The 72,089-nt window shown below is 42.0% G+C and overlaps 2 long non-coding RNA genes across 4 annotated transcripts; one reads left to right on the top strand and one right to left on the bottom strand.

Annotated features, from left to right (window-relative positions):
• Nucleotides 1-43,417: 43,417 nt before the first annotated feature.
• LOC112934264 (uncharacterized) lies at nucleotides 43,418-57,744 on the bottom strand. 3 transcript variants are annotated; one of them, XR_012000480.1, is made up of 7 exons: nucleotides 57,611-57,744; nucleotides 56,537-56,608; nucleotides 52,791-52,899; nucleotides 49,583-49,757; nucleotides 45,859-45,900; nucleotides 45,014-45,185; nucleotides 43,418-44,466 (listed from the first exon to the last, which is right to left on the bottom strand). It is a non-coding gene; the product is annotated as an uncharacterized lncRNA (long non-coding RNA). The 3 variants fall into 3 exon arrangements; XR_012000479.1 differs by lacking the exon at nucleotides 57,611-57,744 and having other exon boundaries at nucleotides 45,014-45,189; nucleotides 56,537-56,778; XR_003237870.2 differs by lacking the exon at nucleotides 57,611-57,744 and having other exon boundaries at nucleotides 56,537-56,778.
• Nucleotides 57,745-57,895: 151 nt separating this feature from the next.
• On the top strand, nucleotides 57,896-71,868 carry LOC112934266 (uncharacterized). The gene is made up of 3 exons (XR_012000478.1): nucleotides 57,896-58,252; nucleotides 58,616-59,309; nucleotides 68,363-71,868. It is a non-coding gene; the product is annotated as an uncharacterized lncRNA (long non-coding RNA).
• Nucleotides 71,869-72,089: the final 221 nt, after the last annotated feature.

The raw sequence follows: 72,089 nt of genomic DNA, 5'->3' as shown, positions 1-72,089 counted from the left end.
TCTTTCATGCCCCACTTCTCAGTGGAGAGGTGATTCCCCAGAGAAAAGTCCTGCAAACTCATCGTGTTTTTTGAACAATGCGACAATTTTCAATAAATTACTCCCTCTTGCTCTTCATACCCATTTTCTTTATGCCTTGAAATGTTTCCCAGGGCATCACAGTGCAGATAGTAATATTCCTGTCGTGAAGAAGGTGTCAGCATGGCCCTGGGCTTTATAGTAGCAGACAAATTAGAATAGCAAAAAGCCCTTAGAAGTGTGAATTATAAATGCATCAGGTCCGGTTCTATGATATTTTCCTTCTCACATAAATGGCTTGAAAATGGAAAGGCTTGAAAATGGAATATGGACATTATGTAGGGCCGTGCTTCTCTGGCTTGAGCAGGTGTCAGCAACACCGGGGGCTTGTTAACACAGATTCCTGAGAGGCTGTCCTGAGCTTCTCATTCAAATGGCCTGGGACAGGGGCACAGAGTTGGCACTTTGCCCAAGTTCTCACGTGATGATGTTGATCTGGAGACCGCACAGTGGAAGCATTAATTTAGCGAATGAAAGGCATAAAATTGTATTCCATTCCTTTCAAGATACATGGAGGAAGAGAATGTGCTATTCATTAAATAAAGGACAGTGTCATGCTTTGCTCTGTAGACTTGTTTCTTGAGTTCAGGGTTTATGGAGATGATGAAAGCATCCCTAACGATCGGGGTACCATTTGCTTGCTAATCTGCACAGCAGCTAGGAAGGAAATAGCACTTAGGGGTCCCTGTCTCACTTCTCTTTTGGAATTGCTTCATCTTTATCTTTCAGTAAAACTGCTAAATTACCATTTGGAGGTTGCGTCATTCCTATTCTATTACTATTATAGAAGAGGGAAAAATCAATGTCTTGTTTTTTCTTTCCCTTTTATTTTTTTCTGCAACCATCTGCTGTGTGCCGGTCTCGGCCTATCAATAACTAATGCTGTGTTTGGACTAGCCGCTGTGGTTCCCACTATGATGGCAAGCTGCCCCCAGCAACAACCACCAGGAAACTGTGACAAAATCGAGGTTTCTTACTTATAAGACCTGGAAGTTATCTGGCACAGTTGGGGCCACACAGTGAGGTCACAGGTAGAGAGAAGGGGACCTGGGCCTGGGCTTCTGCATCTACTGGGATCTAGAGTGGGGGCCAAGGGTCTCACGGGCTCACTTTTTATTAGTGAATTTAAAACAGAAGAGCAGGGATGTAATGTGCAGGAAGAGAAAAAAAGCACGCAGTCTGAATGGTCAGTTATTAAAATCAACCAAGATCCCTCAGAGGGGCCGCAGGCAGGAGGCTCTTTGTCTAGTGCGTGGCTGGCTGTGTGTTTACTGGGGACAGTTGGGGACAGCCCTGTTTGAAACGATTGCCTTAGGTGTCAAAGCTTAAGTCAGGCACTGCCATTACAAAAAGCAAACACAAAGCAAAACAAAACAAAAACTGTGAGGGCTGACACCACACCATCTAAGTGCTCCTATTAGGAGAATGCTGCAGCCCACCTCTTCCTCTCTAACGTCCAGCAGGGCAGCATTTAGTTTCCTTCTTTAGTGGCCAATTTGTGATGTATTCTCTGCCCAGAGTAGCGCTCCCCACCCCACCCCTCGAATTTTATTTGCTCTGAGTTGCTTTATCCCATTCACCAGGCCTTTTCCACAGGCAGAAAGGAGTCTTTATTTAGTCCCAGAGCAAAGGTTGGAACATGTGCAAAGTCAGCTATGGAAAGGAATGCTCACGGATTTATCTAGGTCTTTGGGGGAGGCTGCTCCTGGTGCTCAAGGAGATAATAGCACCTTATAAATGTATATACGGTATCCACTTCTGCATAAACCACAGATGACTGCCTGCAAATACACAGCCGGCCCCATTTATATCAGGCCAATAATAGTTGGATGCCAATGAAAAATCTTGAGAGACATAATGGACAATTGTGATCATTTAGGGTCTGAGAAGGCTCTGTGATGGGAGAATGGAGATGGAAATGAGCGGAAGTCTGCTCCTGCTGGGCGGCCACAGAGAAGCACCCAGGGAAGACCACCTGCTTTGTACCCCTTAATTAGGTTGGACATGGACTCCTCTCCATCTCACTGGTCTTTTAATTCACACTTCCTCTCCTTTTCCTCTTGCTTTGATCTGCTTTCTCTGCTTCCACATTCCTTTTTTTCCCTTCTCCCCATGGCTATCAGTTCATATGCTCTTGAACTTATTATATAGTCTTCCTCCGTATATGAATTCTACACTTTTTTAAGGCCTTTTTTTAGAGCATTTAAAATTTTTAAATTCCAGTATAGTTAACATACAGGGTTATATTAGTTTCAGGTGCACAGTATGATGATTCAACAATGTCATTCATCCCCATCACCTCTTTCCCCCATCTCCTCACCGCGCCCACCCCCTGTTGGTGACTGTCAGTGTGTTCTCCACAGTTAAGAGTCTGTTTCTTGGTTTCTTTCTCTCTCTTTTTCTTTCCTTTGCTCATTTTAAAAAAGATTTTATTTATTTATTCATGAAAGACACAGAGAGAGGCAGAGGGAGAAGCAGGCTCCATGCGGGGAGCCCAATGCAGGACTCAATCCCAGGGCCCTGGGATCATGACCTCAGCCAAAGACAGATGCTCAACCACTGAGTCACCCAGGTGCCCCATCCTTTGCTCTTTTTTGTTTGTTTCTTAAATTCCACCTATGAGTGAAATCATATGGTATTTGTCTTTCTCTGACTGACTTATTTCACCTAGCATTATACTCTCTAGCTCTCTCCATGTTGTTGCAAATGGCAAGGTGGCATTCTTTTATATGGCTGAGTAATGTTTGAATATATATATATATATATATATATATATATATATATACCACGTCTTCTTTATCCATTCATATATCAATGGACACTTGGGCTGCTTCCATAATTTGGCTGTTGTAGATAATGCTGCTATAAATATGAGGAGGCATGTAACCCTTTGAATTCTTGTTTTTATATTTAGGTAAATACCCAGGAGTGAGATTCCTGGATCATTTAGGTTCACAGGAACATTGAGAAGAAAGTAAAGAAATTTCCCATATGCCCATGGTCCTCACATGTGTACAGCTTCCCACATTGTCAGCATCCCACACCAGACTACCCTAGGTACACTTGTCACAACTGATGAATCTACATTGACACATTGTAATCCCCCAGAATCCATGCTTTACATTAGAATTCACTCTTGTGTTGTACATTCTGTGGGTTTGGACAAATGTATAATGACATGTACTCATTATTATGATACTGGACAGAGTAGTTTCACTGCCCTAAGAATCTTCTTGCCTTTGACTATTCATCCCTTGTCCCTCATCCAAACCCCTGGCAAACCACTGGTATTTTTACTGTCTCTATAGATTTCTCTCTTCCAGAATGTCGCAGTTGGAAATCATGGTATGTAGCCTTTTCAGATTGCTTCTTTGACTCAGTGATGGGTATTTAAGTTTTCTCCATGTGCTTCGTGGCTTAATAGCTTATTTCTCTTTGGTGCTGGACAATATTCCTTTGAATGGATATGTTAGTTTATCCAGCCACTTACTGAAGGGCATCTTGGTGGATTCTGAGTTTTGGCAACAATGAGCAAAGCTGTTGTACACATCTCTGTGCGGGGTTTTGTGTGGTGAATCCTAATGCCACATACAGTTCTCTACACTAGCAAAGTTCTCTACACATAACAAACTTGCTTCGTATATATACTGAAAATGTGGCATAAATATATACCTTTAACAACTACATCCATTCCCATGGGTTTAGAGTAGTTTTCAACTTCACTGTGTGTTAGAAACCTAGTCTAAGAAAAACTGGAGACACTAGGACTCCAAGCCCTGATAATTTGATTTGAAAGGCTTGGAGTGAGAAATTTGCCTGTTTATCAAGAACTTCAGATATTTCTGATGCTGGTTTAAAGGAAGGCTCTCTCTCTCCTTGAATTGCATTCAATATTCAATAAAAATTGCAATCCTTTTTCTAAATAGACAGAAAAATCCCTATCAACACATTAAAATTCATGATATCTATAAAACAATTTCTACCTACCATAAATTTTCCATGGATTGTGATAACAAGAAAACATGAAGATCTCCCATGTCATTCTCTTTAAAAGGCTGTTTGGGGCAGCCCTGGTGACAGTGGTTTAGCGCCTCCTGCTGCCCGGGGTGTGATCCTGGAGACCCAGGATCAAGTCCCACGTTGAGAGCTCCCTGCAAGGAGCCTGCTTCTCCCTCTGCCTGTGTCTCTGCCTCTCTCTCTCTCCGTCTCTCATGATTAAATAAATAAATAAATCTTAAAAAAATAAAAAATAAAAAAATAAAATAAAATAAAATAAAATAAAATAAAATAAAAGGCTGTATGGTCCAGAAGGGAGAAAGGTGCATGGTACACCAGAAACTTCAGACAGTGGTTAGGCACCTGGGTGGCTCAGTGGTTGAGCATCTGCCTTTGGCTCAGGTCATGATCCTGGGGTCCTGGGATCAAGTCCCAAATAAGCTCCCCGCAGGAAGCCTGCTTCTCCCTCTGCCTGTGTCTCTGCCTCTCTCTCTCTGTGTCTCTCATGAATAAATAAATAAAATCCTTAAAAAAAGAATCCCATCAAATACAATAAAACCAAACAATGAAGTATTTCCGAGAATATTTAAAAAGAGAAAAATATTATGTTTAGATAGAAAATCCAAGGAAACCAACTATAAAAATCAAAAGAAGCAACTACCTTTTCCTCACCAGAATCACATCCAGAGGCACCTTCTTACCTGTTCAGAATCATTTCCAGGCTTAAGTTTGCTCTCAACATCCTCCTGTGACCAGCCCTTACTTGGTCAGGGAATGAAATCTGATTTGATAATATAGGAACAATTTTCTAGTTACACAGATAGGATAAAAAACACATTCTTATTTGCACTCATTTTTTCCCCCTGAGTGTGCCTTTGCATTTAGAAAATAGGCTCAGTGGTTCTGCAGAAGAGTCAGGTAAGCTTTCGCCCCACCTCCCCACCACCCACACGCCCCAAAGTTACTTCATCAAGTTGTGACACTTGCCCTGCACTTTCTCCAAACCCACAAACACAGGGAATATATTCTACTCACCTGTGAATAAGATTACAATGAAAGAATGAGTGGCAGTTTACAAATCCTATGCCTGGAAATAAGAAGATGCCCAGACAACATGGTGGCCTGGGTGGCTCACCTCCTGTCCACCTACCTCTATCTTACTGCACTGGTATGTTAGGTCTTTTTACCCCCATGTCCTCACTATTCCTTATTACCCACCTTTTGATGCTCCCTATGCTGTTGGAAGAACTCTGTAAATAGTGCTCTTCAATGGAAGGTATCCCATCCAGGTTAAGAGCTTTAAAAGCAGTCTACTCTCTCCATGCTCTCTTTTCTGACCCCTATCTGGATGACAGTACCAGTGGGGCCTTAGAAACCATGCATTAGAGAGGCAGAGCCTCCATCAGCCTGTGTCCACAAACCTCCACCTCCCGTCCCATTGACCACTTATTCTATGCGTGAAATGTGGGCACTATGTGTTGTCACAGCCAGCACCACCTTAGATTTGAACTCCAGTCCTAATTAATTGTGACATACATCCTTGAATGCTCTACTCAGTGATTTTAGGACTCACTGAGTAGATGAAAGAGGAGTTATGGGAGAGAGAACTAAAAAGGAGAGAGAAGGTCCATCCATGCTTCTGGACTTATCTCTGCTCCTCCCACAGGAAATGTGCTGCTTTTCACAAATGGGTTTGCAGTTCCAGTTTTGGTCTTTATCAGGAAGTGGTGGGCAAGTTATCCAATTGGCTCCTTCTTTTCTTTCCTCCCTATTCAGGTGCATTCTGGAGGATAGAGGGAGGGGGCAGTTTGATGGAGAAATTTGGAAGTAGAGGACTGGGATTTGTAAATCTTCTATTGAGGGCTATATCATGGCCAAAATGATAGAGGCACACTGTGCTTTCCCAGGCAACGTATGCCTCAGACAAATGTATTTCCATCCTGAGGGCACATAAAGTAAATTGTGTGGATGTATCCTGATACAGAATCAAATTCTGATTCACTCCAAGGCTCGCCAGGAGGATGTAATAGGCCTCTCACACATGGCATATTGCTTTCTGACTGGCTACTCCCTCTTTATTGATGTCTATATCATCGTATCATCACTCACGACAAACTTTCAATAAAACTCATCGAAAACACGGTCTGTATCACCTACAGCATGTTCTGAGGATTCTCAAGATCATATATCCCCCTAGAACCTCTCCCCATAGCCCCAGATTTGCAAATATAACTGCTTGCATGACTCTCCTCCTGGGTGGGTGAGACATAAAAAATTCAAAATGGAACTCTCAGTCTTCCTCAGAAAATCTTCCCTCTCTAGTCCTCCCTTATCTGTGAATGACAATTTCACTCCTCCAGTTGTTCAGGCATCCCAAACACTTGGTGGCATCCTAACCACTCAGTTTTTTCTCGTATTTAACACCCAAACTGCTATGCCTTCCTGTCAGCACTACCTTCCAAACACATCCAGATCCTGGCGACTTCTCACCGTCTCCACTACTACCACACGGGTCCAAGCCACCAGCATCTCTCACTGGATTATAACCACACCTATTCAGGATGATTGGTGTCTCTGCTTCAATTCCTCTGCTCTGTAGACCATTTTTAAAACTAAGACTCACCAGCGGTTTCACCCCAATCTGAATAAAACAAAGCCTGATAATGGCCTCAGAGGACCCCTTCACCTTGGAATTACGCTATTCTGCCTCTTGCTTTCCTAAACTAGACATACCTCTGATTCATGGCCCTGGTCCTGGCTCCTCCTTCTACCTGGAATACTCTTCCTCCAGACAGACACCCACATGTCACTCTTTTTCTTCTTCAAATCTTTGCTCCAATGCTGACTTCTCAAGTCAAACTTTCCTGACCACCTTCTTTGGGTTTCATCCTCCTACCCAAACACACACAACCCTATCCTCTTCCCCACTTTATGTTCCTCCTTAAAGCTACCATCCCACATACAACATATTGCATGTTTTTATCTTTCTTTTGTTTTAATGTTTGCACAGAATCTGGCAATGCAAGTTGTGTGGTGGCAGGAATTCTTATCTGTTTGGTTACTCCTATATCTCTAGGGCTGGAAACAATGCCTGGGACACAACATATGCTCAGTAACTAACTGAATAAGCATGTATTTTACCCACAAAAAAAGATGTTAGTAGGATCAATCTCAAGCTTAGAACATTTCAAATTAACAGTAGTAATATGAGTCAGCTTTTTATACTTTATGTATAAAATATAGATCTATGTTTCCCTTCGACTGAATGACCAGCTGTTTACGCTTTTTTGATGAGGACAGCGAGTATGAGGAAGGTTATGATCACTCCAAGGTTTCAGTGCAAACTGATGGCCACTGTCACCGATCAGCACAGATTACTGCTCTGCTCCCTTTTGTCAAGAAATCTGAAATCTTGGAGAACATATATTTTGAGGTCTTATCTATTTTCCTGTTTCTCATCTTGGATTTTTTTGGTCTTGATCACTCAGCCATTGGATTTATTGGTCCTCCTTCCACATCAGCTGCTGTGCAGAACCCAGATGGAAATAAGAGTAGATGCCAGGGCCTCTCCCTTCCCAGGAGCTTACATGCTCCCAATGAAATTTTGGTCAGAGAAATATATTATAGAGATGTCCCAGGAAGGGCAGAGGTACAGACCAAATAGATCTTTCTCTGATCATACAGATCAACAAATAGTTCCCTATACATTAGTAAGCAACCTTCCAAAACTGGGTCATGAGATGGGAGCAGACATGGGAAGAGACTCCATTTCTGCCAGCAAGACATGAACTGGCTAGATAATAAAGGGAGCCCCCCACCCCCGAATGTGTAATCACCAGTATGGATTTAATAAATAGATTGTTTAAATATTTATCAGATTATTCAGAAAATAATTATGATCTGATGTGATGAAAACCAAAGATACATATTATCTTTTATTTATTTATTTATTTGGGAAAAAAACAACAACAAGGTGAATATCCTAGCAGGCAAAGAATTCCTGAAATGGCAATGGGGTGACCCACCCTTACAAGTTTGAGGAAGCAGAAAAGGAATAGTACATTCAGAGAATAAAGTTACTTTAAAACTAACTTATCCATGCATCCTCACCCAGGGAATTTTCATTCCCTGAATTTTCACCTTTGAATGTAACTCTTAGGAAGTAGAAAACTCAACTCTCCACCAGCACAAGGACTAATTTATAATTATCCTCAGGTGTAATTCTAATTTCTGGGTTTTTTCCAGCTTTATTGTGGTATGATTGACAAATAAAATTGCAAGATATGTAAAGTGTACAACATGATGATGTGATGTATGCATTCATTGTGAAAGAATCCCACCCAAGTTAATTAACACACTCATCACCTTGTATATTTACCATTTCAGGTGTGAAAACATTTAAGTTCTACTCTCTTAGAAAATATCAGTTATATGTTATGGTGATACCAACTATAGTCACCAAGTTTTAGATTTGATTCTCTGATCTTATTCATCTTATAACTGAAAATGCATACACTTCTACCAACCTCTCCCCAATTCCAATACTGCCAGCCTCTGGCAACCACATTTATGCTCTCTGTTTCTATGAGTTTGATTTTGTCCAAGCTTCCACATATAAGTGATGCCATGCAGAATTTGTCTTCTTCTGTCTGGCTTACCTCACTTAGCATAACACCTTCCAGGTCTACCTACATTGTCACAAATGGCAGGATTTTCTTCATTTTGAAGACTCACTAATATTTCATTACATGTATTCCACATTATCTCAATCCATCCATTCTTTGAGGAACACTTAAGTAGTTTTCATATCTTGGCCATTGTGAATAGTGTAGTTAAATTTCCCCTGAGACAGGAGAGGTCACTCATTAAGAGTAAAACAAAACCTATTGGCTGGTCGCTGTGTAAAGATGGAGGTCAAAGACACCATTTCCACCTCTCCTCCAACTCTGGCTGTCCACAGAAAGCAAACACAGGGTTCTCCTCACTAAGGCAGCTTAGCTGAGGTTGTTGCCAACCTAGTGCATGGATATATGTGTCCTCAGGGAATATGAAGCCTGAGAAGAATGTTCGCAATATTTACTAAATGTCTCCTGCACATGAAGTTCTGCTAATGCATACAGAGCAAAGAAAAATAGTATTGATGTCATATAAATATAAAAAGTAAAGACCTTTGTTCCTATTTTTCCAATTTAAAGCCACAGAATACTTAAAACCATCTTAACAAAGAGGAATAAAGTGGGAGGAATCAGTCTCCCTGATTTGAAGACATGAAAATAGCTATAGCAATCAACAATATGGTGTTGGTGGAGGGAAGGACACATAGATCAATGGAACAGAAGAGAAAACACAGCAATAGACCCACACAAGTATGCTAACTGATCATTTAATTTTTTTAAATCATGATAAGGAAAACCACATAACATAATTTTATCATCTTAAGCATTTCTTTAAAAAAAAAAAAAAAGATTTATTTGAGAAAGAGAGTAAGAGAGTAGGAGGAGAGGGAAAGCAAATCTCGAGCAGACTCCCCACTGAGCATGGAGCCTGACACAGGGCTCTATCTCACAACCCTGAGGTCATGACCTGAACCAAAATTAAGAGTCAGATGCTCAATTGACTAAGCCACCCAGGCACCCCTTCCTTAACGATTTCTAAGTGTACAGTCAATAGTGTTAAGGATACTCAAGTTATTGCACAACAAACCTTCAAAACTTTTTCATCTTGCAAAACTGAAATTTTATACACATTAAACAAGAGCTTCCCATTTCCCCTTCCTTAACGTCTGGCAACCACTGTGCTACTTTCTATTTCTCTTGACCTTACTACTGTAGATATCTCATCTAAGTGGAATCCTACAGTATTTGTCTTTCTCTGACAGGCTTATTTCACTTAACATGCTGCCCTCAAGTTTCCATTTTTGAAATGGAAAAATTCTAGAGTAGAAAATAGATCAGTGATTGTCACAGGTTAGGGACTATGGTGCAGAGATTATTAGAGGCAACCATGAGCTCCTCAGGATGATGGAACTGCTTAGAATCTTGACTGGGCTAGAATTGTACACATGATTAAATTTTACAGAAATAAAATGGGCATGTATGCAGAAGCATGTACACACACAGGAGTATGTATAAAATTAGAAAATCCAAATAAGATCACTGATTTCTATCAGTATTAAAACTTGGGTTGCAATAATTTACACAATCAAAATTACAAAATGATTACCACTGAGAGGAGTGGAGTAAAGAGTTTGAAGTATATTAATGTATTATTTCTGCCAACTGCATGCAAATCTACCATTATTTAAATAAAAATTCAATTAAAAAGTATCAATTTTCAAGACCTCTGGATATATTTTGTAAATCAGAAACATGTTTGCCTCTCTTTCTCAGGGCTACTAGTACATACTGCTATACTCACTGATACTTGTCTTTGTAGGATAATAAAGCTTTTTTCTTTTTGGAAGACTTATTATCTATTTGAGAGAGACAGAGAGAGAGAGAGAGAGAGAGAGAATGAGAAGGGGGGAAGGGCAGAGGTAGAGAAACTCAGGCAGACTCCATGCTAATGAGGAGCCTGACACAGGGCTCAATCCCATGACCCCAAGATCAAGACTTGAGCTGACATCAAGAGTCAGCCACTTCATGGGCTAAGCCCCCCAGGCACCCTGGTTTACTCATTTTTAAATCAGAAAGTACTATTGTTACTGAAGTTTGGATCATTTTTGGTTACTCTGTCTTGTAAATGGAAACACACAAGTTTCTGCTGAAAATGAAAGTGAATGGACAGATTAAAAATTAGAAACAACAGAGCTCTAATCCTTGAAAAATCCCTGTAGCTTTTTCAGTGGGTTTCCAGATTGACTTTGTTCGTGTGGAGCTTCTAAAGATTGCCTCTGGGGCATAAGCATCAAAAAGAATACAGTAGACGCCACACATGGGCCCTTTGCAGTTCATGTAGGCGTCTGGAGGACGTCAACTGCAGTGGTCTGAACCATTTGTTTCCTCCCTGGAAGGCAAATCTTACATTCATTAGTATTGATTTCTCTGTCTAGAAAGTGCAGCCACTAATTTTAATCACTGCTTGACATGTAGCTTTTTGCAACTCCCAGCTGCCTTTCTTTGGGTCCACTGCCCTGAGAATTTCATTACCATTATGCATCAGCACACCCTGACATGCATTACTTTACCTTATGTAGAAAGAAGTGCTCTTCATTTGACTTTGATATTGGTTTATTTGCCTGATTTTCTGTGATTTTAGGTTCTGCTGGTCTAGAGGTCCTAAGTCTAAAGGGAAAAATGATTTCAACAGGGGACACAAAATATAAGTCCATTGAGCTACAAGTTGAGACTGTCTCCTGGGCATTTGGAGCTCCTCTTGCCTCTGACTCAAGTGACAAAGAAGACAGTTGCACTGTGCTGGCTGGGGTGATGTCCTGACTATGAAGCAGAAGGTAGGTGGGTTGCTATTACATGAGGCAGGGAGGGAAGAGAATGTCTGGAATGCTGATCATCTAGGACCTCTTTCAGTATTCTCATGGACTGTGAATAAAATCAACAGAAAACTGTGACCATTCAGTCAGATGGGACTGTGGATGGCCCAGACCTTCAGGAATCAGGTTGGGTCACCCCACCAGGCAGGAATCACAACAAGCAAAGGTACTCAGTAAGGAAATGCAGAATGTCCCCAAATCACTTCCAAGAGGTTCCAAAAAACTGAAATATATGTGTGTACATATATGTGAGAGAAAGAAAGAGAGAGAGGGAGAGAGAGAGAGAGAGAGAGAGAGAGAGAGAGAAAGGGAAAGCAAAGGTGGCAAAACAAACAATTCTTGAATTTGAACTGAGGTTCCTTGCACTAAACTCGAGATTTTTCTATAAATTCGAAATTATAGCAGAATAAAAAGTCACACAAATAAAATGATAAGATCAGTGGCTTGAAATGGGTTTGAAAAGCATTTCAGACTCCTAGGAACAGAGTTGTTTTCTGTGGGAAATTACTTGATAATGTTTTTAGTAGCTATAAATGTATAACCATAAAAGCTAACTATTACTGTGCACACGCAGGTTTTTATTAAATCTAGCCTTCACGGGACGTGCTGGCTGTTACGGCCTTTCCCTCTTGATTACTGCAGAACTATTATTTCTGATCACATCTTTCACTTTATGCTTTACACTTTAGAGATCTACCCAGATGCCACTCACAAGAAGCAGCTGTAAAGCATGGAACAAGTTTCATTTACTCCCGTTAGCTAAATGCTCATTCTTTTCCACACTCCTGCTATATACCCACGGCATGATGGCAGGCTGCATCCCTGCTCCTTCATCGGTGGTTCTCAACTTATTTTGGGGTTCTTTTCCACTCAGGCTATGTTTGCACTGTCAGATTACACCAACTCAGGTTCAGGGAAAAGAAAACCCCACTGGTAACTCTGAAGGAGAGGTGTGCTAGGTGTCAAATGTGTGCTAGTGAGAGCCCCAGGAAAGGAAAGGAGAGATTAGTGAGAGTAGCCAGGATCTCCAAGGAGGAGATCCAGGAAAAGGGGGCCAAGTGTGGGGCCTCCCACTGATGTGGGAGGCAGCTTTCAGGCAGAAGGAGCAGCAAGTGCAGCACCCTTCCCACCCGCAGTGGGAGTGCTAGGCGGAGAAAGTGCGCATGCCCAGTGCAGAGTTCAGAGAGACCCCTGCACTGAGATGATGCAGATCATGTGCATTCCATCTTGGGTGCAAGGGAGGCCCTGGTGAATTTTAGGAAGGGACTGAGGGGATTGTGATACATGAACCACATTTCTCAGTGCTGTGCAGTCTGTCTGCACGGCTGGCCAGTGCTTCAGAGAAACACTTTAGTCGACTTTATGGTGGCTTCCCATGAGGTCTGGGCATGAGAAGGTTTCCAGATTCCTCTTAGGGTCACCACCACCACTAACTCCCACCGTATGTCCTGACCGTCCCATTTGACTTAAGAAATCTGACGGAGACCTGGTCCGTTGCAACCCTAAGAAACTTTCTCATTCTCTACTTCTGTCCCATAAGTGGTTTACATTCTCTATCTCTGTCCCATAAGTGGTTTAAATGTAAAAGAGACATATTTTCGAAAAAAATTGCAGTCTTTTGATGAATGGTTTCATTATCTACAAAATTCAATCGCAAGAGATTAATATTTGCATTTTCTCATAGTTTCTACTAACTTGGCTGTGACTACGCCTGCCGGGACCGTCTCATTCTCCCCATTTACATCATGGCTGTGTGGGTTCAATGCAACAGGCAGCTCCCCAGCTCCAACAAAATAACGATCTTGGGGAGACATCAGTTCGGGGGTACATCTGGCGCTCATACTCTGCCAGAACCACCTTCCCTGTTTTCCATACCTGTGGTTCATTCAGGCAGTAATGATCCCAAACTTCTGTCCCATTAGTGCTCCTTGGCTGCATCATTTTCAGGAGATAAATGATTTTTCTTTGTCCCACATTAGCGATATGACAATTACTTAGCATATCTTGGTGTTGTCTGGTATGTCCACTGCGTAGATGACCCTCAGCTGCTCTCTGAATGCTCCTAGTGGCTACTGATGGCGATCAGCTGCCTATTAGTGGTTTAGTAGGAATTTCAGAATGATGGCAGGCTACTTCCACCCTTCCTCCTGTGCTCACGGAGGCCAGTCTCTTGGGTATTAGCCAATAACGTCTTCTGATAAGCTACTCTTATTCCAACTGATACTAATTTTTAGTTTCCCAAGGTTCAATTTGTGACTATGATCGCATTCAACCGCCCTCTAAAAAGTCCGAATCTATTCTGTGAAAACTGCTGGAAAAGAAACATCTGGGAAGAGTGACCTACATTAGGTTTCAACTTTTTTTCATGATTGAAAAGAAAACATAACGGGGACACTTTATAGGATAAATCATTCTCTGTTATGTGTAATTTTGTTTTGAAAACTAACATGAAAAAAGAATTGTCCTGATCCTGTTAGAAGTGCATGGCTGGAAAATCATTATGATCTGGGACCCTTGAGTCAGTCAATAACTAGATTTAATTGGGCTCAACATTTTAAAAATGAGCGTGCTCGTAATGTCAGACATCTGTCAGGTTTCAGTTTCTTTACTTTCTTTGATCCTCAGTGGAATAAGGTGAAAAGTCCAGGAACAAAGCAAGCATCTTAGACATATCTTAGAAGGCCCATTCCAACTACTGTGACATTGTAAGGTAAAGACGAAAAACAAAACAAAAAACTAGAGGTTACAGGAAACATGAAGTCAATGTACTGGAGCTTTTATATTGTTGGCGTTTGTTAGTTGTGTATTGATGCTGTCTTCACAATATTCGGTAAATGCTTGGCTAATACGACTACGTTTGGATTATCAGAAGTTTCTAGACTTAACTGCTTTGTCTCTATATAGTATTTCCTTTGAAGTTACCAAAGCCATTTATTTAAACCACTCTGTCTTCTGTGAAGAGTATTATTACTACTGAGTATACCGTGAACTAGAATCTCATTATTACATTTGAATATGATACTACTGAAAGCAGCATAGACAACTGGCCACACAACGGACATGGTGTGACCTTCAAGGGAAATCACTCTACAAACCACATGACATTTGAGATTCTCCTCTGTTTGCAACATTTGATATAGCTTTAAATCTAGATGATCCTTTTTTTTTTTCAAAAATGTTTTTTGAATTAATTGTGTATTCTTCATTATTGAAAATCTTTAGAATTTCTATTTCAAAACCTGTATTTGTTACTGTTAGTATTAGGAGTCTCACAGAAATACAGAGACAAAACTCCAGAATCAGCTTCACTAAATATTACAGCAATTCTCTAGTTGAGAGCCAGCTTAATGTTTGAAAGCAGGAAATATTTTAAGTAATATTATTAAACAGCCTGCAAAAACATGGTATTATGTAATTTTATAAATGTATTCACAGCTAGGAGGATGATATCACAGAGTTCTGGAAAATGGTAAGCAAAGAGTTGGTGGAAGCTCCTGGGAATCTTCCTCAAAAGGCAGCATGTGCAGACCTATTTCTCTCTTATTAATCTCTTTTCTTCCCCTGTTTGTATGGAAGGTGATGTGACTATGGGTCCTCCAATGACCACCATGGGTCCTGCAATCCAGGGCAACCCCTTAGGGATAACAGAGCATAATAACAGAAAAAATCTAGGATCCTGATAAGTCATGCAACTGTAAGAACATCCCTGATTCCGATAACCCAATAAACTTTTCTCCTGTGTGTTTAAGCCTCCGTGAGACTTAGTTTTTATATGCATGCAGTTAAACCTAACCTCTATTAATCTGCAGATAGAGACTAGTCAGTAAAATATCTTTTTTTCCTACCTTTTAATGTAGCAGCATGAGAACTTGATCCCAAGAGAGGCACAGCCATTTTGTAGCCATGAGGAATCATACCTGAAATAAGAAGCATCCTCACTGAAATAGGTAAATAAGACATAGCACATAAAAGAGTTACATAGCCACTGACAGCCAATGCCAGTTATCCCAGCGGCTCCTGAGAAACATTTTTATGCAATCTGTTGTAGTCTCAGAAAGTCTCTATGTATCTAACATAATGATATCTCTAAGGTTGGGGGTTACTTAAAGGACATTTATAATTCTCAGCCCTCCTTACAGTTGGATAGGGTCTTGGAACTAGCACTGGCCAATGAAATTTGAGCAGATGTGTCATACTTCCTCACTGCTTCCTGGCTACATAGCGAGGAGCCTGTGATGGGTCCAGCCTCCACTCTCTCCTTCTGCCATCATGATGAGAGGGCCACGTGGTCGGACGGCAGAGCCTCCACCGTGAGGGCCCAGACCTCCTGCCAATCCACATGGAATATGTTCCTTGAAAAAAGTGAAATATCCAAAGACCTGAATGACATAGTAAGCAACCATATTGATGTTAACAAAAAGTTACCTGTTCTAATAATTACAATTCCAAATAGTTGAAAAACTATAGTTAATTAATTAAACCCCATGTGGAATCGCTTCATAAAATTAACCACTACTGGATTTCTAATGTCTCCTCCCAGAAAAATATTTCATGCAAAATCAGATCTATGTAATTGGTTTTTTTTTTTTTTTTGGTTTGTTTTCAAAATTGTTACAAAGGTAAACTCAAACTCCATACACTTCTCCATTTTTTAAAAAAGAATCATGTATCTTGGGCATATAGCTCTATCTTATGCTTTTAAAAATGTGTATTACACAGGTAAAAAATAGCTAGTCAAGTAGCTGTGGAAATTTTAAGAGAAGACACCAGTAACCTCCACAGCAACCCAGTGAAACAGACCCCTGGGTGCAAAGCTTTATGGCCCTTTAAAGCATATCTCACTGTAATGATCCACCCCATGTGTCTAAGACCAATCCACACCTCAGAGCCGCAGCCAAATATCTGCCAGGGGATCTGGCCCTGAAATGAGTGTCTCTACAGGCTTTTGAATCAATTATTTTAAATTATTTTTCTTAGCTCCTGGCAAATGTTTAAACAGGTTCTTATATTAATCTCAAGCATTAAAAATTAATCACTATAAATGAAGGACTCATTACTGGAGCTGAAGTGGACTATTTTATCAGAAATCAGACAATCTGAGATGATTGTACAAAGTTGTAAATGGCAATGCAAGAACATGGGGTTTCTTTGGGAGGTGCCCATTCCATGAACCGCATTTAATGTAGGGACATGGAGATGACATGTTTCCCCTTTTAATATTATGATATGAGACTAAAAAAAGGCATATACTTTGGTTCAGATTTCCTTTCCTAAACCATTGACACAATCTGGACAGTAGATGCTTCCTCACGAGTTGATGTAAATAGGTCATTAGTAGAAACCAGGCCAGACGTGAACGTTTTCTCAAGGCCAGTGCTGAATGGGGAGCCCGTCTTGACCAAGATGCAACAGAAGAAGCAAATTAAAAATAATAATAATTTCTAGTCTCAGGTGGGATCTCCAAGGCAAGTACATCTGTCCCAGGGGATGTATGGGCCTTAGGGATACATGAGCATTTTTATAGGATGTGCCTGTGGAATGTGAGAGATTCCCAAAGTCCACAGCCACTTTTACAAACATATGAATGGGGATGGAGAGCAGGCCCTTCCTCCCCCATCGCATACGAAAGAGACAACTTTTTACCCAGAGTTCTAGAGGAAGGGGAGACAGAAGAAGGTAACTAGAAGAAAAGAGAAACTGAGTCAAAGCAGAAGCAGCACAGAAAGGATTCCTAAATGAGCAGAGGAAGAGACACCAGTACTTTCAAAAGTCAGACCTCCTCTTCTGATTTCTCCCTAGTCTGTGTAGCCATCGACTCACTTGCATGTCTGCAGAGTAGCCTGGACATAGAGAATTTTATATTTATTTTAAGGAGCCCAGGGGCTCACTAACATGTGGGGGGGGGGGCAGGAGGAAGAGAGACCAGGGGAGAAGGAGCCCAGTGAGGGGTGGGGACAGGCCACGCAGCGGGTACTTGCTCCTGGCCTCATCACTTACCACTGTGGGCCGTGCATTCAAAATACTGTGGCCTTCGTGCAGAACATCTGAAGTTCCAGAATTAGTCCTCACCAGTGACAGGTCTTTCCAGGCTCAGGCATCACACAGGAGAGATGTCACCACCTTAGCCTGAGAGCCCAGTCCTGAGACTCTCCCATCTGAGTATGACCTTCCCAGCTCATGCCACCCACAGGAGGTGGACATCCAGGGAAGGCAAGACATGGGCTCCAGAGGGAAAGCCACTGAGAAACTTGAAGATTCCTGCAGAGTCAGGGTAGAAGTGATTAGGAGTAACTCTAAGCTTCAGGAGCTTGCCTGGGCCTGGACTCCAGGCAGAACCAGCTACAGAATCTGTGGAGCCCAGGGCAAAATGAAGATGCAGGATACCTTCTTTAAAAACTGCTAAGACTCAAGCCAGCAACGACAGAGCATTAAACTAGCTCTGGGTTCTTCTGCACATGGGGCCCTGGGCACCCCTGGGGTCACAGGCTTCTGAGGCCCTCCCCGACCTGGGGATGCCTCTGCAAAGATTTAAGGGAACTTGGGCACTGACTCAGACTATGCTGGCACCAGATCAGCTTTGAAGATACATAGAAACAAAACAAGAGCAGGCTTCACGAGTTTCTTGAGGGCTTTCTCTAGATCTGGCACAGGCTCATCCCCACCAGCAGCCCTGCATTTCCTACCCTAATGTGTCAGTTGATGGAGGACAGTAACCCCACCGAGGAGAGAGAGAATTGCTCCTTACAATGCCAGTAGTCTCCAAGGGCAAAGTATCTCATTAACCTGGTTGCTTAAGGATGCTAAACTATAGGAGCCCTTAAGAAAAGGGGCAGGGAAATTAAGGAATTAAATAACTACACCTAATAACATTTGGACTTTAGTAAGCCACAGGGACACAACCCTTTTATAGACTACGTACTCGGGAGGTAAGGGGCTCTAAATAAGCCCAACATCCCCAAGAACAGATGTGATCCCTTGAAGGATATTTAAAGCACAAGGTACAAAACTGTAACAAATAATAATTTCCAAATGAGAAGAGTTGGATTTTATCACTGCAAATATTATAGCTATGCCATTCTGTCATTTAGGCTTCTCCAGCATAACTGTGTCACCAACTCTCCATCCACTCTGGGCTCCTCCAGGGTTCTTGCAGAAAGTGACTCACACAGTAATATCTTGTATATCATTGACCTGCTTGTATATAACAGAACTCAGGAAAAGAAATCTCAAATTAGCAGTTGGGTTGATTTTAGTCTTTTGTGTCTAAAATGTAAGTTATTATCATCTCTTGGCATTGTTTCTTCTCTTTAGCCTTATCAATCTTTCTGTATTTTCCAGTTGCATTGGCTAAGATGGTTGGTAGAAACATGCCTTCTCCATGAGAAGGTCAGTAAAATGGCTATAAGCAAGCTTAAATTTGAATCTTGAACTAATGCCACTCAATTTTACATTGTAAGGTTAACATTGCTCCTTGCTACAGGAAGACACGTGACACTGGGTTTCAGAGGCTCCTGGTGGTGACAATTCCCCAGGAGGTCTGTGGGCTGGGATTTGAAAGTGGAGGAGGAGTAAGAAGATGCTGCTCTGTCTTCTGATGAATCCTCACCTTGCAAGGATGAGCCACCCATTACCCTCACGGGACTTTTAGGGAGAGGCTCCTCTTTCTTGCTATAGTCAGTTATCTTGCTGTATCCTGGTTTGTCCAATGAAAACATGTGTATTTTACCACCAATGACCATCTGGACATTGGGCCCCAAATAGGCCAGGCCTGCTACTCTTGTGGGCAAGAAATGCTCAGTGGGGCCTGATGTGTGAGTACCTGGAATGTCAAGGATCTCCAATGTCTGATTTCAAGAGACCACATCACACAAGGGAGATTGAGGTCTGAAGGTTGCATGACCAGTCACGAAGACGGTGGCCCACAGCCTTTCAAAGAAGGTTGGGGCCAGTCATGGAACAGATACTCGGTGTCTTGAAAGCAGACGGAAGACACTCTCCTCTCTCCCAAATGTTACAGCAAGTTGTAGGTCAAGATGGGAAGGCACATCCCTGGGAATAAAAGAGACAGAGCAGCCAACTGTGGTATGGAGTTGAGAAAACAAGAGTAAAGCAGCTCCTGACAGAAGAGTAAATAGATTTTGACTCATTTCATGATAGAAGTTGCTATGAAAGGCAATCTTCTCAGTAGAGGTGTTAGGAGAATTGAAAGCTTATATACTCATTCATTCTTTAATAAGGCTTGAGCCTCTCTAGGTCCCAGGGTTCCTACCATATGTGGGGGATACAATGGTGAAAAGATCATTCATGATGAAGTCCAAGCCTAGTAGAGAGAAAGTTAATTAGACACATATTTACATGTGATTCGATCATGGTGGCACACAATCCACTCAATTCCCTGGCACCCCAACCTCAATTAGATTCAGTGCCATGTGGGGGAGACATATCAACTCAAAATGTGCCTTTGCCAATTATTTCATCATGTCTTTTTCTGTAAAGTGGATCTACTCATATTTACTTCACTGAACTCAGGTGAACATAAAGCATATGGAAAGTCCCCAGAATGCTCTCTAACATAGGGTCCACACTGAAAAAGTTATAGCCAGTAGTACTCAGAGCACTTTGGTTTTATTCCATTGTTTTACCCACTGATGTCTGGCAAGCTGACCAGGCCTATTTTCACTGACAGACATGAAGAGATCATGAGGGGAAGGGGACAAGATATCCAGATATTGGACCCATTTGCTGAAGTCCTTTACCACGAAGACACTGTACAAACAGAGTCTGGAGAGGTGCACTGAGGTCAGGAAGAACTGGAGAGGCTGCCTGTTTTCTGTTTGTCCATATAATCTGTTGTACTGCATGGCTATGAGTGGAAACCTTAAGGGATTCAGGCCTAATGAGTCTTTAAAGATGTTTCCAGGCTCAGGACACTCATTCAGACCTTGATCCTAGCTCACCGTCTATAACGCAGGAAAGAGGCATGTGTTCCTGGCCACATTGACTGTGTCAGGAGTGGCTCATTGACTTGAATGCATGTTTATTAAAACTATCCTCAACCTCCTTGTTGGAGAAATCTTGTCTAAGGAAGCATGGTTCTGCATTCTTTCTTACAGACTCATGAAAGGAGCAAAAGATGACATAGGAGGCACCGATCCAAAACTGAGTAAAAATTCGAGTTTGGCCTGATAATTTATGACGAGGTGAGAATCTGCAGGGAACAGATGGTATTTTCTTTCCCATCAAGGTGGTCTCTTTTTCTTCCCAATCTCCTTCTCAACACTCATACTAATATGTACTGAATTTTTAAAAACATATCAACTTACATTGAAATAGAATTCTGGATTTTTGTATGCTCTTGTAAACTGTAGGCTCTTCTAGAAGTGTTGGCAAATGCATAACCCACCTAAACCCCTGGGAAACAATTATGAGAGAAATTGAAGAAAACTTAAAATACAATCTTACAAAGCTATGCACACACTTTTAAAATATTCATTTAAAAATGAATTTTAAAAGTTCATTTCCTATGGGTGATACAATTTTGAGCAATGTCTCTTTTACTTATGTCCCATCATAAGCGTTGTCATTTTTTATTATTTTCTAGATATACAAAGAAACAGAAAAGCATTTTATACTTACTGGTCATGAAGCCTGTACAAATCTGCAAGCTCTGGGAATTTTACCTGCAGGCTGAGCCCAAACCAAATGTGAATCAACCTTGACCAAGGTTCTAGAAATCTTTGGGTTCCTGAACGAAGGATACTTGATGATCCTTGTGTCCCAGTGGCTGCAAAGCTGAGACTTCCCTCTACATGGGTCAGTTTGCAAGCTCCTTGGGAGTTTTCCAAGTGTGATCTGAAACTAGGGCAGGGGAGAGCTCACAGACAGGCCACTCCGGGATGGCAGGTGGCAGTTTTAATAAACAAGAGGAACTGACATATGAGGCTTGTCTTGGGCAGTAGCAAGAATGAGGATCCCCACATCCATACACCAAACCCCAAAAGTTTATGAAGAGGTCTTAACTAGATTCAGTCATGTATAGTGCACAGGTCTTCTCAACACCATATCACCGTCTCAAGTCTGTGTCCTTGGAGCCACCTCTGGGAGCAGGAGAGGCAAGTGGAACCCTCATTGCAAGGATGAGGAGGGGGGCAGAGGAGCCTCTGAGCAGCCAGGGTTCAGCTCACTGGTCAATCAGGGATCGTGTCTCTTCAATGACCTTCCTGAGATGTTTTCCAGTTCAGTCAATGGAGCTACCGGGCTTTGACTGAGTTTCTCTGCTGAGCACACGATGGCCTTATATTAGTTTGCTAGACGCCTTAGCCTGCCTGGTTTGCTTTACCAAAATACCATTGACTGGTGGCTTAAAAACCACAGAATTTTATTTCTCACACTTCTGGAGGCTGGAAGTCCAAGGTCAAGGTGTCTGGTGATGAATGTATTCCTGGTTCAGGGATGGCTATCTTTTCACTGTGTCCTGACATGGCAGACAGGCAAGGGGGCTCTCTGGGGTCTTTTTTATAAGGGCATTAATCCTATTCATGATCTAATCACCTCCTAAAGGCCTCACCTCCAAATAAGTACAATGTATATTAGGCTTCAACATATGCATTTGGGTGGAGGACACAAATGTTCAATCTATAGCCCTAGGGCTACCATGACACAGTGTCAGATATGGGGTGGCTTAAACAATAGAAATTTATATCCTCACCATTCTGGAGACTGGAACTCAGATAAGGGTGTTGTTGGCAAGGTTGGTGTCTTCTGAGGCCTCTCTCCTCAGCTAACAGACACAAGTGTCCTCGTGTATTCTTTCCCTGTGTGTTTGTGTCCTAATCTCCTCTTATAAGGTTTACAGTCAGGTTGAGTCTATGACTCCTCTAGTGACCTCATTTTGCCCTAATTGCTTCTTTCAAGGCTCTACATTCAAATGAATCATATTTGGAGGGTATTCAACATATGAATTTGAAGGGGACACAGTTCAGCCACAGCAGCCCCCATGGTGAGAAGAGGAGCCTGCCCAATGCCAGTCCCTCATTGGGACTGCTGGCCCTTAGTCAGCTCTTTCCCAGTGCTTGCAGTGTAAACATCAATCACACAATGACTACCCTTTCTCCTTTGCCTCTCTCAAGTAATAGTTCTCCAAACCTGTGTTTCTACCTCAGGAATTACTGGGCCCTGGACTGTGTCCTCTCTTCACATGAACACTGTGGGGGCCTAGCCCTACTTTCTCTCCCATGTGCTACTGTACCAGTGCCTCCTCAGTTCCATGAACAACATGACTGCCTGTCTTCTAAAGTGGCCCCAAAGTTATCTTCCCTGAATAAACAAATCAAGCTCTGATTCTGAGCCAATCATGAAAACATTATTGGTAGTATGTTAAAATAAAAACTCCCCCAGATGACAAGAAAACACCTGGCAGCTTAGTTCTAGTTTCCTTCATCACCCGCCACCAATTCAACCCTATCCCCCATGACAGTTAGGATGGGGTTCCTCTACCAGGAACAGAGAACCCAAATTAAATGGCTTTTAAAAGGCAGCTATTTCTCTCACATGAGTGCCCCAAAGCAGGTGACCTGGATTGGTAGAGCAATTGTACCTTATAATGTCCTTGGGCTCCTTCACATTTGATGTCCTACAGCCCAAAGGTTTGATTCCAAGCCACCTAGTTCAAGATGGCAGCAATAACACCAGCCTTGAAGTCTGCCTTTCACACAGTGGGGTGATTAGGAAACCACTGTTTTGGAGAGAAGGTGTTGTCTTCCTAACAGTAACATCAGAACCACTTCTCAGGATATAAATGGGCACATACAGGGCTAGGCACCAGGATGACAAGATGAATAACAGGCTCTCTGCTCATAAGAGATCTCAGTTTGTTGACACAGAATTTGATAATCTGCAGAAGAACAGACAAGCACTGAAGACTCATCAGAGAAGTCACTCACATTGAAGCAATGTGGAGTGTGGCTCTAGGATCTCAGGCACCTTCCTTAAGTTCTTTGTGCTTGAATTTTGACATCTGTAAGATGATGATGACAGCCCTCACTTTATGGGCATGCTGCAGCCATGATACCAAAATCTTGTCAAAAGAATACAAGTGAAAAAAAAAAAAAAGAATACAAGTGAAAGTATGTCTGGCAGCTTCTAGTAGCCTGATTTTGGTTCCTGTCTGCTTTTCCCTGGATCCCAAACCTCTTCTCCTCCTATGCATGTCACTCCTCTGGCCCCACTCCTCTACATGTACATGAGGGCAGCAGAATGCTGGATCCCAAAGATAACCAGATGAATCTGTGAGTATGACCTTACAGATTAAACAGAGCTTGCTTGGCAGGTATGATTAAGTGAAGAGATAGATTCATTGTGATTCTCCTGGTGGGCCCAATGAAATCACAAGACTCCTGGTCAGTAAAGAAAGAAGGAGACTTGGTGACTGAACAAGAAGTTGGAGTGAGGGGAAGAAGGGATCATAAGACAGAATGCAGTCACTGAAGCCGAGGAGTCAGGGAAATGGTTTTCTCCTGGAGCCTCTAGAAGAAATCAGCCCCATTGACACTCTGACTTTAGCCCACAGAAGCTGATCTCCGACTTCTGGCCTCAGCACCATAATGTGTGTTTTAAGCCACCAAGTTTGGTAATTCATTCTAGCAGCGATGGACATGCACATGCATACTTTGTCAAGGCATGGCACATTCAGGAAATAAATAAGCTTGTGAGGAAATGTATCCAAACACAAGACTCTTGGCAAAAGCTGTCCTTATTCATCCTTCTGTCATGAGCTCCAGAGCACCAATGGTGGTGACCAGATGCTGTGGCTCAGAAGCAACTAAAATGTGGTTTCCATCCTTGACAGACACACAACACATCCTTGCCAGAAAACATGAATAAAGTGTACCAGTAAGTGACACAATGAGAAGCAAAAGTAGCCACACAAAGAAAAACCATGCAGAGTGGGAAGATATGCATGTTCGTCCAGAGCAGTAAGGGAAGCACTCCAAGAGGTGACCCAGGACTCGGCCTGTGACATAGAGGATCAGAGCCTTTGCTTGCATGAAATGAAAGGCTCCTCTAGGTAATAAATATGACAAACAGAAGGTGAAGTATGGGAAGTGGGTGAGGCAGCTCAGAGAATAAACCACCAGGAGGTGGCCAGGGGCTGGGCTCAGTCACCAGCAGTGAAAGGAAAATCAACAGAGTTACATGAGGGTGCTGCCACTGGGACGGTCCACCTCAGTGAGGGAACATGGTTTGTCCAAGGTGCCACCTGTTGAACAGACACTGGGGAGGGTCCCCAAGTCGGCCTTGGGCCCTACACCACCTGTTGCCAGGGTAGTGACCTCACCGTGATTGATCATAACCCCAATGGTAAATAGCAGAGCATTCTCCAAACCAGAATTAGGTATTATTCTCTGAAAAATAGAAATGCATATTGGACATAGAAAAATGACAGTTTCCTACTCAGGATGGAAGAATTTTTCTGTACTCATGGTGGATACTCTTCCAGGAACCAGGACAAAGGAATAGATGGACAAGGGGATGGTGGGACCAGGTGGCCTGGAGCATGATGGGATATAAGGCTAAACTGCATATTGGAGCCAAATTGTGGACAAGAATATCAATGCCAGGAAAGAAGTTATGATTTCATCTTGTAGACACGGAAAGCCATTGAAGGTATTTGATCATCTTCACTCTTGTGTTATTTTGGTAGATTTTTGCAGTATCATGTGCAGGCAGGAAGGATGGGTGAGAGTGATCTCTGAAGAGACTGTGACAATTATCTCAGGAAGAGGTAGTGAAGTCATGGAAGTGAAGGTACTAAAAATAAATTTCCTCACTATGAGGAAAGTAAAAGTTTTCTCCTCCCAAGTGAATTGGGGCATCTAATCTGTTGCCCCAATTCATGGCCAGACCAGCCAGCCAGCTGGGCTTTGCACACCCAGAACTGGGCCTCCAGTGGTCTTCCCTGGGCATGCTGAGTGGGAAGAGATGTAGTCCCTATTACACGAGACCTCAGACATATAACAGCAAATTTCTCCAACAAGCATTCAAGGAAACCTGGATGTATTGGAGCCCAAGAAAATCATCAAGTATCCTTCAAAAGAAGGATTGTATCCTCTAAGAAGGATTGTATACTCTAAGGGTGACGGATCAGGAGGTACCAACAGGAGGAGAGATGCTCGTTAGAAGCAGCTGCAGAAAAAGGGAATCATGGGATATGTTTAACTGAACAGTTTTGCTAATCCAGTTACTGTTTTCATTCACACCATGGTGGTGTGTCTCACTGTTCTCCAGAGCATGCTTCTTTCCAGAAGGCTCCATAGTACATGTTGTAGGAATGGCTGACACCAGGCTCTCCCACTCCCTCCTGGCCAGCCAACCTCCAGCCACCGAGGCCAGGGAGCCTCACATTCCATCCTAATCACGAGGAGAATCTCTTGCCGCCTGCCTGTGCTGCTTCCTGACATGCATGTGCATGTGAGAAATGATGCTTAGCAGGGGAGACAGCCATCTCGGAAGCCTGACAGGGAAGGGAATCACGGAGACATTGGCCACCGATGACAGTCCTGTCACAAGAGTTAATACCATAGGGACCACATGCCTTCAGCTTCTGCTGAGATTAACAATGTATCCTTAGGATCAAGCCACTGTTTGTTAGGTTTGATGTTACCTGCAATTGACTGTATCCTAATTGTTATAGTCCCAATGGAAGAGTATTAAATGTGTATTGTTTTAGCACTTGAATCTGAATTTGTCTTCCAACCTCTGGAGGCTGTAAGGGATTATCATTGAAATAGTCAGGGATTACCATTGACAGTGTCCTTCTGTACCATTACTGCCAAGAGAAGGGGAGATCACGTGTAGAATTAGTAATGGGTATTATACTTTAGTTTCCAACATCTTAATCAAAATCCTCTTCTTCTCCTTGATTTCAAATAGTTACTCAAATAAAATTGCATTTTAAATACTTTTTTATTTAGATTCAATTAGCCAGCATATAATACATCGTTAGTTTCAGATTTACCCGTTGCATATAACACCCAGTGCTCATCACATCATGTGCCCTCCATAGTGCCCATCACCCAGTTATCCCACACACCCACGCACTTCCCCTCCAGCAACCCTCAGTTTGTTTCCTAGAGTTAGAGTCTCATGGTGTTTCTTCCTTTTTAAAAAGTCAACACAAATTTATCAATGGCAGGTTATTTATCAACCCATTATTCCATTTCTAAAGAGCATAATAAGCAATCTGCTCAGTAGTAGCTGTATTGTCCTGCAGATTTCTTTTTTATTTTTGAAATGAATTAAAGAGTTTACTCAGAGTTGACATGACCAAGATGATCTATTTTAAACAATAAGAAATAAGTAGTTATAATAAAGCTTTGGGAAGAACAAGGTTTTTTATTTTTATTTTTAATTATTCACAAACCTCTATGTCTCTAACTCATTTCAGGCTATCCATTAAAGGGAAGTCTAATGATAGATGAAAAATTTCAAAACAGGACATTGAAATAAATGAATCTTGTTGAATGCAATGTAGTTTTGTGGCTCAAGTGTAAATTTACTGTGAATTCCATTGATCCAATATCCTGTAAGTTAGCATGCAAGCTATTATTGCCTCCCAAGACTTTGAAATTTTCCTTTAGGTCTTGGCATAAGTAAATGATAATTCAAGAGTTCCATCTGCCAGGTGTGTTGTTGTTGTTGTTGTTTTCTAAAAAAAAAAAGATGATACAGGCAAGAAATGATAAATAGTAGAGCTTGAGATTAAATTTGCTAACTAGTGTCTCAAAACTGCAATATTTCTACCCCCAGAACATTATTTTCAAAAAAAGTAAACCATTTTTTTACTTTTTATCTCTTGCTTTAGATGCTATATTAAAAGCCCCCCAGCCGATTCAGGTGGGCAGCCAGGGCTGGACATCACTGCATGGTCCTGCCTCTGAGTGGGGTCAGCCATCGGATATTGTCTAGGAAAAGCCCTTGTGTTGCCAGCGAAGCACAAGCCAGACTCAAAGACCAACTCTGAGTCGCTTTACTGAAGTGTGGCTCAACGCACTATTAAACAAAAAGCAGGAGTTGTAGGGTGGCTACAGTCAGTTGAGTGAGCCTTGGGCTCAGGTCATGATCTCGGGGTCCTGAGATCAAGCTCCGCGTTGGGCTCCCTGCTCAGCGGAGAGCCTGCTTCTCCCTCTCCTTCTGCTGCTCCACCTGCTTGTGCACTCTCTCTCTCTCTCTCTCTCTCTCTGTCAAATAAATAAAATCTTAAAGAAAAAAGCAGTAGTTGTGAAGGTGGACTTGAGTAGAGTCAGAAGCCCTCAGATGAAATGCATGACATTGCCCAATCATGACTCAGCCTCATACTATGCTTTTTCAAAAAGTCAAAAGCAAAAAAGAATTCTATCTTTTCAAATATGCAAAAAGCAAGTTTCTTACATCTGGTTTAAACAAAAAGGAAAAAAAAGAAATTTGTGTTCATTTAGTGTTTACAAGATTTATTTCTCTGTACATCATTAAAGCAAATATAAATACATATGTATGTAAACTGACTTTGCACTAGTATGAGCTGTGAGGACTAAATCATAAATATGTATATAATATACACACATAGTATCTTAAAACATTTAAAAGATTATATTATCACTATTCATTATCAGCTGTGAAGAGGGCATATTACTAAAGTTAATGCACTTATTCACATAACACCTATAAAACAAAGCATCATCTGGACATAGGAGTTTGGATGTTGTGTCATGTTTTTCTGGCCTGGGCTTTGCCTACTTGAGACTGACCGCCAGAACCTTACACAGCCCCTGTACTCTCAGAGGATGCCACCTTCTCTTTGCCGAATGTGGCAAGTTCCTTCTCTGTGGAATACCTTGCACCTCCCCTTCTACCTCTGATCTCCTCTGCTTGAGAGGGGCCCTATATCCTTATTACCTGTTTATTCTACTTGACCCCATGCAGCTTCTCCCAGATACCCTCCCTTTGGGTCCTCAAACTCCTGTGCTTTTTCTGTGCTTCCCTCAACTATCAAGGCCATCCATCCATACTGCATCTCTGTACCTCACCCTCTGGACTTGTATGGGACATGGGACCCCATTCCTCGCTGACTTGTGGAATGGACAAATGACTTCACAACTTTAACTGAGGGGTATCTTGCTCTTCAAATACAATGGGGTTTCCGTCATACTAGCTCTGGCCCTTGAAAGAAGAAGAGTCAGGTGTATCACCACTTTATTCCCCCATCTTTTCATTAGAACAGAACACAATCAAGACCCTGGTAACAAAACCGGTTTTGAACTTATTACTGCAAGGTCTAAATTAAAGCTCATCATTTTACCAGAAATAATCCCCAATATATTTATTACAACGTGAAATCACAACACTAAATCAGGGCTTCAGTAAAGACAGATTTATATGCAACATTTCTGAGAAGAAGTTAGTGTTGAGCTGGAACGGGCAGGTAACCATCTTCCTATTATTTGTAAGGCACAGAAGCCCTTGATAACGTTTCTCAGATGCTTGAGTGCAGAGCTCCTCAGATTTGATACAACGTTCAGACTTCTTTTTCTATTGAGATTCTATGGGAAAATCAGAACCAGATGATTCTATTATGGTAAGAGAGTTCCAAACAGCCTTCTTCTCCTAAGAGTATGTACACTAGGATTTATTATGACCCTGGTATTTTGAAAGCCAAATGATAGATAATTGGATTCTCTGGATAAAGTATTTCTTCCTAAATGTTCCTAGCTGACTACACATTTCAGAACAACTCTCATCTGTGAATTGATGATATGTGAAACTTAAACCTATGAGAAACAGATGATTTTTATTTAGTATTTTAATAGTGCACATTAGCGGCTAGTGCCAGACATTGTTCCAGAAATTTCTATCTCTGGAGGAATTGGGCTCACCATGGGGTGAGTAGTATTTCTTTAAGTAGTTTCCATCTGACAGTCTCAGAGTGGTCAGCATCTGCTTTAATAATTGAGCCTGACTTAAAATACTTTAAAGCAGACACAAGTTCTTTAAAATTGGATCCAAAAGAGGAGCTATCAAGCTATTGACTTCTGTGAAAAGAAACAGAAAGAAAACAAATCTATTTGGTACAGAATAAAGGAAAATTGTCCCTCCCTGGGCTTAATGACTGTGCTGGCATTTCCAAGACTTCCTAAAATAATGACTTGTAAGATTTTCCTCCCTCCCACTCTTGGTGAGACAGACCCCCTGGCTAACACATCCTAACACAGCCAGCGTATCTGGCAAAGGGACATTGTTATTTCCGCTTCATTATCAGGGATCGCCCTCATCCTGAAGGCGCACACAGAATACCTCTGCTGGGATCTCACCTGAAACAGAAAAGGGGATACATGTGCCAAAATAACTGTGGAGGGGGAAAAAAAAGTTGGGCTTCTCTGTTTTGTCTTTTTGATTATGACAAAATCTCCTCCCAACTCACACAAAACCCCTCTCCATAAAGGTCATAGAAAGAAAAGTTTTATAACTAAATTAGCACTAAACCAGAATATGTTGTACATCACAGGCAATCTGCTCCGAGATTGCAAAGAATCTTACCCTTTTATGTCGCCAAGCAGATACAACCCATTACATACTTGTTCTCAAGATAAACAATAAGTAGTCCTCAAGTGAACTGTACTATTTGTCACACGTAATTCATCCTAAGTACACTTGGTATGGGGGTGACCATCTATGTGAGTTAGTTGGCTTTATTCAGAGGGAAAATAAATTCATCATTTCTTTATGACAGGAAGCAATTTTGTAACTCGGAGTCAGGTGCCCACCAGTTAGGTTTCCTACCCTAGACCTGAAACTGGGAGGTAGGCACATACCATCATAGATGATTGTATCCAAGAGGTGGCTCCCAGGTCCTTGAGAAAGACAGTCCAGAGTTGGAAAGCTACTAAGAAAGTTACCCAGCTTTTAAAAAGATTTGCATACATTTCAAAGAGACAGAGAAAGGACTTGGAGCTAGGTTATCTTAAGTAAATGATCAAAGAAATGAGGGGAGATGTCTCTTTCCTTACTTCCAACAAGGAGAATTAAACCTTTTGCTTTTTATTTCTATCATCCTTGCACTGAGGAAGTGGTAGGAATAACAATTCAACAAAGATATTTCAAAGATATTTAAATGTTAAGCTGGAATTATTTTTTATACATGTAACGTATTTAAAATATAATGTTTGCTTTTGTAGAAGCTTCAAAAAAAAAAAAAAAAAGCATAGAATTTACTTGTTTCCAGAGTCTAAAAATAATTATAATGGGTAGCACCAGAGTAAAGTAGAACCTAAATGGTCTCGACCATTTTTGTTGGAGCCATTCTCTGAACCAGCCATTTATATACATGACCGATACAAAATATTACACTATGAAAAGCATTTAAAAGAACACTTAAACCATTCTCCTGTTAAGCAGATACAAAAGCTAGCTATGATTCAAGCTCAAAACCATGAAGCAGAATTCAATTAGGGTTAGGGTTAGGGTCAGGGTTAGATAAACCTCCAACTTTAGGTGATACATGAAAGTGTCTGAATAGCAGAGAACACACTAAGTACCATGCTTACTCTTCAGTTTCTACTGTGAATACTTATTCCCTCCTGGCCTTTTGAAATGAACCACTGGAAAGTTGGATTAATTATTCAGAAAGCCAGAAATGCCCTTTGCCTGTTATCTTTATGAAATGCAAATTACAGATTCCAAAAAAGTAAATGGTGACTCAAAATACAGTATAGAACAATGGTTGCTGTTAATGGAAATGCTTTAAAAGTCAAGACAACCAGGAAGAATAGGGATGGGGAGGATTTTTCCTTTTAAAATTAAACTTTCTCACTGGTAAGCCCCTGATGGAACTTTTATTTCCCTTCATTTAAAGGAATAATTTCTTAATCAATAGTACTTGCATGAAAGCAGCTTTGAGCTTTCCGAAGAGAAGAGAACTGTTTCAAAGCAGGGCCTGCTGCTCAGAAATACAATATTGCCTCATTAAAACGAGAATCTCCAGCTGGGCAGGGGCGGTAGCCAAGGTCAGAAAGAAGAGTGAGCATTCATTAAGATTTTCTCACTAAATACCCATTTTTAAATCATTCTCTTCAAAACCTTATCTAAATTGGAAACCTACAATTGTCTGCTCTTGCAAAACTGAAGGCCCACTTTATCTTGTCTGGGTCTGAAGTAAACGCCAAAACTTTTTTTTTTTTCTCCAAAGGTGGGGTGGGTGGGGGATTTCAGAAAGCAGGTTTTGAGGTTTTGAGGTTGCAGAGGGTCTGGGTGGCAAACCTATGGAGTTCGATTTATATGTCACAACAAAGGGGTGTTTTGTTTTGTTTTGTTTTGTTTTGAATTTCAAATCTCAGTGTAGGTAATTAAGAAAATTTCATGGAACAGAATTCATGTATTGTAACTTTTGTACTATTTATACGTAAAGAACATGTGTTTAACAGCAGAAAGCAAGAGATATTTTTTCCAGAATTAAAGTGCATTTTAAAATATGATTTTTATGTATTCACTTCCGTGCGTATCAGTACAGATTAACTAGCTTTAACAAAACAAAACGTTTCCATGCCCTGTGCCAGAATAAGTAATGACCAGAATAGCTGCTATGCAGTCTAGGCTACCATCTGTTAATTCCACTGAACAGAGCACAAACACCACTTTCTTCCGAAATGCTTTGAAAATACTCATGATTATTTGTCAAAACCATACAAAATGCTTAAAAATTTGTCTATTCATTCAAAGCAATAAGAAAAGTGAGTGTCGAATTGGATTTTGTTTCCCAAGAGCTGAAGACAAGTTCGCTCATTTTCTGCCTTATATCTTTATCTTAAATGAATGTTTTAGAATGTCTTTACTAACAGAGGGTAGAACAGCACCTAGCATGTAGTAAGAGCTCAGTTAACGTGCAGTAACACCTGAGGAAGTAAAGATTTTGTGGAACATCTTTGCTAGGTGGGCATGCAGAGAATGTTAGCATCTTCGGTGTTAGCTGTGGGGTTATCATGCTTCTTAGCTGAAATACAAAATAAAGTTAAAATAAATATTGAATAAATGCAAGTTTCAATGCTGGGAGGCTCAATACATCTTATTCAATTATCTAGTCTTCCTTCTGGCTATTACATTACTCATCAATCTTTCTTTCTACTGTAAAGTAGTAAAGGAAAACAAAAAACAATCTAATGATTTTTTTCTATCTTTAGGGCTCTGATAAAGTTTTCTTTTTTTTCAATCACTATAGCCATAGAATAGAGCGTAACAGAGGTCCCCCCCACTCAAGTCACTTTCCTTATTTATAATTTCGTTTTCTATTTATTTGAAATAATTGGTAGTCTATTTATAAGGACAAAACTGATAAAGTTTGTGGGTTGCAATGAAAAATCTCCCTTCCACTCTTACCTTCCAGTGTTGACATTCTTCTCTCTAAAGAGGACCCATGGTATTAATTTCACGTACCTTTCAAAGATGTTCTCAAATAATCTGTGGAAGGAGGTGGGTGTGATTGTAACTGGACTCTTGAGTCACCAAGTGAGAAAGCATCATCTTGAGGAAAAGCTGACCACTGAGTTTGTGGTGCTGGAAGAAAGGTTAGGGATTCATTTCATAATCAAGGATGCTGAAATCTGCAGAATTGAAAGAAAAAAAAATAGTCCCTGTCCAATGTCACAGAAGGGTGAGCCAGGATTCAAATATAGGTCATATGATTCCAAGTACGAAGCTCTCTCTTCCCACAGCATGAAACTGAAAGAAGTTATTGTAAAGTTATCAAGATCTGAAACTTAGTCACTATCAATACCTCTATCATTTGCCATTATCCTGAGTTATCAAGGTCGCTTAGGTAAAGGAAGTGGAATTGAGTCTAACTTAAATGCAACAATTTACTGGATAAGAAGATTCTGTGCCTGTGCATACATACCTGTCTATCCACACTAACTGAATTTACTGTTTGCTCAAACAACTCTACGAAGTCAGCAGAGAAAATGAGAAGCCCATCCTGCAACATCAATAAAAGAAGACACTGTTGTTTATGAGGCAGGCCAGTTATATATCTATGTGGCCACTTAAAAATGATAGTAAGGATGGTCGTGATGATAAAAAATATATCCTCCCAAATGCAAACATGGATAAAAAAAGAAATATTTTTAAAAAATATTAAGGGTGAAACAAGCTGAGCTATCGCAAAGCTGAATGAGACCATAACTGTCAGAAATTAAAGAAATTTGAAGAAAAATGAACAGCCTTAAGGAAATTAAAAAAAAAAAGTCTTTGCTAAGAAGGTAATCCATATGAAAACAGAATGCTGATATTTTATCCCTGGATGTAATCCTCTGGAAGACACCAGCACCACAAGGCTGATTTCCTGGGAAGGATGCCTTTTTCTATGCCTCTTGTGCTATAGAAGGATCTGGAAAGCTGTATTTGCCCAGGTCTCCTTTATGCTACCATTGTGCACTGTGTTAAGTTTGGCATCCTCAATACACTAATTCTTCTGGGCAGACAGCTTCCCTCTGTCTACCCTAAGAATGGTGCAGATAAGTACTAATTTTGCCAAAATACTGTCTTCCCAAACCAAAATCTTTCCTAAGCATGTCTGTTTCACATCAGCCTAAAATACATCCATAACAGATGTGCCAGCTGTCCCTGAGGTCCGTGGAGCAGGCGCGAACACTGAAAGAAAAAAAGCCAAAGACTGGAGATGCCTTTTAGTCACTGCTACATGGCTGGAGTCCGGTGTGGTGGGGACAGGAAATAGCCAACTCTCAAAGAGTTTTCATTCTAGATGCATCAGAGGGTGTTGGCAAGGAATAAGGAAGTTAATTCACAAAAACTGTTTCACAGAGGACCTAGAATTTTAAGCAAAAATTATGTGGATGTGCATTTTCCTTCTGGCATCAGTTACATACTTGGAATAAGAAGAAGCAGAGAATGTTCAAATCATGCCTGAGACAGAAAGACCATCTTTTCCAAGAGCCATGGCAGCCTGTAGAACTTCGTCCGGCCGTCACAGATGCGCTGGGTTGGCGAGAACTGTGTGCCATAGCCAGCCGCATCAGAGAGGATAGATAATATATAGTAGATGGTATATATCAGAGTATATAGTAATAGTATATGCGGGGATAAAGGTCTCTGTAATTGTGAATCGCATCTGCTGCTAAGAAGCACACAGTACAGCACAGAGAATCTCCATAATGCTCCACCTTAAGGTCCTGAAAAGGCTCACTGACTCTAATCTGTGCTCATATGACATCTACTCAGTGTTTCCTGACAATACTATGTAATATAAACTCCAGGGGTGCCTGGTGTCTCAGTGGTTGAGTTTCTGCCTTGGGCTCAAGGCCTGATCCCGGGGTCCTGGAATTGAGTCCCCGCATCGAGTTGTCCACAGGGAGCCTGCTCTCCCCCTACCTGTGTCTCTGCCTCTCACTGTGTCTCTCATGAATAAGTAAATAAAATCTTAAATAAAATAAAATAAATAAAAATAAAATAAACTCCAAATATATTACCATCCTCAGACACTCTCTCAACCCTTTCTATATTATCCACACAAATTGTTTACTTGTGAACACATATTTTTCTGACTAAAATGTAAATTTTTTTTAATTAATTTTTATTGGTGTTCAATTTACCAACATACAGAAAAACACCCAGTGCTCATCCCGTCAAGTGTCCACCTCAGTGCCCATCACCCATTCCCCTCCAACACCCGCCCTCCTCCCCTTCCACCACCCCTAGTTCGTTTCCCCGAGTTAGGAGTCTTTATGTTCTGTCTCCCTTCCTGATATTTCCCAACATTTCTTTTCCCTTCCTTTATATTCCCTTTCACTATTATTCATATTCCCCAAATGAATGAGAACATAAACTGTTTTTCCTTCTCCGATTGACTTATTTCACTCAGCATAATACCCTCCAGTTCCATCCACATTGAAGCAAATGGTGGGTATTTGTCGTTTCTAATTGCTGAGTAATATTCCATTGTATACATAGACCACAGCTTCTTTATCCATTCATCTTTCGATGGACACCGAGGCTCCTTCCACAGTTTGGCTATTGTGGCCATTGCTGATAGAAACATCGGGGTGCAGGTGTCCCGACGTTTCATTGCATCTGAATCTTTGGGGTAAATCCCCAACAGTGCAATTGCTGGGTCGTAGGGCAGGTATATTTTTAACTCTTTGAGGAACCTCCACACAGATTTCCAGAGTGGCTGCACCAGTTCACATTCCCACCAACAGTGTAAGAGGGTTCCCTTTTCTCCGCATCCTCTCCAACATTTGTTGTTTCCTGCCTTGTTAATTTTCCCCATTCTCACTGGTGTGAGGTGGTATCTCATTGTGGTTTTGATTTGTATTTCCCTGATGGCAAGTGATGCAGACCATTTTCTCATGTGCTTGTTGGCCATGTCCATGTCTTCCTCTGTGAGATTTCTCTTCATGTCTTTTGCCCATTTCATGATTGGATTGTTTGTTTCTTTGGTGTTGAGTTTAATAAGTTCTTTATAGATTTTGGAAACTAGCCCTTTATCTGATATGTCATTTGCAAATATCTTCTCCCATTCTGTAGGTTGTCTTTTAGTTTTGTTGACTGTATCCTTTGCTGTGCAAAAGCTTCTTATCTTGATGAAGTCCCAAGAGTTCGTTTTTGCTTTTGTTTCTTTTGCCTTTGTGGATGTATCTTGGAAGAAGTTACTGTGGCCAAGTTCAAAAAGGGTGTTGCCTGTGTTCTCCTCTAGGATTTTGATGGAATCTTGTCTCACATTTAGATCTCTCATCCATTTTGAGTTTATCTTTGTGTATGGTGAAAGAGAGTGGTCCAGTTTCCTTCTTCTGCATGTGGATGTCCAATTTTCCCAGCACCATTTATTGAAGAGACTGTCTTTCTTCCAGTGGATAGTCTTTCCTCCTTTATCAAATATTAGATGACCGTACATTTCAGGGTCCACTTCTGGGCTCTATTCTGTTCCATTGATCTATGTGTCTGTTTTTGTGCCAGTACCACACTGTCTTGATGACCACAGCTTTGTAGTACAACCTGAAATCTGGCATTGTGATGCCCCCAGCTATGGTTTTCTTTTTTAAAATTCCCCTGGCTATTCGGGGTCTTTTCTGATTCCACACAAATCTTAAAATAATTTGTTCTAACTCTCTGAAGAAAGTCCATGGTATTTTGATAGGGATTGCATTAAACGTGTAAATTGCCCTGGGTAACATTGACATTTTTACAATATTAATTCTGCCAATCCATGAGCATGGAATATTTTTCCATCTCTTTGTGTCTTCCTCAATTTCTTTCAGAAGTGTTCTATAGTTTTTAGGGTATAGATCTTTTACCTCTTTGGTTAGGTTTATTCCTAGGTATCTTATGCTTTTGGGTGCAATTGTAAGTGGGATTGACTCCTTAATTTCTCTTTCTTCAGTCTCATTGTTAGTGTATAGAAATGCCATTGATTTCTGGGCATTGATTTTGTATCCTGCCACGCTACCAAATTGCTGTATGAGTTCTAGCAATCTTGGGGTGGAGGCTTTTGGGTTTTCTATGTAGAGTATCATGTCATCGGCGAAGAGGGAGAGTTTGACTTCTTCTTTGCCAATTTGAATGCCTTTAATGTCTTTTTGTTGTCTGATTGCTGAGGCGAGGACTTCCAGAACTATGTTGAACAGCAGTGGTGAGAGTGGACATCCCTGTCTTGTTCCTGATCTTAGGGGAAAGGCTCTCAGTGCTTCCCCATTGAGAATGATATTTGCTGTGGGCTTTTCGTAAATGGCTTTTAAGATGTTGAGGAAAGTTCCCTCTATCCCAACACTCTGAAGGGTTTTGATCAGGAATGGATGCTGTATTTTGTCAAATGCTTTCTCTGCATCTAATGAGAGTATCATATGGTTCTTGGTTTTTCTCTTGCTGATATGATGAATCACATTGATGGTTTTACGAGTGTTGAACCAGCCTTGTGTCCCAGGGATAAATCCTACTTGGTCATGGTGAATAATTTTCTTAATGTGTTGTTGGATCCTATTGGCTAGTATCTTGTTGAGAATTTTTGCATCCATGTTCATCAGGGATATTGGTCTGTAATTCTCCTTTTTGGTGGGGTCTTTGTCTGGTTTCGGAATTAAGGTGATGCTGGCCTCATAGAACGAATTTGGAAGTACTCCATCTCTTTCTATCTTTCCAAACAGCTTTAGTAGAATAGGTATGATTTCTTCTTTAAACGTTTGATAGAATTCCCCTGGGAAGCCATCTGGCCCTGGACTCTTGTGTCTCGGGAGGTTTTTGATGACTGCTTCAATTTCCTCCCTGGTTATTGGCCTGTTCAGGTTTTCTATTTCTTCCTGCTCCAGTTTTGGTAGTTTGTGGCTTTCCAGGAATGCGTCCATTTCTTCTAGATTTCCTAATTTATTGGCGTACAGCTGTTCATAATATGTTTTTAAAATCGTTTGTATTTCCTTGGTGTTGGTAGTGATCTCTCCTTTCTCATTCATGATTTTATTAATTTGAGTCTTCTCTCTCTTCTTTTTAATAAGGTTCGCTAATGGTTTATCTATCTTATTAATTCTTTCAAAGAACCAACTCCTGGTTCTGTTGATCTGTTCCACAGTTCTTTTGGTCTCGATATCATTGAGTTCTGCTCGAATTTTAATTAACTCTCTTCTTCTGCTGGGGGTGGGGTCTATTTGTTGCTTTTTCTCTAGTTCCTTTATGTGTAAGGTGAGCTTTTGAATTTGAGATCTTTCCAGTTTTTGAATGGATGCTTGTATTGCGATGTATTTCCCCCTCAGGACTGCTTTTGCTGCATCCCAAAGATTTTGAACAGTTGTATCTTCATTCTCATTAGTTTCCATGAATCTTTTTAATTCTTCCTTAATTTCCTGGTTGACCTTTTCATCTTTTAGCAGGATGGTCCTTAACCTCCACGTGTTTGTGGTCCTTCCATACTTCTTGTTGTGATTAAGTTCTAATTTCAAGGCATTATGGTCTGAGAATATACAGGGGACTATCCCGATCTTTTGGTATCGGTTCAGACCCGATTTGTGACCCAGTATGTGGTCTATTCTGGAGAAAGTTCCATGTGCACTTGAGAAGAATGTGTATTCAGTTGAGTTTGGATGTAAAGTTCTGTAGATATCTGTGAAATCCATCTGGTCCAGTGTATCATTTAAAGCTCTCGTTTCTTTGGAGATGTTGTGCTTAGAAGACCTATCCAGGGTAGAAAGAGCTAGATTGAAGTCACCAAGTATAAGTGTATTATTATCAAGGTATTTCTTGAGTTTGGTTATTAATTGGTTTAAATATTTGGCAGCTCGCACATTCGGGGCATATATATTGAGGATTGTTAAGTCCTCTTGTTGGATAGATCCTTTGAGTATGAGATAGTGTCCCTCTTCATCTCTCACTATAGTCTTTGGGGTAAATTTTAATTTATCTGATATAAGGATGGCAACCCCTGCTTTCTTTTGAGGACCATTTGAATGGTAAATGGTTCTCCAACCTTTTATTTTCAGGTTGTAGGTGTCCTTCTGTCTAAAATGAGTCTCTTGTAGACAGCAAATAGATGGGTCCTGCTTTTTTATCCAGTCTGAAACCCTGCGCCTTTTGATGGGGTCATTAAGCCCGTTCACGTTCAGAGTTACTATTGATAGATATGAGTTTAGTGTCATCATGATATCTATTCAGTCCTTGTTTTTGTGGATTGTTCCACTGAACTTCTTCTTAAAGGGGAGTTTTAAGAGTCCCCCTTAAAATTTCTTGCAGAGCTGGTTTGGAGGTTACATATTCTTTCAGTTCCTGCCTGTCTCGGAAGCTCTTTATCTCTCCTTCCATTTTGAATGAGAGCCTTGCTGGATAAAGTATTCTTGGTTGCATGTTCTTTTCATTTAGGACCCTGAATATATCCTGCCAGCCCTTTCTGGCCTGCCAGGTCTCTGTGGAGAGGTCTGCTGTTACCCTAATATTCCTCCCCATAAAAGTCAGGGACTTTTTTTCTCTTGCTGCTTTAAGGATCTTCTCCTTATCTTTGGAATTTGCAAGCTTCACTATTAAATGTCGAGGTGTTGAACGGTTTTTGTTGATTTTAGGGGGGGATCTCTCTATTTCCTGGATCTGAATGCCTGTTTCCCTTCCCAGATTCGGAAAGTTTTCAGCTAGGATTTGTTCAAATACATATTCTGGCCCTCTGGCCCTTTCGGCGCCCTCAGGAACCCCAATTAAACGTAGGTTTTTCTTCCTCAGGCTGTCATTTATTTCCCTTAATCTATCCTCATGATCTTTTAATTGCTTGTCTCTTTTTTCCTCCGTTTCCCTCTTTGCCATCAACTTGTCTTCTATGTCACTCACTCGTTCTTCCACCTCGTCAAGCCTCGTCGTTAGGACTTCTAGCTTGGATTGCATCTCATTTAATTGATTTTTAATTTCTGCCTGATTGGATCTAAATTCTGCAGTCATGAAGTCTCTTGAGTCCTTAATGGTTTTTTCTAGAGCCACCAGTAGCTGTAAAATAGTGCTTCTGAATTGGCTTTCTGACATTGAATTGTAATCCATATTTTGTAACTCTGTGGGAGAGTGGGCTGTTTCTGATTCTTTTTTTTGAGGTGAGGTTTTCCTTCTAGTCATTTTGCTCAGTGCAGAGTGGCCAAAAACAAGTTGTATTGGGAAAAGGAGAAAAAGAGAGAGAAGGAAAGAAAAGAGAAAAAGAAAAAAGAGAAAGAAGAAAAAAAAAAGGAGAAAAAGAGAAGAAAAAGAAAGGAAAAGAAAGAAAGGAGAAAAAAGAAAAAAAAAGGGGGGTGGGGTGGGGGAAGCAATCAGAAATCAAGAAGAAAGAAAGAAAAAAAAAGCACAAAACAAAACAAAACAAAACCAAAAACAAACAAACCAAAAAAAAACAAAAATAAAAACAAAAAACACGGGGGAGTATTTTCCGATTCTGTATACTTTAAGTCCCTTGACTTCCCTTGGAACTGGTCCGAGTCGCTGGTCTTCTGGGGGAGGGGCCTGCTGTGTTGATTCTTAGGTGTTAGCACTTGGGGGAGCTGCTCTGCCCCCTGCCTGGTGCAGGGCTCAGTGGGGTTGTTCACCCCGTGAGGCCCGGGGAGGAAGCCACAGTGGCGGGGGCAGCTCTGGGACCCTGGATTCAGCTCCCGCAGTAGCTCCGGGGCTCTCCGTCTGCAGGGCCTGGGGGCTCCGGGGCGGGGCCGCTGATCTGCTCAGCTCCAGGCAGGAGCGTCCTCGCTGTCCTGGGCCCTCCCGGCCTCTGCCTGTCCCGGGGGAGGCCGGATCCTGGGCTGTGTCCCGGCGCCCTGTGCTCCGGAGCCTGCGCTGTTGGATTCGCGGTCCCGCCCCGCAGCCCCCTCCGCGGAGCCGCCGCCCGAGCCCCTCCGAGCTTTTCCCGGAGCCGCGCCGCCCCCTCGGCGCGGAGCTTCTTCCTCCGCCCGAGCCCCTCCGAGCTGTTCCCGGAGCCGCGCCGCCCCCTCCGCGGAGCTTCTTCCTCCGCCCGAGCCGCGGCCGCCGAGCTGTTCCCGGAGCCGCGCAGCCCCCTCCGCGGAGCCGCCGCCCGAGCCCCTCCGAGCTGTTCCCGGAGCCGCGCAGCCCCCTCCGCGGAGCCGCCGCCCGAGCCCCTCCGAGCTGCTCCGGGGTCCGCCGAGCGCTGCAGCCCTTAGGGAGCTCGGCGCACTCTCTGGGGCGCAGTTCCTCTGTTACTGTCCCAGGGAGCCCGAGGGCATCCCCGCCTTTCTGGGGATCCTGCTCCAATTCCCCGGGAGCCCCTTTCCCCCGGCAAGGTCGGTGCAGCTCCTGCTCCTCCGGGACGGGGCTCTCCTGTCCTGGGGACACTCGCCCCGGCCTCAGCCCGGCTCCTCGCGGGCCCCTCCCCCTTGGAGGCCTTTTGTTTCTTTATTTCTTTTTCCCCGTCTTCCTACCTTGATAGAAGCGCGAACTCTTCTCACTGTAGCGTTCCAGCTGGTCTCTCTTTAAATCTCAGGCCGAATTCGTAGATTTTCAGGATGATTGGATGGTTTTCTAGGTAATTTGTTGAGGACAGGTGACTTGGGGACCCTGCTCTGCCGCCATCTTGCCCCTCCCCTCTGACTAAAATGTAAATTTCAGGAAGATGGGGACTTTGTGTTCTTACTCCCCCTTCTCTTTCCATGGCATATACATGGCAGGCAGCATCTCCATGGGTGTGTGTTGCTTGAATGAATGAATCAGTGGATATAGCAAAAAAATAAATAAATAAATAAAATAAATAAATAAATAAATAAAATCATGGTTACTAGTGCTGTCCTTGAAAGTAACGTAGGTTTACATCCTATCTGCCACTTACTGCTATGTAAGCCAAGGCAGTGGGATAAGATTCGTGCCAATCTCAAAGAGTTGCTTTGGAGAGAAGTTCAATCCATGAAATGTCTTTAGCACAGTGCCTGGTACGTGGTAAATATCCTTCAAATGATAGTTACTATGTCGTAGGCAAGAACTGATTTCTAAATCAGTCTCTGGCCAGGGATGAATTACTGACACTGATGCATACTAATCACAATTCACTCTGTTGTGAGAATCCTGGTATTTTGAAGCATTTTGGGTGATTGCTGTTAAGACCAAAGACAGCATCTAACACCTGGTTAGTGCACTGGTTGGTGGTCAATAGCAGAAACATACTGTGCCCATGTTCTGTGTTATTTTTAATTTTCTGCATATGTAATTGTGTAAATTATTAACACTTTATTACATCATTTGATGTGTCGATTAAGGCCTTTCCAACTAACTTTTTGTTATGTTACTGAAAGAGCATACATCATTGTAGGAAGCAGGATGAGGTAATAACAAAGTTTTTTTTTTTTTTGCTCCTGGCAGATACTACGAAATCTCCTTCCTTGCTAAAATACCTGCACCCTAGATAAAATACATTTTTTTAAAGATTTTATTTATTTATTTGAAAGAGAGAGAGACAGAGAGAGAGAGAGTACATGAGCAGGGACAGACGGAGAGAGAGAAGCAGACTCCCTGCTGAGCAAGGACCCTGATATGGGGCTTGATCCCAGGGCCCTGAGGTCATGACCTAAGCTGAAGGCAGATGCTTCACCAACTGAGCCACCCAGGCACTTGTATAAAATACATTTTTAATGATTTGCTGGGTATATTAGCCAGGTATGTGCCCAATTGCACTATTTAACAAACCATCCCAAAATCAATGGCTTCAAAGAATTCTTCTATTCTTCTGTTCATGGATCCATGAGTTGACTTCACCTTGGCCAGTGAAGACCAGACTCCAGGTTCTGGGTTCTAAGATTTAGGCTGAGGAAAGGGTCAACTTTACTGCACATCTCTCTCATCTTCCTTGAACCAGCTTCTGCTCACAGCAACTGGTCTAAGACATAACTCATTCTGGGGTCTAGGTGGAAGGGGCAATGGCTGCTGAGGTGTGTATACTTCTCATGACAGATCACCGGAGTTCAGGAGGGCAAGCTTGACCACACAAGTGTCACCCAACCTCCACTGTATCGGAGCTACTACTATCCCATTGACCAAAGCAAGTCACATGGGCAAGCCCAAAGTCAAGGAGTATGCAAGTACACTCTGACTATTGTAAGTAAGGCCATTCTCCAGAGCAAAGATTTAGAACCAAAAATCCAATCTACCACACTAAACTTGCCCTAAGCAGGTTCCCTGTCACCACCATCCCCACATCCTTTCAGGAAAGGAAAAAGGAAAAGTGAGCCTAAACTTAAGAAGAGTGTTTCGGGGGACGGGGATAAACATGCCAAATGCAGTGTTTCCCCATGGTCCAATCCCTTGGTATCAGTGACACTCTTGGGAGATAAAGTTCTGGACTCAGACAACTACAGAGATTTAAAACAATATACTATTACAGTGGGAAATAGAACATGTATTTTAATCATTTATAGGTTAAGTACTCCAAAATTTAGACAAACTACAGATTTCAATAACATAATTAATGTTTGACTCAATAGGTATATACAGAACTGTCCCCTGACTAATAGTGAGTACTCATAAACATGCTTGAAGCTTAAAATAAAAAGATTGACAATAAATTAGATTACAGAAAATCTCAGAGAACTGGTATTATATATGCTTAGTCTCTAAAAGTTTTGTAACTTAAATCAGTTTAATTACATAAAATGTACAAAAATATCTCATATATGTAGACATTGAAACATATACTTCTAAATATTTACTGGGCCCAGGAAGAAATAAGGATGCAAACTTTAATAGCTCAACAGTAATAAAACAAATCACAAATCAGAACTGGTGGAAAATATTAAAAGGAGTACTTAGAGGCAAATGTATAGTTTAAAATATTCATGTCAAAAAAGAAAAATCTGACAATTAATGAACTAAGTGTCTTTAAGCTAGATTTTAAAAAACAGAAGAATTAGGCCAAAGAAAAGGGAAGGAAATGGAAAATACAAGCAAACACCAATGAAATAGGAGACAAAGACACCATAGAGAGGACCAACAAAACTAAAAGAAGTTTCTTTAAAGAGACTGAAGAAAATGAATAAACTGTGTAGAAGCATTAGGAAACAAACCAAAACAAAAACAAAAAACAAATGGAATTATACTAAATATGAAACATTTGATACAAAAGGAACATTTATATACAAAAAGGAATTAAAAAGATCATATATGTGTGCTATGAACACTCATACAAGAGTAAATGAGAAACTGTAGGTTAAATGGAAAAGTGTCTAAGAAGATATTACTGATCTGAGGGTCCCAAGACCCCCCTCGGCGTTGACGGTTTGCTAGAAGGACTTGCAGGACTCAGCATACAGCCATACTCCTGGCTAGAATTTATTTTAGCAAAATCAGCAGAAGGTGAAGTCAGGAGGCAGCCAGACACAAACTTCCAGAGTCTTCTCCCAGTGGAGCCACACAGGAAGTGGTTCCTTCCTCTAGAGTGGAGATGTGAGAACACGGGCGAATTGCTCCCCATCAGAGGAGCTTAGGAGAGACCCGACACCCAAGGTTTGCAATTGCTGCTTGTCACATTGGCACTCTACCTGGCACAAACCAAAATTCCAGACTCCCTGAAGGAGGGCAACTGAACCCACACCGTTTCTACAAACAGCTTGGGTACAATCAGCCACTCTGAACAGTTTGTAGAATGAGGGAAATCCTCCCCAAATCCTTGTTTCTTTTTTTTTAATAATAAATTTATTTTTATTGGTGTTCAATTTGCCAACATACAGAATAACACCCAGTGCTCATCCCTCAGTGCCCCCCTCAGTGCCCGTCACCCATTCACCCCCACCCTCCGCCCTCCTCCCCTTCCATCACCCCTAGTTCGTTTTCCCAGAGTTAGGAGTCTTTATGTTCTGTCTCCCTTTCTGATATTTCCCACACATTTCTTCTCCCTTCCCCTATATTCCCTTTCACTATTATTTATATTCCCCAAATGAATGAGAACATACAATGTTTGTCCCTCTCCGATTGACTTACTTCACTCAGCATAATACCCTCCAGTTTCATCCACGTTGAAGCAAATGGTGGGTATTTCAAATCCTTGTTTCTGATGACAACCAATGATCAATCTTCCAAGCAAGCTTTTCTTTGCTAGGATAGCAATCTCAGGCCTGCTACAGTAACTTTTCCACACAATTATGTCCCGAAACTAACTCAAAAAGAAACAGAAAGCCTGAATGGTTATGTAACCATTAAAAACAAAACAAAGCAAAACTAGATAAGTGGTTCCAAGTATTTCCATAAGTAAAATAATTCCAGGCAGAGATAGTTTTTAGTTCTACCAGACTTTCAAAGAATAGATCATTACAATAGATCAGTCAAATATCATGCAAACTCCTCCGAAAATTTAAGTTAACAGGTTGCACTCCCTGAATCAGCTCATATGAGGCAATAAACTTGATACTAGGCAGGAACAGAATGAGAAAAAAAAATTCAGGTCAGTCTCATTCTTGAATAAAGTTGTAAACATTCAATACAAAACTTACCAAAATAACTCCCAGAAGCTATTACAAAAAGAAAAAAGAAAAAAAAAAAGAACTGATTTTTTTTACTTGGAATGCAAATTTATAACCAGAAATATCTATAAATGACATTTATAGATGAACTGATTAAAAGGAGAAAAAACATGGTTATTTCAACAGATTGAAAAATAGTATTTGGTACCTATTCATGACTTTGCTAAGATATATAATCCTACAAGTCCAGGAATTGATTAGAATCTACTTATCTGATAAAATCTATCAAGTATTTATTGAAAACATCATTCTTGATGGTATAACATCAGAAATATTTCAAATCAGAAATTAGATATACATACTTACCATTACCATTTATATTCATTGTTACTGGAGCTATACACAATGCTGTAACATCACAAACAAAAATTAGAGAAATATAATGTATGAGAGTATTGGTAAGCAAGAAATATAACTCATTTACATGCAATGTTTTTCTATGGGTTAAGCATAAATAATCTGTAGATGAAGTATTAGAATTGATGAGCAAGTTTGCTAGCTATATAAGATTAATTCAGAAAAGTCCATCATATTTATATATACCAGTAATTATGGTTTATAAAACATAACTCTTCAAAATATACAATTTTAAAAGATTTATTTATTTGAGAGGAGAGAGAGAGAGCCCACGAGTGGAAGGAAGAGCAGAGGCAGAGGAAGAGAGAGGCAGACAGTACAATATAGTAATCATTTTATGACATTCCCATCAAAGATACATAACTGGAACTTAATCTATAGGAAACATCCAATTTAGCTTGAGAAAAGGTTCACAAAATAACAGGCCTGCAATCTTCAAAACTGTCTTCATGAAAGTCAAGAAAAGGTCATGGAAATATTCTAGACCAAAGGAGCCTAAAGAGCCATGACAACCAAAGGTAATGTAAGATTCTGAACTGATTCCTTTCACTATGAAGGACATTACTGGAACAATCTGTAAAGATTGAATGGAGATTGAGGATTCGAAGGTAGTAAAGCATCAACATTAATTTCATGAGGTTCATGGTTGCTTTGCAGTTAAGCAGGAAAGTGTTCTTGTTTATAGGAAATGCACACTAATGGGGGATCTGGTTGGTAATATTCTCAAATGATTCAGAAGAAAGTTCCTTGTGTTGTACCTGAAATTTTTCCATAAATCCTTAAAAAATTTTAAGAAAGAAAGAAAAGAAGAAAGGTAATGATAAACATAATACTCAGGTTACTGGTTTCCTGTGGTGATAAAAGAAGGGGATGGGATACGAAGGAGCCTCCAAGTAGCTGCAGTGATAGATCTCATGATCCTCTGTTTTGAAGTTGGGAAGTGACCTCATGGGTGTTCATTTTATTATGTGCCATAATTTACAAATATGTAGCATTTAATATTTGTGTTTATAAAATATTATATATTATAATGATTTTAAGATCTTATGTTTTAAAGGCCATCGGATCTGGAGCACAGCAGATCTGACTTTGAAATCTGCCGTGTCATTTACTACTACCCACACCAACTTGATCAAGATACTTAAGCTTGCTGAGCTTAGGCTTCCTTATCTGGAGAACGAGAATAATTAACCACAGAACTGCTGTAAAGATTCAGTGATAAAATACACTATTAATGTCCTTTAGCAAAAGCCTACCGGAAATACACTTGTATGTAAACAGGCTTAATTACTCCATGAAATGAGGCAGAATGTACATCATAATGAGCCACGGGGTGCTCCCAGCAGGGGGTGTAAGAAAGAACTTACTAGAGAATAGGATCTTTGGTTGCAGCATTTGGTGGAAGATCTAAGGAAGTGGAGTTTGCCCTAGATTGGATGGTGTCATGAAGCTGGGGTGATACTACAACTGGGTATCTTGACAAATCCTACCTACAGGGAGGAACACCAGTGTGAGGAAAAGCTGTAGATGGCAGAGTCCTTAACACCCTTTCAGTGAGTGAGAGCCATGTTTGGTGGTTCATGTCACACAGTGACCTCGTCAATACTCTGTGATCATCGATGTCCAAGTGGAGAGAACCACCGTCTAGATGTGGGCCCCAGACTATCTTGTAACAACACTGAGGTCTAATTATGATCTTCAGATCAGTTGCCAATATCAGGGGCTGTTTTTGTTAGTTTTCAACATCAACATTTGGCACAGTGTTTTAGCTCCCTTGATCAGGGTAGACCAGGCAAACATCAGCCACTGCACCCCCTTCCAGAATCTCAGGTGGGTTTTTTCTTCTCTGGCTTTGCCACTAATCATACTAAAGTGATCACACTGTTGCAATGCAAAAGATAGATTGGTCAGACTTAAGTTCATCTACTTTAACATTGTCTTGCTCTATCAAATCCTTTTAAAATATTTCCTGTCCTGAGAAAACCCATCAAATCCTATAGTTGAGGATATCTGCGGGATGTCAAAGATACCCATTATTTGGATAATGGCCACATTAGATAAATATGGATGAAAATCTGGAATTGATTTAATATCAGTATGTATTTGCAACAGGACTTTTAGAACCAATTGTGTTAATGTTCCTATTCGAGTGGGGACTTTACCATATTGGCTGAAGTATTTCAAATACATTTATAGTATTTACTTTTATGGTTCTGAGGTAATAAGCTATTTTGATGTGTATGTCCACATGCTCCAGAGCCTTCGAGCAGCCATGGCTCCTAAGTTTTCTGACTCCAGACCTCAGGATTTTTCCTGTATATCACCGAGATGTAGAAATGGGGCCAATAAATCATATCAAGCAATGTATATTCTTCTAGATATAAACAAAATTCTTGTATCTCCAGTTATATCCTCTATTTTGATCATGCTTATTGCTTCTCTCTTTTTTTTTTTTTTTAATGTCTTCATTAATCATTTCAAAGAACACAGATTTGGGTTGTATTGATTAACCTCAAATTGTTTTCTACTTTCATTGCCTAATTTTTCCTCATTATCTTCTTCCTTCTACTTGCTGTATTCATTATTCTTTTATCAAGCTCTGTTTATTGACTTTCAGGGTCTTGACCTTGACCTCCAGCACTCAAGCCTACAGTAGTGACCTACAGTAACGAGGACACCCATTCTCACCACATCCCTTTTAAAACCACTCTAGGGCAGCCTGGGTGGCTCAGCGGTTTAGTGCCGCCTTCGGCTCAGGGCATGATCGTAGAGACCCAGGATCTTGTCCCACGTCGGGCTCCCTGCATGGAGCCTGCTTCTGTCTCTGCCTCTGCCTCTGTCTCTGCCTGTGTGTGTGTGTGTGTGTCTCATGAATAAATAAATAATATCTTTAAAAAAAACAAACAACACTCTAGTCGGGCTCTGTGCCTGCCACTCCACGGAAGCTGCTCCTTAGCCCCCGTGACCTGCATTTTGTTAACTCCCACAGATAACCTGCCTCTTACCTTATGTATGGATAGGGATGGATCCATTGCCACCTGCATTCCCCTTGAAACACTTCAATGTTCTCCAGCGCATCCCTTTCCTCAATCTAACTGGCCATCTCCTCAAACTCACTTGTTACTTTGGGTAAGTAACAAATCTCTCATCCCCCAAACCTCCTGACCAAAAATCTGGCAGATCTGGTCCCCAGAGCATGACAATCAACATTCTCTCAATATACAATGAGAGTATGTAATAGCAGGTAATAATCATGTATATAACCATTATTTTCTTGATTCATTCGTGTTTAAAATAATAAAAAGATTTCAATTTAAAATTTTTATTCAAATTCAGAAAAATAATTTTAGAAAAATATTTCATGTTTGAATGAAAATTTGTACTTTCCAAACAAAAATTTACAATTTGCAGTTCATAGTGTTTTAAAACTTAAATAAAAAGCTTATGTTGGCACAAAGAAAGACAGCATCCAAGTACTTGCTATCTGTTCTCTTTGTCTGTAATGTGGTGCTCCCACCAGGGTCACCATTCAGAGTCAGGGAGGTTCACCCCTCTCACGACCAGTGAATCTTAGACCAGTGCCATCTGCAATATCTCCAAATACGATGCTGTTAGGATGGCCACAGGAAGTTATAAAAATCCTAGTGCTCAGTTATCATTTAGTATCACTTACTTGGACATTTTCAAAGTAAAATGACTGTTGATTTTTGCCTTCAGTTCCTTCCCATGCATACTGGTATCCGTAAATCTCTTATTCAGAAAGTCCTCTTTGAAGGGAATAGAGGTAACTTCCAGGGTTAAGAGAGGGCAAAAAATAGGCGGTGGAGTAAGTAACACCTGGAACAGCTCTGAAGCAGAAAGAGAAATCCCATTTTCACATCTCTGCACAAATCTCCTGTAGGGTCCTCAGAGTCCAGCGTAATGAAGATTACATCTGGCCAATGACTTTTCCTGCACTACTTTCCATACCTGTTACTACGTACTTGCCGCAAACTCAAGGATGTTAAGGAAGACATTTCTGCTAAATAATACTTTGTGTTTAGCTTAAAAAATACAAAGCCAGTTTTCAAAAGTATAAACTCACCCCAACTGAGAATTGTTACAACACAGACAAAACTTGATGCAGTATTTCCTTGTCTCTAGTAAATTGCAAATAGAAGTAGCAGCTTTATTCATGCAACATGGGTTTTGGCCTGGCCAGGAGCTGAAGGTTTAGTGCGGGTGGGGAGTGCGAGGAGGTGATGCAGGAAGACAGGGGAATACCTGTCAGGTGGTGATGAGTACAACACAGGACACTATGGCAGGGTAAAGAGACCGACAGGCAGCAGGGGAGTGGGGCTGCTTGTGTACTCAGAACCATGTGTTAGCTTAGGTTGGGTATGCTGTGCTGACAAATTAACCCCTGAAGCTCACTGGCTTAGCATGACAAAAGTTCATTTCTTATTCACACTCTTTGTCCACCACAAGTCAGCAGTGGGCTCTGCTCTACTGATTCATTCAGGGACAGAGATAAATGGAGATCATACTGCCTGGGTTGGGATATCCCCATCGTCCCTCCATAGCTGCTGCAGTGGTAGACACCAACCACAGGGTCATGTGTGGCCCTTAAGTCTCCATACCCAATTGGTTGGACTAGTGTCGTGCTCCCTCCTACTGCAAGAGGGCTGAGAAATTAGGGGAGCTCATTCATGGGTGTCCCATGAGTAAACAACATCTCCATCACTGGTGTTCAAGGAATCTTCTCTGACACAGTGAAATCTGACCAGAAATTTAATAAAGCAAAGAGGGAAGCCATACGGATATTTGGAGACAAAATTTACGATTCTGACAAAATATTTCCTGCCTGCTATTTGTTTTTAGTGAACAGCTACACCATTTTTTTTTACCATCCCCCACCCCCACCAAAGGACTGGGTTTTTTGTTTGATATATATATATATATATGTACACACACACACACACACACACATATTTTAATGTAGGCTCCACGTCCAGCATGGAGTCCAATGTGAGGCTTGAACTCCACATTTCTTAATTAGATATTCTGATAGGAATAACTAATTATCTCAAAAATCTGCCCCTTGGGATCCCTGGGTGGCGCAGCGGTTTAGCGCCTGCCTTTGGCCCAGGGCGCGATACTGGAGACCCGGGATCGAATCCCACATCAGGCTCCCGGTGCATGGAGCCTGCTTTTAAAAGAAAAAAAAAAAAAAAAATCTGCCCCTTTCTCCCTCCGTCACTCCTATCCCTATCACTGCTTGGTTCAAGTAGTAACACCTTTCCTTGATTAATAGTCCTCCATGTAACATCACTGTAATGTTCACTTTTAACATGGATTAACATCACTGCTCATGTAACACCATTGCTTTTACTTTACCCCCTTCAGTAACATGCCCCCATCAGGATAAGAATTTAGAATTCACCCTTAGAATTAAAATAAAATAATTCAAAAGGCTGACGAGCCCATTCCTGATCCATACTAACCCACATCCCCAGCTTTCTCACTCAGTGCTTTTCCACATAGACTCTATAGCTTTCTTATTACCTATTTAAAGCTTTAGCTTTGACAGATAACACACAGGGCTCTGAACATGACTTCAGGGACTCCTGGAATAAAGTTAGCAAATAGAGTGGAACAATGGGGAAAAAAAAGAGTTCATTTAAAAAATTAATGTTTACAAAATAGCTCTTTGAAATAAATCCTATAAACATTTAACAAACATTATTATTTCTGACACTTATTGTCAAGTTAGAATACTACACAGAATTGTTTTCATTTCAGGAGGAAATGGAGTGAGGGTATTCTGAATACCAGCAGGCTTGAAGACCATTTATAACCATTAGGCCTTAAATAGAAGAACTCCCAGGTAACCTGTTCCCACAGGCAGCACAGCCCAGTAGAGTGGGACTAAACCCTAAATTTGTGTTTTCCCTTCTCCCATAACCAGCGCTGTGTATTCAGACAAGTTACTTCATTTTTTGACGCATTAGCTTCTTTGCTGGACTCATCCCAAAACACTTGTAAAGGGTGTTTTAAGTAATCAATACAAGAAAATCCACTTATTACCAAGCATATGTGCATTGTTTCATACCTGCCTTAAAACCATATAATGTGTAAAATTTGACAATGTCAGTTTCATCAACCTAAATCCATGTTAAAAGTGAACATTAAAAAAAATCACAAGGAAATTTCAAAATACACATTTGCAGCCTCATAAAACATGAACTTTATAAGCACTTTAAAATGTTATCAGAAACACAGCTTTGATAATAATTGTTTGAAAGTTATACTAAAATGTAATCTGCTATGCTATACATGTGCATTTAAATGCAGTAATCCAAAAATTCAATATATAATGAAGGAGACTCCTCCTAAGAATTCTAAATTATTTTTAAGTTATCAACATAATTTTGGTAGTGTAAGTTCACAGAGTTAAGTACCTACCCAGTCAATGTTGGTATCTATGTCACACCAGGAAGCCTTTACACATATAGATAGGGATATGGATTCCCTGTGAATTGGTCAAGGACCCTGCCAGGTCCTCCAGGAAGTACAGGCAGCCCCAGGGAGGTGCTGATGCAGGAGTGAGAGCTGTCTCTTAGCTCAGGGGCCTTCGAGCAGCAGGGCATGGTGGGGCAGGGGGGTAGGGGTCAGGTGGGGGGGTAGGGTCAGAGACACAGGAAGGGACCTGCCTGACAGGTGCCATGTCATATCAGATGAGGGTTTCTTTTTATGTCATTCAGTGTTTACCATCCCTGCCTCCAGACAAATACATACAAAACAAAGTCTTAGCTTCAGGAAAATGGAGTTTCAGAGTTTTAGTTACAGAGTTTCTGAGCCAAAAAGGCCTCTTTTCTTCCTTTAATTTCTGGTTTTCTGACCTAATGTCCTGAAGATACCGATTCCCTTTCTTTAAGTGGTCAGCATTTTCAGTGCTTCTAGTTCTCCAGCTCCGACTTTCCATCATTTAAATCCTTGGCTATTTATCACCTAGAGAAGAAAAGAAAGGAATATTTGAGGATGCAAAGATTCTTACCACAAATCTTTTACCAAAGCGTCCTGAACTCACTAAACTGTCTCTTGCTGTCTCCAAGATCACCACTTGACTTCTTTCCAGGCCTTCTTTGGAAAAAGGACCCTTTCCTATCCAGTTTCTCCACTCCTCCTCCCCCACACCTTTAGGCCTGCAGTCACAGAGAAGATTGGAAAATGCAAATCTGATCAAGTCCTGCCCTTACTTAAAGTCTTTCAGAAACTTCCCATTTACTGGCCCTGGGATGAAACCTCTTTTATCTAATAGGAGTCTAAGGACTTTGGGGCCTGGATCGAGTTAGCCTGTCCCCTCCTCTCTGGCTCCCACTCCCTTCCCTCATCTCTCAAGGCACATTTAGGACTTACTCATCTTCAAAGTATCAAGCTTTCTTACACCTTTAATGCCTTTTCACTCTTGCCCCTCAGCTTGGAATACTTCCCGGCTTTAGCTCTCAGCTTGATGCATCGCTAGGAAAAGCCATCAGTGATTACATTTGCACACAAGCACACACTCTCTCGCAGGGAAATGAGACTCAATCCAGACTGCACAGATACATACACTGGCTTGGCCGCTTATGAGCCCTGAGACCTTTGGCACCTAGGTCTCTATGCCTCAGTTTCATCTGTAAATGGGAGTAATGCCAAGAGTGTAAAGATTTAATGACTTGAATTATGTTTAATACAGTATATGTGCCATGTAAATGTTGCTATACCTCTTAATAGACACATTGAGGACTTATATGTGCTTGACCCTTTTCATTTATTCCTTTTTCTTTTTTCTAGAGTGTGTGTGGGAGCGGTGGGTCGAGGGGCCGAGGGAGGAGGAGGGAATCCTAGGTAGATACCCTGCTAAGCATGGAGCCAAACTCAGGAGCTCAGTCTCCTAACCCTGTGATCCGGATGGACCTGAGCCAAAATCAAGTGTCAGGCACTTTGCCGACTGAGCCACCCAGATGCCCTGATGTCTCGCCCTTTTCTTAGTGGTTTCACATGTCTTGGGTCTTTAAGGTAAAGGGCCTCTACTTTGAGTTCTGGCAGCCCCTCCAAAAAACACTGCCCTAAGTGTTTTGTAACTTTGCTCCTTGAGGGTAGGACACATACCATGTGTATCGTTGTATCCCACAATATCCTGATGACATGGGAGACCTTGGTTCTTGTCTCAAGGAGTCAAAGAATGAATCTCGTGGACACAGGAGAGTAAAGGGTTAGAAGTTTATTAAGCAAAGTTAGAGGAAGCTCTCAGAAGTGAGAGGGGTCCTGACAGGATTGCCACTGAAGCTTGTAGGGTTCATATTTCACTGAAAGCCCAATTCAGGGAACCTAATCCTTTTTAATATCTCCATTTATATCACCATCGAGTAGGGACACTAGTGATAACATCTTTAATGGCTTACTCCCTTTTTTTTTTTTTTTTAAGATTTTATTTATTCATGAGAGACACACAGAGAGAGAGAGAGAGGCAGAGACAGGCAGGGGAAGAAGCAGGCTCCTGCAGGGAGCCCAGTGTGGGATCCTGGACCCTGGGATCACAACCTGAGCCACTCCCTTTTTAGAGTCCCATGATTTTGTTGGTTACCTTAGGGCAGGTTGGTCTGGCTTATTCCCTGGCTTCCTTACACTTCAACGTTTTTGGGATTTTTGTGAGCCTACTTCTGTGGCCCCCTACCTAGCCCTGCCTAGCCCCATTTTTTCCTCCTAACTCACTAACGGTGCCTGGTATTTTGTATGCGTGAATAAATGGATTTGATTTTAACCTGGCACCTCTTAGCAAAGTACTTTGCAAAGTGTTTTGTATGATTTACCTTCTCCTCATCCCTTCTGATGTTTATCCCTCCTCTGCTAAAACTGGCCTTCCCAAGTCTCCAGTGCCGGAGAGTTGCCAAATCCGTATCTTGGCAGCATTTAACCCAGCTGACCACTGTCTTCCTAAGACATATTTCTCCTGGCATCCGTGTTGGAGGAGTGTTGATGGGATAAGTTTTGAAGTATTGTGGGTGATTTAGTGGCTCACAGATCATCTGTGGTACACAAGCGTCTGCTGGCTGTTGGAGCCTGAAACGTCTAAAATGGTACAGCGTGGAAATCTAAACACAACTGGCTCAATGTAGACCATGAAACTACTGTAGGTCCTAGGTATCCGCCGGCGGTAACTTTTGCAGAGGCTTGACTGGACAATAGTCCAGGGAAGCCACCAGAACACCACAGCAGCACATGTACCTACACTTTCAAGCCCAGGTTTACTACCACTCTCTCCTTCAGCCTATTTTCTCACTAACTCCTTTGGTAAGAAACATGTACATTTATAAGCAATCTTAGGTCCCATTCCAGTGGTCTCTCATGGGCCAAGTATCTTGTTAATAATTACTTTATGTGGGATCCCTGGGTGGCACAGCGGTTTAGCGCCTGCCTTTGGCCCAGGGCATGATCCTGGAGACCCGGGATCGAATCCAACGTCGGGCTCCCGGTGCATGGAGCCTGCTTCTCCCTCTGCCTGTGTCTCTGCCTCTCTCTCTCTCTGTGTGCCTATCATAAATAAATAAAAATTTAAAAAAATAATTACTTTACGTGACATGCGAAATTAAGCATGGATTCAAAGTCACATGATTAGCAGGAAAGAGCAGGAGGCAAATTCCCTGCACCAACTTACATCACTGGTCCTCAACCCTAAATGCTTATCAAAATAATGCAAAGGCTTTGGGTTCCACAGTAAAGGTACTGAATTAGATTCTCTAGGAAGGTAGGACTTAGACATGTATAATTTATAAAGGCTCCCATGAAAAATTGGACAACTTGCCCTGATTAAGAACCAGGCATCAGATGAATAGTAGAAACAGACATCCAGAGACTGGAGAAACAGCTCCTCACTAGCAAAGACATAAACATGAGATCACAAGTGACCATTCCTTAAGGAAAGTTTTAAAAATTGTCATAGCATGCCAGGAGACTTTGCTTGTTATAAGCCACGTGGTAATGAAAAAAATTGGGGGGGGGGGCACGTGGGTGGCTCAGCAGTTGAGCTTCTACTGGTGGCTCAGGGAGTGATCCTGGAGACCCGGGATCGAGTCCCACGTCGGGCTCCCTGCAGGAGCCTGCTTCTCCCTCTGCCTGTGTCTCTGCCTCTCTCTCTGTGCCTCTCGTGAATAAGTAAAATTTTTAAATTAAGAAAAATTCAATTAAAATGCATAGGTTTCTTGATGGATCTTCCATTCTAACGCTGAACGAAGTGATCACAGTACACAAATGAGCTCGCCTCTACTCTCCAAGAGTGAGGCTATTTTTGCTGAAAAATATTTGAAACATGTCCTAACAATTCTGCTTTTCCACAGCAGATAATCAAGACTGAAATAAAACTCCTTCACAGAACTCTCATACTCATCACGGCGCCTGTATCTTGGGGAGTGTCGGGTAAGAGCCACAAAGAAAGGTTTAGGCTGAAACTCAAAAGCATAATTTAGGCTTTTCCAGGAGGAGTTGGAACTAAGTTTATGCTCCTCTGGACACCTGACTAAAAGCAGATAAAGTCTTAAAGGAAATAACTGGTACAATCATCATGTTGAACACATTAAAAACAAAAACAAAAAAAATCACTCAATACATGGAATTGAACTCTGTTCCGAGGCGTCAGGACGGCACCTGGAGCAGAACGAACGCAGGACACTGTAGCTCTCTAGAGAAGGCAGACAGGGCGGTACCGCCTCACCCGCTGCGGAGGGCTCCGAGGGCTCCGGCGAACTTCCGCGGCCACGAAGTCCCATCACCGCCCTCCCCGCCGACGGGCGGAAGGACCCCCGCAGGCCCCCGCCACCCCCCAGGCCCGCCCGCAGCCCACCGCCCCGCAGGCCCCCGCCACCCCCCAGGCCCCCCATCACCACCCCCAGCCCCCCCCGCAGGCCCACCGCCCCCCAGGCCCCCCACAACTCCCAGGCCGCCCCCCCCCCGCAGGCCCCCCATCACCACCCCCAGCCCCCCCCCGCAGGCCCACCGCCCCCCAGGCCCCCCACTACTCCCAGGCCCCCCCCCGCAGGCCCCCCATCACCACCCCCAGCCCCCCCCTGCAAGCCCACCGCCCCCCAGGCCCCCCACAACTCCCAGGCCTCCCCCCCCCGCAGGCCCCCCATCACCACCCCCAGCCCCCCCCGCAGGCCCACCGCCCCCCAGGCCCCCCCAACTCCCAGGCCTCCCCCCCCCGCAGGCCTCCCATCACCGCCCCCAGCCCCCCCCCGCAGGCCCACCGCCCCCCAGGCCCCCCACAACTCCCAGGCCTCCCCCCCCCGCAGGCCCCCCATCACCGCCCCCAGCCCCCCCCCGCAGGCCCACCGCCCCCCAGGCCCCCCACTACTCCCAGGCCTCCCCCCCCGCAGGCCCCCCATCACCGCCCCCAGCCCCCCCCCGCAGGCCCACCGCCCCCCAGGCCCCCCACTACTCCCAGGCCTCCCCCCCCGCAGGCCTCCCATCACCACCCCCAGCCCCCCCCCGCAGGCCCACCGCCCCCCAGGCCCCCCACTACTCCCAGGCCTCCCCCCCCGCAGGCCCCCCATCACCGCCCCCAGCTCCCCCCCCCCCCCCCCGCACCGAGCAGGTGTGCGGTCCCCCGGCCCCCGCAGGGCCCGCGCACGCGGAGAGGCCGGGAGCAGCACCCCCTCCCAGCGGCCCCGGGGGCCCCCAGCACCTGCGGGGTCGGCGCCCCGGGGCCCAGGCTCCCGACACACCCGCGAGAGGACCCCCGCACTGAGCTGAGCTGACCCTCCGCCCGGGGACCCGCCCACGGAGGCGCCCGGGGACAGCGCGGAGCCGGCAGGCCCCACCGCTGCGCCTGCGCACATCTCGCGGGACTCCCGCTCGGCGCCCGGGACCAATAAGAATCCGGGCCCGTGACCCGAGGGGAGCGGGAGCCAATCACAGCGCGCTCCGCGTGTGGGCGGTGCCTGGGCGGCCGCGGGGTCCCGGCGCTCGGGACGCGCGGCGGCGGGACGTGGGGCGGGGCTGCGCGGCCGCGGGGGCTCCTCTCCCGGCGGGGGCTCCTCTCCCGGCGCGGGCTCGGGTGCTCTTGGGCGCCGGGCCGGGGCTGGGGCCCTCCCTGCCTCTCCAGGGCCGGACTGGCCGCCGCCCCGGCCCCACGCGCGGCCCCGAGCTCCTTCTCTTTCCCCTGCTGGCTGAGGCTGACGTTTTTCTAACTTGGGGCGACCCCTGCTTGCTGGAGTACCTCGGAGCGCCCCCCTCGACCTGCGCGAAGCCTGGCCGCGCTCCCCAAAGAACCATCGGTGTCTGCAGACACCTTTTCCCTTAAGTTCGCTCTTGAGCAGCAGCGCTGGTTCGTTGAAGGAACAGGCGGGCGACCTGGGTGGGTGGCCCGACGTGGGCCCTCGTGCTTCCCGGGTCACGTGCAGCCCGCGGCGGGAGCATCCTCGGGGCTGGGCGACTGCACTTGTGCCTGAAGTCAGTGTCCTTACTAGGTACCAGGCATCTCCAGGCTTTAGGATGTGGGGATCGAAGTGCCTGGTGTCCTGTCCTGGTGTTTAGAACCCAGTGCGGACTCTGCTCAATTTTTAGATACAGACCCGTATTTCATAAGTCCTGATCGTTTTTGTTGAACGAGGTATGTTCTTGAATTAGAATCTTTTCCAGTAGGTAACCATACTATATATATACATTTTTTCTTCTTTTTTTCCTTTAGGTACTCTTCAAGAGAAAATGAGAACAACGTGATTCTGATGACGTTGTACAGGAATCTTTTAAATGTAGGTAGTCCTGCCCCATGGGGACATCTGGCTGCTCTGAAAAATCAACCTGTGAGTCATGTTCGCAGAAAACAGCTCTGTCCGTGCTTCTTTTCTCTACACCCAACATCTTTCAGGCTCAAATTTTTCATACCTGCTGTTAAAAGTTCCCGGACAGAAAATGGAAAGGAGCTCATCGAGTTGGTGTGCTGCTGCTTTTGCAAGTACACTACTGGGGATAGAGCAAACGAGAATAAACACATGGATGAATAGATGTGTTACAGTAGACTTTAAAACAAAAAAATCACCAGAGACACTGCCGAAAATTCTGCAGTGGAAATCTTTTTACAATTTTTGGAAATGGAAGAAAAAGGGATTCTAGGGAATAACATCTTTAGTGTTTATAACTTCATTTTGAATCCCAAAAACTGTTGAATACTGCTTTGGTAACTGCTTTGTGAGCCTGACTCTGTTGCTTATGGGTCCCTAAAGTAACCTGTCAGTGAGCCTCATGGCAGAGTGCGGAGATTGGCTTGAAAGAGTTCATAGATACTCACAGTCTGTATTGGAAAAAGTATGATTGAACTCCCAAAGTCCAGATATGCAGCCCTGGAATGCAAAGTGAAAAATTGGAGGAATTTATTACAAAGGGTATTGTGTCATTTTATACACTTTTCTGGGCTGAAAAAGTGGATATACAGTCCATTTTTAAAAATTAGATGAGCAACATCTCTCAGTTGATAGTTTCTAACTTAAGGCCGATGTTAGTAAGCCAAGGTGCAATGTGCTGGTGCTTCTTGATCAGACACTACCTCTAATTATAGAAATGGGTAAAGGTGCTATAAAAACACACCTTTTATTTTTTTCGGATGAAGACCTAGATAAAATTTCAGAAATGTTCAGATTCTTGGGCACAATAATCATTTTCTTACAAAGTCCTAGAGCAACATGTACTTGGCAAGCAATTCTGTGATACTCAGTAGAAAATGGATTCCCTCAAAGCCCATTTTGGATGTAATGGCAGAAAGTTCTCTCGCCTACTTGGCAACCAAAAACTTTCTCCCAGTCAAGCTTCTGAGTTAATCAGTAAACTTAGAAAAACTTATTTGCTACTTGCTTAAATTACTTGCTACCAAGACCCACACTTTGTTTAGAAAACTAGAAAATTGGCTATTCCTCATTCTGATTGCTTTCAGCCCAGAATACTATTGAAATTCCTTAATTCATATTGCTGATAAAATTTCATCTATTCGACTTTATGATAAACATTATTTTCTTCTCAAGGTAAGCTGGTTATAACTTCTAAGATCAGACAAACATTTGGAAGCTTGATGTTTTAGAGTCTAGGAAGACTTTATATGAGCAGTGTTTTCCCTCTTTTCCGTAATGCTCTAAAGAAGAGGTCCCGAAGAGGTGGAGTACTTGAATTATAAGAAAATGGTTAAGAATGCTAAACCCTTTCATGGAAAGGGAAGCTGGCAGTTTCTGGAAGCGCAGGCTCTTTACTGACCTGGGGGAACAGTTGCAGTATCCTTTTAGGGGTGATGGTGATGATAGTAACCACAATAACAGCTATTAGAATCACTGATGAAAGAGACAGAGTTGCTTTATTTTCTTCGAGAGGATTAGTTTATTTTTCATATCAATTCAAGTGCACCTAAATATGTTGGGTGGCTAGATCTCAGTTAAAGGGAGTGAATAGGGGATCCTTGGGTGGCTCAGCGGTTTAGCGCCTGCCTTTGGCCCAGGGCGTGATCCTGGTGATCCTGGAGTCCCTGGATCAAGTCCCATGTCAGGCTCCCAGCATGGAGCCTGCTTCACCCTCTTCCTGTGTCTCTGCCTCTCTCTCTCTCTATGTCTATCATAAATAAATAAATAAATAAAAACTTAAAATTTTTTTTAAAAAAAATAAAGGGAGTGAATAGTGAGAAAAAAGAAAAATAGACCATAATAATTTTGCTATATAAATATAAATTTATGAAAATGTATAAATTAGCATTTATAATCATTGAAAGGTACAGAAAACTATTTTAACTAGTATCAAAAGAATTTCTCTAATAATGTGAAATTGGGGAGGATAAAAATACAAAGAGATAAAAGGGAACCTGTGAGCTGGAATGGACTCAAGGGAAGCTTCTGATTTTTAAGTCAAAAGGAGTGAATTGCATTTAGTCAAATATACATGCATTATTGTCTAATGGTGGTCAGGTTGAGGGATGAGAAGAGACATCAAGGAAGGCAAGCTTGTGGGTATAAAAAACCCTCTGGAGATAGGAAAATGGAGTTCTAGTCCCTCTGCCATCAAATATTTCTATTGAGAAAGAACAAGAAAAGAAAAAAAAAACCCACCCTGTTATTAATTATGCACCTAACTCCTATTTATGTCAGACCCCATATCTAGAACTTTGATCACATGCTAACCAGGTGGCTTATGGCAAGTTAATTTCTTTCTCAAGCCTTAGTTTCCTTGTAGGTGGTAGTAGGGTGGTATCAGAATCAAATGATTTAATGTATATAAAAAACTTAGAAAAAAGTGTCTGGCATAAAGAAATTAAGTACGGTGTAGATATCGTTTATAATTTTTTATGTCTGATTTTTCTAACATGTCATGATTGTACTTCACATTGTCTTTTGGGTTTGATTTTTCATCAATAAAACCTAAGTCAAAGAAGTTATGTTAGTTGATCTCTAAGATCATTTACAAAATTTATGGTTTTTTATTTAAAGAGCAAGGCAGAAGGAGTAAAATACACTGGGTGGGAGACAGAATAGATTCTGATATGTTTAGGTATCCTGCTTACTTGGGGGCTAGGCCCCAATGATTTTAACTTCCTGTTGAAATCTTGTATTTAGTGGATTTCTAGTTGTTCACAGATCTGTATTATTATTTTTTTAATAATAAATTTTTTATTGGTGTTCAATTTGCCAACATATAGAATAACACCCAGTGCATCCCGTCAAGTGCCCCCCTCAGTGCCCATCACCCATTCACCCCCACCCCCGCCCTCCTCCCCTTCCACCACCCCAGTTCGTTTCCCAGAGTTAGGAGTCTTTATGTTCTGTCTCCCTTACTGATATTTCCCACACATTTCTTCTCCCTTCCCTTATATTCCCTTTCGCTATTATTTATATTCCCCAAATGATTGAGAACATATAATGTTTGTCCTTCTCCGATTGACTCATTTCACTCAGCATAACACCCTCCAGTTCCATCCACGTTGAAGCAAATGGTGGGTATTTGTCATTTCTAATGGCTGAGTAATATTCCATTGTATACATAGACCACAGCTTCTTTATCCATTCATCTTTCGATGGACACCGAGGCTCCTTCCACAGTTTGGCTATTGTGGACATTGCTGCTATAAACATTGGGGTGCAGGTGTCCTGGCATTTCATTGCATCTGTACCTTTGGGGTAAATCCCCAGCAGTGCAATTGCTGGGTCGTAGGGCAGGTCTATTTTTAACTCTTTGAGGAACCTCCACACAGTTTTCCAGAGTGGCTGCACCAGTTCACATTCCCACCAACAGTGCAGGAGGGTCCCCCTTTCTCCGCATCCTCTCCAACATTTGTTGTTTCCTGCCTTGTTAATGTTTCCCATTCTCACTGGTGTAAGGTGGTATCTCATTGTGGTTTTGATTTGTATTTCCCTGATGGCCAGTGATGCAGAGCATTTTCTCATGTGCATGTTGGCCATGTCTCTGTCTTCCTCTGTGAGATTACTGTTCATGTCTTTTGCCCATTTCATGATTGGATTGTTTGTTTCTTTGCTGTTGAGTTTAATAAGTTCTTTCTAGATCTTGGAAACTAGCCCTTTATCTGATACGTCATTTGCAAATATCTTCTCCCATTCTGTAGGTTGTCTTTTAGTTTTGTTGACTGTATCCTTTGCTGTGCAAAAGCTTCTTATCTTGATGAAGTCCCAAGAGTTTGTTTTTGCTTTTGTTTCTTTTGCCTTCGTGGATGTATCTTGCAAGAAGTTACTGTGGCCGAGTTCAAAAAGGGTGTTGCCTGTGTTCTCCTCTAGGATTTTGATGGAATCTTGTCTCACATTTAGACCTTTCATCCATTTTGAGTTTATCTTTGTGTATGGTGAAAGAGAGTGGTCTAGTTTCATTCTTCAGCATGTGGATGTCCAATTTTCCCAGCACCATTTATTGAAGAGACTGTCTTTCTTCCAATGGATAGTCTTTCCTCCTTTATCGAGTATTAGTTGACCATAAGGTTCAGGGTCCACTTCTGGGTTCTCTATTCTGCTCCATTGATCTATGTGTCTGTTTTTGTGCCAGTACCACACTGTCTTGATGACCACAGCTTTGTAGTACAACCTGAAATCTGGCATTGTGATGCCCCCAGCTATGGTTTTCTTTTTTAAAATTCCCCTGGCTATTCGGGGTCTTTTCTGATTCCACACAAATCTTAAAATAATTTGTTCCAATTCTCTGAAGAAAGTCCATGGTATTTTGATAGGGATTGCATTAAACGTGTAAATTGCCCTGGGTAACATTGACATTTTCACAATATTAATTCTGCCAATCCATGAGTATGGAATATTTTTCCATCTCTTTGTGTCTTCCTCAATTTCTTTCAGAAGTGTTCTATAGTTTTTAGGGTATAGATCCTTCACCTCTTTGGTTAGGTTTATTCCTAGGTATCTTATGCTTTTGAGTGCAATTGTAAATGGGATTGACTCCTTAATTTCTCTTTCTTCAGTCTCATTGTTAGTGTATAGAAATGCCACTGACTTCTGGGTATTGATTTTGTATCCTGCCACACTGCCAAATTGCTGTATGAGTTCTAGCAATCTTGGGGTGGAGTCTTTTGGGTTTTCTATGTAGAGTATCATGTCATCGGCGAAGAGGGAGTCTTTGACTTCTTCTTTGCCAATTCGAATGCCTTTAATGTATTTTTGTTGTCTGATTGTTGAGGCTAGGACTTCCAGTACTATGTTGAATAGCAGTGGTGAGAGTGGACATCCCTGTCTTGTTCCTGATCTTAGGGGAAAGGCTCCCAGTGCTTCCCCATTAATAATGATATTTGCTGTGGGCTTTTCGTAAATGGCTTTTAAGATGTTGAGGAATGTTTCCTCTCTCCCTACACTCTGAAGAGTTTTGATCAGGAATGGATGCTGTATTTTGTCAAATGCTTTCTCTGCATCTAATGAGAGGATCATATGGTTCTTGGTTTTTCTCTTGGTGATATGATGAATCACACTGATTGTTTTACGAGTGTTGAACCAGCCTTGTGTCCCAGGAATAAATCCTACTTGGTCATGGTGAATAATTTTCTTCATGTATTGTTGGATCCTATTGGCTAGTATCTTGTTGAGAATTTTTGCATCCATGTTCATCAGGGATATTGGTCTGTAATTCTCCTTTTTGGTGGGGTCTTTGTCTGGTTTTGGAATTAAGGTGATGCTGGCCTCATAGAACGAATTTGGAAGTACTCCATCTCTTTCTATCTTTCCAAACAGCTTTAGGAGAATAGGTATGGTTTCTTCTTTAAACGTTTGATAGAATTCCCCTGGGAAGCCATCTGGCCCTGGACTTTTGTGTCTTGGGAGGTTTTTGATGACTGCTTCAATTTCCTCCCTGGTTATTGGCCTGTTCAGGTTTTCTATTTCTTCCTGTTCCAGTTTTGGTAGTTTGTGGCTTTCCAGGAATGCGTCCATTTCTTCTAGATTGCCTAATTTATTGGTGTATAGCTGTTCATAATATGTTTTTAAAATTGTTTGTATTTCCTTGGTGTTGGTAGTGATCTCTCCTTTCTTATTCATGATTTTATTAATTTGAGTCTTCTGTCTCTTCTTTTTAATAAGGCTGGCTAATGGTTTATCTATCTTATTAATTCTTTCAAAGAACCAACTCCTGGTTCTGTTGATCTGTTCCACAGTTCTTCTGGTCTCGACTTCATTGAGTTCTGCTCGAATCTTTATTAACTCTCTTCTTCTGCTGGGTGTAGGATCTATTTGCTGTTTTTTTCTCTGGCTCCTTTATGTGTAAGGTGAGCTTTTGTATTTGAGTTCTTTCCAGTTTTTGAATGGATGCTTGTATTGCGATGTATTTCCCCCTTAGGACTGCTTTTGCTCCATCCCAAAGATTTTGAATGGTTGTATCTTCATTCTCATTAGTTTCCATGAATCTTTTTAATTCTTCCTTAATTTACTGGTTGACTCTCTCATCTTTTAGTAGGATGGTCCTTAACCTCCACGTGTTTGAGGTCCTTACAAACTTCTTGTGATTTAGTTCTAATTTCAAGGCATTATGGTCTGAGAATATGCAGGGGATGATCCCAATCTTTTGATATTGGTTCAGACCCGATTTGTGACCCAGTATGTGGTCTATTCTGGAGAAAGTTCCATGTGCACTTGAGAAGAATGTGTATTCAGTTGAGTTTGGATGTAAAGTTCTGTAGATATCTGTGAAATCCATCTGGTCCAGTGTATCATTTAAAGCTCTCATTTCTTTGGAGATGTTGTGTTTAGAACACCTATCAAGTGTAGAAAGCACTAGATTGAAGTCACCAAGTGTAAGTGTATTATTATCTAAGTATTTCTTCACTTTGGTTATTAATTGATTGATATATTTGGCAGCTCGCACATTCGGGGCATATATATTGAGGATTGTTAAGTCCTCTTGTTGGATAGATCCTTTGAGTATGAGATAGTGTCCCTCTTCATCTCTCACTACAGTCTTCGGGGTAAATTTTAGTTCATCTGATATAAGGATGGCTACCCCTGCTTTCTTTTGAGGACCATTTGAATGGTAAATGGTTCTCCAACCTTTTATTTTCAGGCTGTTGGTGTCCTTCTGTCTAAAATGAGTCTCTTGTAGACAGCAAATAGAGGTCCTGCTTTTTTATCCAGTCTGAAACCCTGCGCCTTTTGATGGGGTCATTAAGCCCGTTCACGTTCAGAGTTACTATTGAAAGATAGGAGTTTAGTGTCATCATGATATCTATTCAGTCCTTCTTTTTGTGGATTGTTCCACTGGACTTCTTCTTAAAGGGGAATTTTAAGAGTCACCCTTAAAATTTCTTGCAGAGCTGGATTGAAGGTCACGTGTTCTTTCAGTTCCTGCCTGTCTTGGAAGCTCTTTATCTCTCCTTCCATTCTGAATGAGAGCCTTGCTGGATAAAGTATTCTTGGTTGCATGTTCTTCTCATTTAGGACCCTGAATATATCCTGCCAGCCCTTTCTGGCCTGCCAGGTCTCTGTGGAGAGGTCCGCTGTTACCCTAATAATCCTCCCCATAAAAGTCAGGGATTTCTTGTCTCTTGCTGCTTTAAGGATCTTCTCTTTATCTTTGGAATTTGCAAGCTTTACTATTAAATGTCGAAGTGTTGAATGGTTTTTATTGATTTTAGGGGGGGGGGATCTCTCTATTTCCTGGATCTGAATGCCTGTTTCCCTTCCCAGATTAGGAAAGTTTTCAGCTATGATTTGTTCAAATACATATTCTGGCCCTCTGTCCCTTTCGGCGCCCTCGGGAACCCCAATTAAACGTAGGTTTTTCTTCCTTAGGCTGTCATTTATTTCCCTTAATCTGTCCTCATGGTCTTTTAATTGTTTGTCTCTTTTTTCCTCAGTTTCTCTCTTTGCCATCAACTTGTCTTCTATGTCACTCACTCGTTCTTCCACCTCGTTAACCCTCGTCGTTAGGACTTCTAGTTTGGATTGCATCTCATTCCATTGATTTTTAACTTCTGCCTGATTAGATCTAAATTCTACAGTCATGAAGACTCTTGAGACCTTTATGCTTTTTTCTAGAGCCACCAGTAGCTGTGTAATAGTGCTTCTGAATTGGCTTTGTGACATTGAATTGTAATCCAGATTTTGTAACTCTGTGGGAGAGAGGACTGTTTCTGATTCTTTCTTTTGAGGTGAGGTTTTCCTTCTAGTCATTTTGCTCAGTGCAGAGTGGCCAAAAACAAGTTGTATTGGGAAAAGGAGAAAAAGAGAGGAGAGAAAGAAGGAAAGAAAAGAGAGAGAGAAAAAGGAAATAGAAAAAAAAAGAAAAGAAAAAGAGAAAAACAAAGAAAGCAAAAATAAAAGGGTGGGGGAAGCAAACAAATCAAAAAAGCAAAACAAAACAAAACAAAAAACCACAGGGGAGCATCTTCTGATTCTGTATACTTTAAGTCCCTTGACTTCCCCTGGAACTGGTCCGTCTGGCTGGTCTTCTGGGGGAGGGGCCTGTTGTGCTGATTCTCAGGTGTTAGCATTTGGGGGTGCTGCTCTGCCCCATGCTTGGTGCAGGGCTCAGTGGGGGCTGTTTACCCCGTGAGGCCCCAGGAGGAACAACCGCAGTGGCGGGGCCAGCTCTGCAGCCCTGGAGTCAGCTCCCGCAGTAGCTCCGGGGCTCTCCGTCTGCAGGGCCTGGAGGCTCCGGGGCGGGGCGCTGATCTGCTCAGCTTGGGGCAGGAGCGTCCTCGCTGTCCTGGGCCCTCCCGGCCTCTGCCTGTCCCGGGGGAGGCCGGATCCTGGGCTGTGTCCCGCGCCCTGTGCTCCGGAGCCTGCGCTGTTGGATTCGCGCTTTCGCCCCGCAGCCCCCTCCGCAGAGCCGCCGCCCGAGCCCCTCCGAGCTGCTCCAGGCCCCGCCGTGCGCGCTGCAGCCCTTAGGGAGCTCGGTGTACTCTCCTGGGGCGCAGTTCCTCTGTTACTGTCCCAGGGAGCCCGAGGGCATCCCCGCCTTTCAATTCCCCGGGAGGCCTTTCCGCCCGGGAAGGTTGGTGCAGCTCCTGCTCCTCCGGGACGGGGCTCTCCTGTCCTGGGGACACTCGCCCCGGCCTCAGCCCGGCTCCTCGCGGGGCCTCTCCCCCTTGGAGGGCTTTTGTTTCTTTATTTCTTTTTCCCCCGTCTTCCTACCTTGATAGAAGCGCCAACTCTTCTCACTGTAGCATTCCAGCTGGTCTCTCTTTAAATCTCAGGCTGAATTCGTAGATTTTCAGGATGATTTGAAGGTTCTCTAGGTAATTTGGTGGGGACAGGTGACTTGGGGACCCTACTCTTCTGCCATCTTGCCCCTCCCTCTCAGATCTGTGTTATTTAAAAGATTTTTTTGACCTTGAGGCAAAGAAGTTAATAGATACAGTTACGTTAGAAGGTTCCTGAACTTCTAGAAATCATACAGTATTACAGTGTGTGGGTTTTTTGGAGAAGAGCTCTATATAAGTTTCTAAAAACATCTGTGACTGCCCTCCAAGGCCTAAAAAGATTTAAACTTTTTTACATACTCCATCCTATCCTCCTGCATTTCTTTCTAGCATTTACAACAGGATGAAAATATCTCTATACTGTGGCCTTTCAGAGAAATCTAGCCACACACCTCTTCCCCAGGCTTCTTTGTCACACATTTTCCAATGCTTTTTTTTCTTTTTTTTCCAATGCTTTTTTTTCAATCCTTTGAAGCTCATGATTCCCCAGCCAATCTCTTAGCCTAGGCTTCTGAGTCAATATGGATATGTACCTTGAATAGCCTCTTCCCCCGCCAGAGGAAATAAACACCTGGGGCCTTGCTTGAAGGTCTGCCCACTGAAAGTCTTCCTTTTGTCACAGTACTTTATGTTCCTGAAAATCAGGGCCCCAAAAGGGTCCCCTAGAGTAGGATGTCATGCCATCGCTGTCCGTTTTTGGGTGATGCCAGCATACTATGCAGAGTTGTCTCTAAAATTGCTTGACTTTTTTTTTCTTCCTTCACCAACAAGTCACAAGCAAGTCCCCATGTGGCCATGTGTGGGTTGAAAGAGAGGAGGCGATGCAGCAGGAGGAGAGGTGCAAGTCTTCAGGTCCTGTTAAGCCAAATCTCTTATGTAAAACTTCAGCCTGATGGTAGCGTCCTGCTACCCTCACTCAACTTTATTATTTGGTGGCTCAGGCATCTCTCCATTCCTGAAAAGCAGAGCACATGGAATGTTTATGGCGCATATTCGGATATCGTGTCTCTGTGAGGATGCAAGCTGGAGCTATCAGAGAACACATCTGCAGAGGACGAGAAAGCTGTGCTGCAAAATCCTAACTAAAGTTTTGCAATGTGATTCTGTAGAAACTTGCCAAATGCTCTGAATAGTATTTCCATGTGTAATAAACACTAAAAGCACTTTTGGACCTCCTGGGACATAAGGCCCCAGTGGTGGATCAATTTGTTTGGTAGCCTAGACCTATTGCAGAACAATAATTTGATCTGGTCTTCATTCAAAACTGATAGTCTTTTAGGTTTCTTTTTAAATAAGTCAGAGTAGCACACTATGAATCCCAAAGGTCTTCACCTTGGAAGAGATACCTCAACACACCCACAGAGCATTGAACCTGTAGATGTTTTACCAAAGTAGTAGGGCCTTATGTTTTGGGGCATCCATTTCTCATCTCTGGCATGTATGAGTTTAGACAAGGTATCTAGAACATTTGCTACATTTTGCTCACTGGGTCAGGTCAGTATGATATCAATATAGACAGCCAGCATAAACCTATTGTGGGACATAGAGACCACCAAGATCCCTGTGAACTAGAGTATTACATAGGGCTGGAGAGTTAATACAGTTTTGTTGATCTTGCCAGCTGAAAACAAACTGCTTTTAATACCCTTTATTTAGAGGCGTATAATGAAAGCTACTCAAGTAACAGGACTCTGGGAAATATAGTTCACAAGCTTAGCCAAGTTGTAACAACACAACCCAGCAAAAGATACATAAGTGTATAGTTGGTTACAGTTTAATGTGATGTGCTCACTCGTACATAAATTTATGCAAAACATTATGGTAGTACAGAAGAATTTAGGACTCTAGGGGAATCAGAGGATAGCTGATGAGTGTTTATGAGCTAATTTTCAGAAGGACGAAAGGCAGTGACTGTGAGATGGGAATATGTGAGGCCCCATTCCTCAGGTAGGACTCATCTGGCAATGGAGAGCTGTTTGCCATGTCTGGACCACATGATTCAGCACATGCAGGGTAGTTACTGGAGAGGAGGCTAGCTGTGACTACTTTCCTCCTGGTATAAAAAACAGTATTTAGCCTAGAAGTAGTATGCCTATTTTATAAAGATAGTTTAGGCTTATAAACAAATTAGCCAGATAACTATTAACCTGAATTCATCAAAATAGGAGACATACATTGAGAATTAAATGGAACCTAAGTATTGCCTCCATACTTTCCATTGATCTAATTTAATGGAAATACTTTACTGGAGACCCTGTGACAGTTTAATTAAGTTATTTTTTTCCCAAAACCATAATATAACATTTAATGGTCAAATACTATTGTATTAATTATTTAGATAAATTTATTAACTATTTTCCTTTCCTTTGTTCCTTCTGAATACATGCTGTTATATTCTGTTTTTACTTTTGGGAGAACAATATAAAACTAGATATGGACATTTTTGGTGGATGATGATCACTTACTAACCTGTGAAACCAACACTTGTATTCCTGTCTGTGGACCACATAGTATGTCTTTTCTTGGGTCTTAACAGAACATAATAATAGAGAACTATGATGGTTGATTTTATGTGTTAACATGGCTAGGCTATGGTAACCATATGACCATGTGTTTTTGGTCAAACATATGACCATATGTTTTTGGTCAAACACCAGCCTAGATATCATTGTGAAACTATTTTTTAGATGACATTAGCATTTAAATCACTAAGTGTATAGTTGGTTACAGTTTAATGTGATGTGCTCACTCATAAATTTATGCAAAACATTATGGTAGTACGGAAAAAACTTATAAAACTTTCCCTTTATAAGTGGTGGGCCTCATTCAATCAGTTGAAGGTCTCCAGAGATAAAGGTTGAAGCCCCCAAGGAAAAGGTAATTCTGCCTTTGAATTTAAGGATGCAACGTCGACAGTCCTGTGAGTCTGTGGAATGTTAGTCTGCCACACAGATTTCACGTTTGCCAGCCTCTGCAGTTGTGTGAATGAATTCTTTAAAAATAAATCTCAACACATACACTTCCTGTTGGTTCTGTTTCTTTGGAGAACATTGACAAATTCAAGGATAACCCAAACAGTGGTTTTAAACATCAAGTTTAAAAGTGTGTCTGTACGCAAAGGAGTTACTGCCTAATTAAAAAAATGGCTTGTCAGCTTGAATAAATACTTCATGATTTATAATCAAGGCTGGATTATTAATAATCTTCAGAACAACATGGCATGAGTAATTTGTTTAAACCTGATTTTCAAATTCAATTTTTAACTAGCAATTTTCAGTCTATTTACTGAAGAGTCAATTGGCCCAAAAGCGGATTGATTTTCTCCTATTCTACTTAGTTGGTGAGGTACTAGTAAGTAGTAACGTAGAAAACAGCCAAGTTCAAAAGAAGAAAATGTTTTCAAATTGGATAAGCAGCCTATGAGTAACTAACAAATTAATATGGGGTACACACATTGGAAAAATAGGTAGTTTATCACAGTGAAAATGGAATTGTACAAATTCCCTGTTACAGGTTAAACTGTGCCCTGTAAAAATCCATATGTTGACATCCTAACCCAGAGCACTTGGAGATTATTCCCTCATAAAGGTGGGAACCTGGAGATAGACATGCATACAGGGAGAACCCCATGCTTAAGACGAAGGCAAGATCAGGGGCGCCTGGGTAGCTCAGTCAGTGAAGCCACCAACTCTTGATTTCAACTCAAGTTGTGATCTCTCAGGGTCCTGAGATCGAGCCCTGAGTCCAGCTCTGCACTGAGTGTGGAGCCTGCTTACGATTCTCTCTCCCTCTGCCCTGCTCATGTTCTCTGTCTCTGTCTCTGTTCTCTCTCTCTCAAAAAAAAAAAAAAAAAAAAGAAAAGAAAAGAAAAAGATGAAGGCAGAGATCAGAATGATGTTCCCATATGCTAAGGAATACCACAGATTTTTCACAAACCATCAGAAGCCAGGAGAAAATCATGGACCAGACTCTTCCTCATGGCCCTCAGAAGAAACCAATCCTGGCAACAACTTGATCTTGAATCCTAGCTTCCTAAACTAGGAGATACCACGAAAAATCCAGTTGCTTAGGCCACTCCGTTTCTGGTACTTTGTTACAGCAGCTTTAGAAAAGTAACTTAATAGTACTAATTAATATTTTAAAATAAACATAATAAAGAAATATTGTAAAATTCCTAATTGTTCAACTAATCTTAAGTATTATTTATGAACTACTGTGTTCTGTTCATTATTTTCAAGTTAATATTTTGTTATTAGAAATAAATAATTATGATAATAGCTAACTCTTATGGGACATTTATTATTTTCCAAGCACAGCTTTAAATGCTTTAAGTGTATTACCTCATAGATAATTCCATTAGTCCCATTTTATAAAATAAACTCAAAAGCATAGGAGTAAGTTGTTTCAGTTAACAAATGTCGTAGTGGTAGATCCAAAGCATGAACTCAAAGGATTTAGTTCTAAAATTTTCGGTTCTAACCACAATGCCATTATACCT

Source organism: Vulpes vulpes, chromosome 3 (assembly GCF_048418805.1).
Source record: "Vulpes vulpes isolate BD-2025 chromosome 3, VulVul3, whole genome shotgun sequence".
NCBI classification, from domain to species: Eukaryota; Metazoa; Chordata; class Mammalia; order Carnivora; family Canidae; genus Vulpes; species Vulpes vulpes.
Note: the sequence above shows the minus strand (reverse complement) of the source record. Positions and strands in the feature narration are given on the sequence as shown.